Below are 72,089 nucleotides of genomic sequence, written 5' to 3'. Positions count from 1 at the left end.
CTTGATAGCTTCCTATGTCATTTGCATTATCTACCTAGCAAAAAAAGAAACAAAATAAAAACAACCCAAAAACTCCCACTATGTATTTGAGTTGGTGAATTTCGACATAACCATTTATGAGTCTTTTAGTCACTGGAACATTTCTAACTTAATCTTAAAAATAACTTCATTTTATTCTGACCTACTTACTGCTTTTACAGTAAATTTTATTTAGGATTAAAAAATATTTTCATACCTGGTTGATTTTGCTAGGATTTGCTAGGTACTTCTTTTCCCTCTTCATTTCTCTATTTTCCAACTTTTGGTGTATTTTCATTTAACTGAATCTAAACCTTATTCAAACAAGATTATTACCTTGAAGGACAGAGATCTAGATCTTTGAAATTTATTGTAATCACCGTTATGTTGGAATAAGCCCTACCAATTTACTTTTTTCTGAATTATGTTTATGCATTGATTTTTCTGATTTTTTCTGTATTTTAAATTAAAAATTTTTTTATTTAAGCATTAGAAGAAAATATCTATCACATATTCCTTTGGTGTCTATTTAAAAACTAACTTATATTTATTTTTGCATCAATATCTAGATATAATTTCTACAATAGAAAACCCCAGCATGTTTCCATTTCTCTTCCTTCTTTAGCCCCTCCCTTCCAAACTGAACCTATACTGAATATTATGAGTTTTTCCAATTTCATTTGTATTTATTTAGCTAGCATACATTGTAATGATTTCTTGGTGCATTGATTTTTTTAAACCCCTATTTTCCTCTTTCCTGAAATCAGTTTTGATAAAGGTGGAATGTATTTTTAAGTTTTTCTTTCACAGTTTATGGATAGAAGACATTCTGAGTTTTTACATATTTGAAAATTTCTTCCATTCTGTCCCCAAAATGGTAATTTAGATGGTTATAGAATTCTATGTTCATATTCCATTAGAGTTTTAAAGATATTCCTTCGTGGAGTGCCTGGATGGCTCAGTTGGTTAAGCAACTAGTCTTGACTTTGCTCAAGTCATGACCTCAGGGTTCATGAGGCAGAGATTCATGTCAGGCTTTCAGACCAACAACAAGGAGACTGGTTGGGATTGTCTCTCTCCCTCTGCCCCTCCCCCCCCCAGAAGAAACTTAAAAAGATATTCCTTCTCCTTCTCTAGTATTAATTGCTGCTGAACAAGAGGTTCTTGCCTCCAAATCTGACCCTTATTTATCTCTGACATTCAAAATACTCACTATGATGCATCTAGGTTTTTTTTGTTTGTTTTTAGTGGTTTTGGTGGCCATTCAATGAAAAAATTCATGTATATATTCTGGCCTGGATTCCACCCCCCCCCCCCCCCTTTATATTTTTAATTATCTCCCCTGCAACTTCTCTATTGCTTCTGTCTTGGACTTTGCTTGGTTAGGTGTTTGTGATTCTGGTGGTATCCTTCTTGTCTCTCATTTTTCATAGGTTTTTATCTTACCCTTTTGATTATGATGATTTTTCACCTTAACAGTAATATAACTTGCTTCAGCTATTTTGCCATTGACTCATTCCATGAGGTTTTTTTCCCCAAAAGTCTGTACCTTTACTTTTCTTGATCTTTAATTGATTTTCTTTCATAATAGCCTGTGCATGTGATATTCTCTTCTATCTCTTTAGAATTATAATTATCTTGCAGTCTTCCATTTGCTTTATTAGCTCTGTTTCTTTGGTGCCGATTGTCTTTATTTTTGTTCAAATGGAAGCCTTTTTTTTTTTTTTACTTCACTTTATATCTAAAGTATTTCATGTTTCTTCTTATTTATTTGACAAACTCACCTATTTGCCTTTGTAAGTTCTTAATACATAAAATTGGCAATTTGGGGAGAAGAGTGAAATATGCTGTCAAAAGTGGTGAATCAGCAGACTGTCTTTTAAGAGGTATCCTTCTGGAAGAAGGCTCTTTTCCCTTTGATGGCCTGTTACAGGGCACCAGTGCCAGTACTGGCTTGCGAGCCAGCTTGATGGCTGTACTCAATTTAGTGGAACAGGACGAGAAGAGAGATTCATTTTCCCAGCTTCCTTAAAGGTATTTTTTCAGTTAATTCTGAATGACTAGTACCACAAAGGACTCCTCTGATTATGATGCTAGAACACCTTTCAAAATTCTTCCACTGTGCTGTGTAACTTCTCGGAGTCTTGCCTGTTCCTCAATTCTGTCCCGTTTGCTTTCTCTAAGAATTGCTCCATATTTTTCTTAGACGTTTTTGGACCTATATTTGCTATCCAGCATTATTACTTGTTAAACATTTTTTTCCCTGTCATTTCAACTGAGTTTGGGCAGAAGACAAAAATGATGCACCTGCTCAGTTTGTGACCCAATCCTTTCTACTGATAGATTTTTAAAAATACAAATATTTAGTTTTTGTCTGAAGGGTGCCAGGAACTGTTCTAGGTGCTGCACAAATAGCAGGGAACAGAAGCCAAAATTAATGACGTGATGGAGGCTACGTAAGGCTTTGACTGTGGGCACTCGGGGGAGGTGTTTTTTTTTTTTTTTTTTTTTTTTTCAATTGATGTATATTTCATATACAATATTTGACTTTACATTTTATTTTCAAAGTTGATTTATTCACTTTGAGAGAGAGAACAAGCCGGGGAGGGGCAGAGAGACAGGGGGACAGGGGGATCCGGGGCAGGCTCTGTGCTCACAGGGGGCTCAAACTCATGAACTGTGAGATCATATTGGAGCCAAAGTCAGACACCTGACTGAACCACCCAGGTGCCCCTTAATTCGCATTAAAAACATTTTTTTAATGTTTATTTTTGAGAGAGACAGAGAGAGCGCAAGAGGGGAAGGGGGAGAGAGAGAGGGAGACACAGAATCTGAAGCAGGCTCCAGGCTCCAAGCTGTCAGCACAGAGCCCGCCTACACGGGGCTTGAACTCATGAACTGTGAGATCATGACCTGAGCTGAAGTCGGTGCTGACTGAACCGCTGAGCCACCCAGGCACCCCCTCTTAATTCCCATTTTAAATATGTTTCATTTTTAATAATGTTTGCTTCTTTCTGAGGCTTTTAAACATTATTTTATTAGATTTGGGTTGTTCTCGCTTCGGTGGCATAATATTGCTCTTTTGCTGTTAATGTTTACCTGGTTTTCTTTTTTCCTATTGCACACTAAATTCTCATTCTGAATTTGTAGTTTACTTCTTTTAACAGCCATTTTCCTTGTTTTCTATTTTATCATTCCCTCCTTCAATTTTATTACATTATTTCATATTTCCTGGCAATGGATTATCTGTTAGCAAATTTTCATCAAAGTGTTAACTTACTGCCTTAATTTTATGTCTACTGCACTATGGGTTCAATGTGAATAAGTAGATCTAATTTCTTAAAAAAATTTGATATCTTGGAGATTTTATCCTTGATTTTCTTATTTAATATTTATAAATCACACATTTTAGATGGAGAAGTGAGACATTGGACTTCAACCTTTCTTGTTGGGACCCTCTTTGTACCTACTGCTTTTTCAGAGAGAGCCAATAGTTTGGTGCTTCTTTTCGTGAATTTATAACACATATTATAGGTTTGTTATTTGCAACAAGTTTGAATAAAATCTGATTTATATCTCACGTCAGCGCTGTGGCATCTGAAAAGTGCATTTGATATCTGATTCTACTCCAGTTTCCAAATTTGCTCCTGGGCATGTGTTGTAATCCATTACTTCCCTAAACTAACTATACTAGGATACATACATAGGACAATCTGGACTTTTCCCTCAGAGTTCCCATACACAGTTCTCAATTTGAGATCAGGGGAGGAAACAAGAGATGATAGAATCTTGCTAATAAAGATGTAAGAGAAAATGTTTCCATTTTTTAGAAACAATGTCTTTAGACCTCTGTTCTTACTGGTATGAAACTGTGAAGCTAGAGTTTTTGGAAAAACAATTTGAATGTCTACCATGTACCTACCATATACTGTGACAAGAATACTTCGACACCCTCTGTCTTCCACATTAGCAACTCCCTCACTTGCTCACATAACTGGAGACTCAGAGAATGGCAATATTATACACTGAAAGAAGTCAATTTAAGATTTCTGAGGGGAAATTAGATATTTAATGGGAAGCGAGATAAAAGATTTTTTTGGAACTTGTATGAGGTGAGTCAGATAGCTATCACGAAATATCAGACAGAATGTTTCCTTGCATCTCAGTTGGTTATCTTTTTAGAAGAAGAGAAAAGGAAGGCCAAATTCCATATTATAAGAGAAAGAAATTTCACAAGAGATCATTAACCATCTTTCTTATGTAGGTGAAATGGTATATTATGCAAACACCTGTAGATCTGGAATCTGAGGCATGGTTGCTATTACACTTGACAGTTCCTGATACATGTACTTTGCTCCGTTAAAATGAAAAAGAGCTGTACCAATGTTAAGTACAATCATTTAGGACAATGGACTACTCTGTTCCTTTAACGTATCCTAATATTTCTGAAATCTGCACTTTTGTTTGAACTGTTACCTTGCCAGAATTTTCATTACTTCGTTACATGTTCTATGCGCAAAATCAGTGTTACAACCTCTCTCAAGTGTCTTTCTTGTAGTCTCTGAATCTTTGGATGAGAGAGCGAGAGAGGTAGACACACTCAAACTCAGCACCTTGAATGTAGACCAGGAGACGCTGAACTTCAAAATGTAGCTCTTTTATGTAGTGTTAAAGCCGAAACCGACTATACCCACATGGATTATTCTGTAGATATTAGTCTAATTTTACCTTTTCACTGATTTCATCAACATGATTTTATTATTCTAAGAAACTCTGTTTCTGGAAGATAAAGATTGCAAGTAATTTCATTTCTATGAAGGAAATCATTTAGATGAACATCAAACTGCTGAACTTTTAATTAAAAAGATATCAATAGATTGTTTACTCCCCAAACTCTGAAACCAAACCTTGCTATGTCCACCAATACTAAACTAGTATATTATGACCCTTACCCCTTCTAACAAAGCTCATCCTCACCTCACCCTCTGTCTACCACACCTCCTGAGAGATTTGTCTTAAACCTGATTTTAAACCTTATCGAATATCCTGGCTTCCCTGCTCTCTTTCTGAAAGGCTAAGATTTGGCTGAAAGTGCCCACTCTTGCTGAGAAATGCACACCTAGCTTTGATTAACAACAGGTTGTTAGTTAACTGATATTTAAGATAGCCAACATTCAACACCAAGGTGTCATTTCCCTGGTTTTCCCATGTGGGAGCACCAGAATGTTGAATTTCTAAGGAGAACATAAAAATTTTGAGAAAGAATGAATCACACTATAGTTCTTCCCAATTTTGTAATTCTCCTAATTCTTCCCCACTAAGACAAACAAAACTCTTAGCCATGTGTGTCTAAGGAAAAATTTATGTCAATTAGTGTTTGTCTAAATCTTCGTTAGCAGTGATTTTACATCATTCATTTATATATTTCCTTTTTCTGTCGACATTCAACACCATGCGTTTAAATGATTGCTTCCTTGTTTTAGCTTTTATTTCTGATGGCAGTGCATTCCTCAGTAAATTTGTTCCAAGTATTTCTCAAAGTACAAAGTCTTTATCAACAGTATTTCTGAGATTTGCTTTTGTCCAATATACAGTGTCTCCTTGCAGTTCCCTGCTCTGTCTGCTTTCCATATTTTCATTTTATTTTATCTCTTATCTCTGTGTGATGGTGGTGAAGTTGGTAAAGTACGGGAGAGAAGAATGTATCTTTAAAAGCCACTCTCTTTTTAGGAGGTGAAGACAGCTTTCAGATAAAATCTATCCCTGGAATATAATATCCTTGTGGGGGAAATTTATTTTATTAAGACACCTGTGTCTAGTATTTGCACACATTCTTTTTGGATGGGAGAGCTAAAGCCTAAAGGTCTTTAGGCTCTATTGGTGAAGTTTTATTTTGTAGTCAGTCTCTTTCTATAGCATGGAATACAAGATGAGGAGTGAGGAGGTTCCTTCAACTTGCCTCACTCAAATAAAACTGTTGTTTTGCCCAGAGGGTATTACTAAGGTGCTTAAGAAATTGTGTTGCCAGTTAATCATTAGAGAGAATCAGATGCTAAAGACAATACATTAGCTGCACATTCTAGACACACACTTGTACAGTTTCCCATCTGATGTTATTAGAAGTGGAACAAAATGATTACAGGGAATTAGTTAAATAAAGATAGGAAACTACATAGCAAGTTGCAGAATTGACAAAGCAGCTAAACTCTATTAGGCCCATGCTGACGAATTAACTAGTCTCAAATAGACCTCCTAATAGAAGCCTAAATTAGGTAAACACAATAAAAAATGTAATCAGTTACTTGGCAAGGGTGTTTAGAATGCAGGCTGTCTTGAAAATGGAAAGTACAAGTAACAATATTAGTGAAAGTATTATTCTTTACATAAAAATGGTTGATAAATTCTAAAGTGCATTTGTATTTTTGGTACATTTTTAGCAAAAAATTCAATAAATATCGTATTAAAAAGAGTAAACAAAATGATAAATCATATGTAAACACTCATGCAATTGAGTTTTTAAAATTGTTTTTGTAATTAAGTTGGATGTTAAGTGATTAAAGCTGATGAATAAAATTGAGTAAGCAATGGCGTCCATTTGTTTATGCATACGTTGTTCTTAACCCATTTTGGGGACGCCAATTCTGTTTCCATCTTATAGTTTTGAGGAGACTGAAGAGTGACTGGTGGCTTGGGAGACTGGGTGGATATGTATGTCACTGACAGGTAAGAAACAAAGAACTGAGTTGAAGGAAAAAATAAGTGAATTCAATTTTGGATTTTAGGGATGGCTCTGATTTCTAGGTCAAGGTTAGGCATCAACATAAATAAAACTCTAGAATTCAAGAGTAAATTTTTGTGTTGGAGATATTTTTGAGGGAGCATGATCAGCCTACAGTTATGGAGAACCCTGCAGTAGATATACCCTTCCTGGTATAGTGTGTAGAATAATAGACAGCAGCTAGAGCAAAGGAATAACAGGATTGATCTGGAGAAGAGAAACACAATACTTTATGTTTCTGAGAAGGAACTGTGTTGCAAATCCGTAGCACAGACTATACAAATTAACCTACTGGTATTAATAAGTCATTCCGGTGAAAATTAATGATGTGGAGGGTTTGGTTCTGCCTATTTCATCAGTCTTAATCTTGCTTTAACACCAGGGAGTGTATACTTTCAATTGTGGAAAAAAGATGCCCTTAGCCCTCTGTCCTGAATCCAACCAACCTGATCCCAATAGTTGGTTATTCTGAACTTGACTAGGCCAGGTGCATAAAAGAAGGACCTTGAAACTTTGGAGAGTTAGATATTGAGGATCTACCTGTGGATCTAATTTGATTGTCAGCACAGTTCTCAGAACACAGGAGGGATTTGACAAGTATTGGCTCCAGGTTAAATGAATCCACCTGGACTGATAGCTGTCACCATCTCCCGCCTATGCCTTTATGCGATGTGGTTTTCCTTGGGGGGTGAGAGAGGAGGAGACACAGACGACTCAATATCCAAGGTTTTGTTAATCGCTGCTGTAATAATATTTCTTCAGCTCACAGCTTTCTTAAAATTTCCAGAGATTTGGGTAACTTTCAGATTTCCCAAAGTCTTCAGAATTAGTGCTATTCCAGGACAATGGGAGCATGAGAATTTCTCGTTCAACCGATAATCAAGTCCTGATATTTCATTTTTAATGTAAAAGTGTGAGAGATAAAAGCTCTGATGTTTAAATCTGTGCCTCTGTATTTCATATTTTGTTAACCTTACCCCCTTTTAGCCAAAATCTTCTGATTTGTTCCAATCTACTGTGCTGGGCAAACTTCCAAATGATTTTTAAAGTTTGTGATATGAAACTTTTTCGGTTTTGCATTGGTTATGCATGTCAGTCTTGTGACTTATAATGTTACCTGTAGTTATATATTGGAAATAATGGATTTACAGCCAAATTTTCCATGCATTAATGAAATCCCATGAAGCCTTAGGAATTTTAGATTACCTAACTTGGTTTTGAATTAATAAATATTTTATGTTTCCTGTGGGTTTAGTTTTCAAGCAATATTACCAGACCTTGGCTTAAATTGTTTATTTCCTAAAATATTTTTTCTTCATTTGTAATCTCATCTAAGAATGCATATGCAATAAATATTTAATAAATACTTTTAAATGAAAAAGTCTATAATAAAGTGTTTTCAAATACCATATTTTGACTGTATATACTTCATACCTACATTATGCTAATAGCAAAGTGTTAAGGTTTCTTTTCACTTCACCTGTGGATTCTTCAGGTTTATAAGTATTTCAAACTAAAAGAAAGGGTAGTTGGAAAGTCTCAGCAAAGAGATTGAAAAAAAATGCAACAAAGATTTGGGGACTTCTTTCGAAACCGTTTTGAATCCCACTTGTCTAGCTTCCATAGGAAAAGAAGAAAAACCACAAATAACAAGGTTGATATATGTTTACTACAAATCTACTCAATTCTTATTAATTTAAGCTCTGAAAGATGTACACAAGGAGACTTGGTAACTCTGTAGAAGGAGCTCTCTTATTAACATAAGGACGGGTCTAGGGGGAAGTTATTCTCTAAGTTCTGATATAAGAGTCCATGGACAACACTCTAACATAATTTTTTGTAAAAATATGGATTTGTAGGCTTCACCCAAGAGATACCGGATGAATAGTCAGTCAACAGATACAGTGAGGTACTTACCTCGGATGCAAAACTTAAGGGGCACCAAAAAAAATAAAAAATAAAAAATAAAAAAAACCTTAAGCAATAAGTATTTAAAAAAATATATAAAGTACTGCAAAATGTAAAAAGGGATGAACTATAAAAATTTTAAATAAAGATGTGATCAGTATTATTGACCTTTCCTTTTGCCTCAGGCTACTATGTGGCACAGTAGGGTACTGTGTATTAAAACCAAAGGAAAATTGTGACATATTACAAGGCATAGGCCATGCCCTAGGGCAAATGTTTCCCTCAGTGGCCTGTGTTAGCTGCTTAATATCCTCCTACCAGGGGTTCTGGCAGTTACTGGCTGCTTATTTGCTATAGCTGCTAAGGTCTGTGCTCTCAGCTTAGTACCTGATATCACCCAAGAGGCAGGAAGGGATTGGCTAAAGACTATCTTCTTTGGAATTATGATCTCTGGACTTCATCTCAAGAGGGCTTACAAACGACCCATTATTGGCATGTGCCTACTGAAATTCACTGTTGCTTTAGAAGAGCTGCAAATCTGAGAAACTTCAGATCTAAAGGCAACAGAAACAAATAACTGCATAACAAATATGTTTATTTCTTTCAAGATTTGTGGTTCCTTCAAATGTGAAATTCAGCCTAAACTATGCTCAGGCAGAACAGGGCTTCTGTTTTAGCACCTTTAATGCTCATTAAAGTGAATGGTGAGAAGTTAACTGAGGGTTTTCTCTGACATATATTGAACAATAACATACTGTTTTAAGTGTATTTGTCAAACATTTTGATAGAAGAAAAATAGTTTGCATGCTTTTGATAATCACAATATTTTCAGAAGGGTAAAAAAATTGAAAAAGAAATGTGTACTGTTTCTCATGTAGATTTTGTTTTTAAAACAATAAATATGTATTATGGTTTCCATCTATCTGGCATGTATATATAACATGGGAACAGAACAAAAAGAAATTGACATAATTTAAATATTTCTTCCTGTCTCAAATAAAATATGTTCTATCAAAATATAAACAATATACTACAGGAATCATCTTGCAAACCAATAGAGAGACCTGGATATTACCAACCTCCCTTTCTAAGAAATACTAACAGAAGGTAAGCTGGAATGAAATGCCCTCCTAGGTTTTCCTGTCAGCAACATTTCCAAATTTTATCAAAGGGAAAGGAGTAATATGTATATTTTATTCATTTTTACTATAATCAAAAGAATGCATGAGGTCTGTGCAGAGGAAGATGGAGAAAAATCAATTCCATTTAGCATGGAAAAGATAATCTGGGCTATGTTGTCTTCTGTCACCTTTCCTACTGGTGACATTTCCCAAACTATGTATGATACAGAGTTATAATAATGCCTCACAGATGGAATCAGCCCTCAATAGGAATTGTATAAAAAACCATGTCTAATGATCGCTCATGACCTTGACCAAGTCTCCAGGAAAAAGAGGTCTAAATACATGAAATTAAGTTAACTGAGATAACAAGTTTAGTTATCTGGGTTCCCTCTAGTTAACAGCTAACAGGCTATTTGAAAAACATTGGGAGGGTGAGGCAGGTAAATAGGAGAAAATGAGAAGATGAAGCAAAGCATAAAGATTCAGCACCTGGCATTGAGAAGGACAAGGGAGGAGATAAAGTCAACGACTGTCACTCAGTCTGCAGACATTTGCTGTGGGCGGCAAAGAGTTCCTAATAGTTCCATGGCACACCATTAGGTTGCAACTTGGCACAATAAATAATCATCAAAGCAGTGTTCCTAGTTCACCATAAGGCCAGAGTGCACACAAAAATTCTATGAAAGGATGTAAGTATACATATTTTTAAATCCCCTATCAAAACTGTGTGTATGTATGAGTATGTGTATATATGTGTATATATGTTGAATATAAGATAATTACTTGGAAAGTTAACATAATTTCATTGCATTATGATACCTTATAATGGTGTTTCTCTATTTTGAGCAGTCCTCTTAAGAAGTATTAGGAATTGTATCTCCTGAGGCAATAATACAAAGAGATACTTTACGTTTGTTCAAGAAGGCAGATTGGTTATACGCAAAAAAAAGACTAGATTTGATTTTAGAAAACCTTGCTATGAGACTAAGCTCCATATTACTTACTTGGTGATTATGAATAGAAGTCACTTAAAGTTTTAGGCTTATATCTGTTGAGAAAAATAGTCTGTCCTGACAAATCTGCAGTGTGTTGATCAGAATGGAAATAAGCTTGTCAAAATTCATCAACATATAAAATGATATATGCTATTTAAAATATATATCACTTTAAATATCTTGAACATGAAAAAATGAATAATTCACAATGGGAGCCATCAGACCCTTACTGGGTCATTAGTGTGAATTTTCAACAATGAGCTTCACAACTTTTTTGAAGACATGATTTTTATAACTGTTTTCTCAGCATAAGTGAGTTTAAGCAATGAATCTGTCCAAATCCATTTAGACTTTGATATGGAAATTATGATGTCATTTTCCAGTAGTATTTTAAAGAAAAGTCTTTGTAAAGATATATGTTAATATTGTCAAAGAAAAGATATTCTAAACCCAAGTTTAAAAGGATATTTATACTTATCTAACATAATACTATCCTTCCCATGTGTTTATCTCGTATTACAGATTTCCATGCTAATACCCCTTGTAAAAAAGCACATTAGAGAATCCTCTGAAATTTATCAACTATCATTATAAGAATAACAATTGCATATGAGTATTCACACATTTTTTGGACATAATTTTAGAGGATTCACTGAAATCCTGAAGTCCATCCACGGATTCTAAGTTAAGGACACTGCTATAAATTTGAACCTTGAACAACATAGAGGTTAGGGAAACTGACCTGCCCCCATGCAGTTGAAAATGCACCTAACTTTTGACTCAGCCAAAATTTAATCGCTAATAGCCTATTGTTTACTAGAAGCAGTACTGATTACATAAACAGTTGATTAACACATATTTTTAATGTTATAAGTATTATATACTGTATTATTACAATAATGCAAGCTAGAGAAAAAAACTGCTTTTAAGAAAATCATAAGGGTGTGGAAAAACAAATAATCCAGTGAACAAATGGGCAGAAGACATGAATAGACACTTTTCCAAAGAAGACATCCTGATAGCCAACAGACACGTGAAAAGATGCTCAATGTCATTCATCATCAGAGAAATACAAATCAAAACCACACTGAGATACCATCTCACACAGGTCAGAGTGGCTAAAATTAACAACTCAGGAAACAACAGATGCTGGTGAGGATGTGGAGAAACAGGAACCCTCTTGCACTGTTGGTGCGAAGGCAAACTGGTGCAGCCGCTCTGGAAAACAGAGTAATGAGTAATTACTTGGGGAAGTTCCTCAAAAAATTAAAAATAGAACTCCCTTAAGACCCAGCAATAGCACTACTAGAAATTTATCCAAAGGATACAGGAGTGCTGTTTTGTAGGGGCACATGTACCCCAATGTTTATAGCAGCACTTTCAACAATAGCCAAATTATGGAAAGAATCTAAATGTCTATTAACTGAGGAATGGATAAAGAAGATGTGGTTTATATGTACAATGGAATACTACTTGGCAATGAGAAAGAATGAAATCATGCCATTTGCAGTAATGTGGATGAAACTGGAAGGTATTATGCTAAGTGAAATAAGCCAGTCAGAGAAAGACAGATATCATATGTTTTCATTCATCTGTGGATCTTGAGAAACTTAACAAAAGACCATGGGCGAAGGAAAGGGGAAAAATAGTTACAAACAGAAAAAGAGGAAGGCAAACCATAAGACTCCTAAATACGGAGAACAAACTGAGGGCTGATGGGGGTGGGGAAGAGGGGAAAACAGGTGATGGGCATTGAGGAGGGCACTTGTTGGGATGAGCACTGGGTGTTGTATGTAAGAGATGAACCAAAGGAATCTACCCCAAAAACCAAGAGCACAATTTACACACTGTATGTTAGCCAATTTGACAATAAATTATGTTTAAAAAATTAATTAAAAGAAGTGTCCATACTCCCAAATCAAAAAAAAAAAAAAAATCATAGGGGTTGAATTACTGGAAACTAATGTAACACTGTAGTTAACTTTACTGGAATATAAAAACTTAATTTAAAAAGTCATAAGGAAAACATATTTGCAATACTGTACTGACTGAAAAAAATCCATTTATAAGTGGACCCGTATAGTTTAAACCCATTTTTTTCCCAAAGATCAACTATATTTCTTTGTAGGAAATTAGTCCAACTGAGTTAAGATAGTTTTTTTTTCATTCAAAACCTGAGTTTTTTCCTGAATTTGACAAATGGCAAACAGTGAAATGCTCCTAAGAATTTAGAGGCAAGAATTATACTCTCAGATATCCTGCTTCTTCACTTCAGATGTTTTAATGTTTTCCCTAAATTAAGAAAACCAGATGTGACCTAAGGATAAAATGAAGACATTTATAACATGTGGCAAATAATTATGAAAACTCAAATTGAGAGTAGGCCAAATAAATCTTTTATGTAATACTCATTTTTTTACTTATAACATTTGGAAAGTTTCTTTTTTGGGGGGGATGAAATTTATAATAGCACACTAAAAATACTTGCTATCATTAAATTTGAACAGCAAATGATGCAAAAGAAAACCCGTTTCAAGGGTTAAGAGTGATGGTGAATTTTTGCCCAAAGCTCAATTATTATGAAAAGCTGCTGCTGAAAAAAATGAATCATTAGTAGAAAATAAAGGGAAGAAATATGTAGAAGCCAGAGGGACTGAGAATAATGTAGCGAAGGTGAAAGAGGAAAAAAGGTAATGCAGTGAACATAGCAGTAGTCAAATTAAATGATTATCATGTTTCATTGTATGTCAAAAACGAAGACCCAGAGTGTCAAAGCTTATTTCAAAACGTTTTGAAAAAAAATCTAGTTTAGACTGATGATTTTTAGTGTATTTGGTAACTCCGATGAGTTTGTGAGTACCCCATATCCTGTTGTTCTCTGGGTATAGTTGCCAATCATAGCAACCGTAGGAAATCCATAGAAACTGTGGGATTCATGGCTGCATAAATGGAAACTTCTGGAAGTGTGAATTGACAGCCTGTGTCAGTACTGAGACTGTCTGTAGAAAATGGTAGCAGAGATTTCCTAGACTCAAAAAATCCTTCACCCTCACTCCTGTCTTAAGGTAGGATGACTTTATGTAAATGCATGGATAATTTGGGACAACCAGGCATTCAGTCTTTCCTGTCATTCATTCCCCCACTCTACTCCTGCCAGAAGACTGTCAGGTCTTTTAGGTCATGAGCTTAAGTTTTACAGCATTTTGCTCTAGTGGGGATTGGAGAAGGGAGTGGAAGGGGAGTGAGCTTCATTTCATCATGGTGGCCGGCGGGGGGCGGGGGGGGGGGTGTTGCCTTGAGATAAAGCTGAGAGACAAAAACCTTTGGAGGAAAAGCTGGAATTATTCACCTTTGATAAAGGTGAAGCCCAACCTGGGTTGTCAACACCCAACCTTTTTGCTTATGACCATGCACAGCCTTGGCATGAGAGTTGGTTAGCTTGCCAAGAAGCAGTAAGGAAGCTCCATGGTGGAAATCCAAGCTTTTCTGGGATTCAGCATTATTCACATTGCTGAACCACAGCCACTTTTGGGGATGATATATTTTTCTTTCCACAATGAGAAACCATCTGTCTAGGCAAATTCAAATAGTGTTCATGAGTTGACATCTTGCATTGAATCACCTCTATCAGCCTGACTTGAGATAATGCCTTGGAATGTGAGTCAGAGTTGAAACTAAGAAGATTTATTATGTATTATCCCAAGTGTCTTCAAAGACTTTTGAGCAGGAAAGTGGTATGATCAGACTTTCATTACAGAAAGTTCACACTGACAGCACTGTAGAACTGAACAAAACCAGAAGCAGTCAGAAGGCTAAGAATTCAGATAGGAACCTCACATGGCCTCAGCCAAGGCCTTCAGAGAGGGACTGGAGAGGACTTAGTAGATTGGTGAGGGCCTTAGAAAATTGGATTAAACCAGAATTTAACAACATTTTGTGTATAGGGGATAATGGAGACAGAAGTTCAAGAATAATTGTTAAGGTTCTGAGCAGAGTGACTATTTAAATTATGGTTTTTCTAACAAAGGTAGTATTTCAAGGGAAAGTAGATTATAAAAAGTAGTTTTGGAAATTGAAGGTTTGAAGTGCATGAGAGTCTAATTGGAGACACCCAGCATGATTTCAGTTCAGCTAAGAGAACTGTTATAGACAGATAAATTTGAGATTCCACACCTTATTATCTTTTGTGGAGATATTTAGAATAGTGACTATCATCTGGTGTAGGTTTTTGGGGGTGCATTCAGAATCATCTGGAGAGACGAAGTTCCAAACTGTGTATGTACCTTTCTTTCTCCTACAAAATTGTGGTAAGTCCTAAATAGAATGCCTTCTCCCCGCTACCAATTTCTCTGAGACTCTTGCTGTGGTGAGTTGCTATTTATGATAGAAGTGTGAAGCACCTATCAAGTAGTTTGAGGTATGAAAGATTAACAAACACTGAAACTCGGAATTATAAAAAATCCAACTCAGTAAATGTGTATTGAATGAGTTCTAAAATCTTCCATAGTTACCCATAAATGATAAAAAAAAAAAATCCACTTAAACTTGACTACACAATTTAGTAGTTATAGTTTCTTAGGAAAGTCAGATAAGTGGCTGAAATTTTAACATATGAAATGAAAGCAATGATAAAGATATTCATATGGTGTTGTGGGAGGCAGGTAACAGCAATAGACTTCACAGGAAAAGAGGACTCCAGACCTAAGTTTTAAAGAATATGGGTAGTTACTTGGGTGAAGCAGGAGATGGAATTTCCCAAACAGTGTTCTCATCATGCATCATTTAAGATGGCTTTTGACTGCAAGTATTGGAAACCCCAAGCAACAATGGTGCTAGCAAGAGAGGCATTTAATTTTCTTTTATAACGTGGGGGGTGGATATGACTGTTAACAATTTGTAATAGTACATGACAAACTTGAAAATCCCAGACATAGCTTCAATGAGCAGTTTTTAGAGAAATAAGGAGGCAAACAATATGGATGGTTAAAAAAGTGGAAAATGATAGAGACTGGAGAACAGGATTTAGAGTGAGTTGAGTGGGAGTGTACAAGATGGATATTTTCCTGTATAAACCTTGCAATACTATTTTTAAAACTAGGTATATATATTAATATGATAAAAAATAAAGCATTTAAATAATATTCTGACTACACTGTTGATACATTCATTATGGTCTTGACTTATTGCGTTTGAACTTCCAGTTGTGGCTCTTAATGGTAGCACACAATTTTGAAACTCAGGCTTTGAGATGTGCTGTTTGAAAATGAAAATCCCTCAGAAGAACAAGAAATGACCAGAGAGAAAAAGTAAAATTAGTAGATAAAGGAATTTCATGTGTGAGAAAGTGATCAACAGCCCAGTTAAAGGCACAAAACTACACTATTTGTCAAATGTTTAATAGTGAATTCGATGAGAGAAGTGGTTTATAATTTAATAAGCTTATTGGGCTGAGGAATATCATAAGTGCACTTAACTAATCAAAAACATTAAAAAATATATGAATCACCTTTTTCCTCTATTTTTCCCTCCTTTTTTTTCTAAAGGTACCAAATTAGATTTCACTACCTTGAAGAGGTTAGAGATTGATAAAAAAAAAATGTGAAGAGACAAAAGGTGGCAAGTTTGTAGTGTTTTTTCAGTCCATATAAAGATGATAACTTAACCATCCTCCCCTAAACCAAGCATGTGTGGGTATCAACAGAAAGCTTAGAAATTTGAATTTTTGTTTGCAGTTAAGCCATGGAGTTGAGAGGACTGAAAACACGATATAGAGGGATTCTCCTATCATATACCTCTAAGCTTCTTAGCAAACTAAAGCAATGGGGTAGAGACCCCAAAAAGACAGCAATGTATGTTCTGGATCTGATGACCAATCATGGTCAAAACATATTCTGTTTAACTGTGCAGGTGTATCATGGCATTGGTGGTGGCTGATGTTTAAGTGGAAAAGCCAGAAATAATACCACCACCTTGACTTGCATTGATATATAATTGATCTAGAAGTTCTTATACACAAGGGAGCAAAGACGACAGATTTCATGCCTCTCATGAAGCTGCCATTTTGAGCGATGAGGTGACTCTGGATATGGAGTTACAAAACCAATGTCTTAACTGAAGCAACATATGGAGCTTGTGTCCAAGAATCAGAGATGTGTAGTACTTGCAAATATAGATATGGAGCCAATGGAAGGAACATAACTATAATTCCAGAAGCTATAATCATATACTGCCAGTGTTAACACAACATCCATGTGTTTCACCAGCCTCTGAATTTGTGACCAGGAAACCATGCGAGGTACATAAGATAAGCAAAGACCAAATCAATGAGCTGTAACCTGGTTTTCTCTTGAATCAAGATGCCATGTTAGGAAGTAGGGAAGAGGTCAGAGAAACAACCCTGAGAGAGAACTGAATTTCAAATGGTCTGATATTAATGCAAAATTCATACAAAAGAGATTAATTTGAGCATTTTAAACAATGATAGTCATATGTGTCTTATCTTCCTCACAGCTTGGTGGCCTATGATGAAGTTAGTGCAAATACAGACTTTTTTTCTATTACTAGTTTTACTTGTGGTTCATATACTTTGCTTCTCTTAGAATGTGTTAAGTAGAAGCTCAGCAAATGTAGAAAAAATAGGAGGAATGACTTCTGTTCTCATTTACAGATCATCCCCAATGTCTTTTGGGTACTTCTTTATGATTAAATTTACTTTTTAAATGTTATGGTGTCTTTGGGGCCAATCCTTCTAGGTGATCAGTTGTGGGATTAAATTGAAATGTTAGTATTAACTACACAGGCCTGTGAAAAGTCAAAGTGGGGCAAATTCCACATGTCAACTTGTTAAGGTCATAACTTGTTCATTACCATGAAGGAATCAGGAGCTTTCCAGATGACTCTGCCATCATTTTAGGACATACCAGCTTCTCTTTTCTGAATTCCTACCTTTCTACTGAAGAGAGGCTTTATCTCATCAATAAACTCCCTCTGCCTTATTCTAGGTTCTGAGACCAAACCTGCCTCTAGTCAAGGATTTAATAAGGTAACTCAAGAGCAAGTCAGTTTTCCTACTACATGAACTCCTACCTCAAATCTGTCCACATTTTAACAGTTTTCCTTTTTGTTCATACCAAGTCTCTCTCTCCCTCTCTTTCTTCCTCTGTTATTTCCAGTGTCCAAGTCCTGTTTTGGACATCTAACCTGTAGCAGAGTCTAAGGCTGAATTTCTGTTCTGCTCTAATATGCCTTCCCTTCTAAGATTTGGATAATTCTTCCTAAACACTGGCTTCATAGCTGGGACATAACATTGCGACAGATTTATCATTTGCTCCGCTGAGTTTCAGAGTACTGCCTGTAGAGGCACCTTCATTACTTTGTGTTGAGTAGTCAGGAGGCCAAATGTTTACTTGCCTTACCATCTGTTGTCTGTATTCTTCCTACTGAGTTGGACCTCAGTTCATCAGGTGTAGTCAACTCTTCCTACCTACGGCCAGTGTATAGTTCCAAGTGCTTACTTCTTCCTATCTAGCCCACACCACATGTTTTTTGGATATAACGATTATTCTTTGGGAGGAAATCTATGGATCAGTTAGGATATTTTTGGCTTAATATCAGGGAAAATAGGTTTCCAACTGGCACAAACAATATAGAAATTTATTAGTTTCTTACCCTGAAGTGCAAAAATAGGATGATTTCTGGATTGGGATGAACTAATGGTTCCATGTCCATATAAATAATTATGGAGATGTGGCTGTGGTACAGTGAGAAGTTACAAGGACAATTTTAAGACATCTTTCATTCTGGTGTTAGAGATTGGTCTCAAAGTGAAAAGTGCCCTAATGAAATGTATTCTGAGGTCTGATTTAATTTAAAAATCAGTGAATTCATCTGAAAGTTTCAACTCTTCTAATTTGGACAATTAGAGTTAAGTGATAGAATTCATATTGGTATTGATAAGGTAGGCATACAATTTAGTTGTATTAGGACTAAACACAGGGTTAGGCCGAGAGTACACATTCATGGCATTGGGTCTCTGACTTAATTTTTTATTTCAATTTTTATTTCAATATGCTGCCTCTTCCCAAAAATGGTGAATGAATACTGAATAATACTGAAATGTATTATTTAGTTAATACTTTGCAGACAAAAATGTACTTTGAGAGGAAATATGCATCTACCCATGGCATCAGAGGTTTGCCTAGGAAATGACATCAAGTCCGTGATTTCTGACCTCTGTGAATTAGATTCCCAGGAATGTGTGCATGGGCTGTGTTTTTTTTCCCATAAACTATTGGATTTAAAATTAGCTTGAATTTTGAAATGTTCAAGTTGAACTGTGGTTAAGATAAACTTCTTAGACTGTGACCATACAATGCTAAAACAATCAATTGGAAAAATACTATTCTGTTTTTTTAAATATGAAATTTATTGTCAAATTGGTATCCACACAACATCCAGTGCTCATCCCAACAGGTGCCCTCCTCAATACCCATCACCCACCCTCCCCTCCCTCCCACCCCCAATCAACCCTCAGTTTGTTCTCAGTTTTTAAGAGTCTCTTATGTTTTGGCTCCCTCTCTCTCTGACCTTTTTTTCCCCTCCTTCCCCTCCCTCATGGTCTTCTGTTAAGTTTCTCAGGATCCACATGAGTGAAAACATATGGTATCTGCCTTTCTCTGTATGACTTATGTCATTTAGCATAACACTCTCCAGTTCCATCCACCTTGCTACAAAAGGTCATATTTCATTCTTTCTCATTGCCACATAGTACTCCATTGTGTATATAAACCACAATTTATTTATCCATTCATCAGTTGATGGACATTTAGGCTCTTTCCATAATTTGGCTATTGTTGAAAGTGCTGCTATAAACACTGGGGTACAAGTGTCCCTATGCATCAGCACTCCTGTATCCCTGGGATAAATTCCTAGCTATTGCTAGGACATAGGCTATTACTGGGTCATAGGCTAGATCTTATTTAATTTTTTGAGGAACCTCCACACTGTTTTCCAGAGCGGCTGCACCAGTTTGCATTCCCATCGACAGTGCAAAACGGTTCCTGTTTCTCCACATCCTCTCCAGCATCTATAGTCTCCTGATTTGTTCATTTTAGCCACTCTGACTGGCGTGAGGTGATATCTCAGTGTGGTTTTGATTTGTATTTCCCTGATAAGGAGTGACATTGAGCATCTTTGCATGTGCCTGTTGGCCATCTGGATGTCTTCTTTAGAGAAGGGTCTATTCATGTTTTCTGCCCATTTCTTCACTGGATTATTTGTTTTTCAGGTGTGGAGTTTGATGAGCTCTTTATAGATTTTGGATACTAGCCCTCTGTCCGCTATGTCATTTGCAAATATCTTTTCCCATTCCTTCAGTTGTCTTTTAGTTTTGTTGATTGTTTCCTTTGCAGTGAAGAAGCTTTTTATCTCCATGAGGTCCCAATAGTTCATTTTTGCTTTTAATTCCCTTGCCTTTGGGGATGTGTCAAGTAAGGAATTGCTGTGGATGAGGTCAGAGAGGTTTTTTCCTGCTTTCTCCTCTAGGGTTTGGATGGTTTCCTGTCTCACATTCAGGTCCTTTACCCATTTTGAGTTTATTTTTGTGAATGGTGTCAGAAAGTGGTCTAGTTTCATCCTTCTGCATGTTGCTGTCCAGTTGTCCCAGCACCATTTGTTAAAGAGACTGACTTTTTTCAATTGGATATTCTTTCCCGCTTTGTCAAAGATTAGTTGGCCATACTTTTGTGGGTCCAATTCTGGGATTTCTATTACATTCCATTGGTCTATGTGTCTGTTTTTGTGCCAATACCATGCTGTCTTGATGATTACAGCTTTGTAGTAGAGGCTAAAGTCTGGGATTGTGATGCCTCCCACTTTGGTCTTCTTCTTCAAAATTACTTTGGCTATTCGGGGTCTTTTGTGGTTCCATACAAATTTTAGGATTGCTTGTTCTAGCTTCGAGAAGAATGCTGGTGCAGTTGTGATTGGGATTGCATTGAACGTATAGATTGCTTTGGGTAGTACTGACATTTTAACAATATTTATTCTTCCAATCCATGAGCACGGAATGTGGTTTTTTTCCATTTTTTAAATCTTTTTCAAATTCCTTCATAAGCTTTCTATAGTTTTCAGTATACAGATCTTTTACTTCTTTGGTTAGGTTTATTCCTAGGTATTTCATGCTTCTTGGTACAATCGTGAATGGGATCAGTTTGTCTTTCTGTTGCTTCATTATTAGTGTATAAGAATGCAACTGATTTCTGTACATTGATTTTGTATCCTGTGACTTTGCCGAATTCATGTATCAGTTCTAGCAGACTTTTGGTAGAGTCTATTGGGTTTTCCATGTATCATATCATGTCATCTGCAAAAAGTGAAAGCTTAACTTCATCTTTGCCAATTTTGATGCTTTTGATTTCCTTTTGTTGTCTGATTGCTGATGCTAGCACTTCCAACACTATGTTAAACAACAGCGGTGAGAGTGGACATCCCTGTCATGTTCCTGATCTCAGGGGGAAAGTTCTCAGTTTTTCCCCACTGAGGATATTAGCTGTGGGCTTTTCATAAATGGCTTTTATGATGTTTAAGTATGTTCCTTCTATCCCGACTTTCTCGAGGGTTTTATAAGACAGGATGCTGAATTTTGTCAAATGCTTTTTCTGCATCGATTGACAGGATCATATGGTTCTCATCTTTTCTCTTATAAATGTGATGTATCACATTGATTGATTTGCGAATGTTGAGCCAGCTCTGCAGCCCAGGAATGAATTCCACTTGATCATGGTGAATAATTCTTTTTATATGCTGTTGAATTCGATTTGCTAGTATCTTGTTGAGAATTTTTGCATCCATATTCATCAGGGATATTGGCCTCGTTCTCTTTTTTTGCTGGGTCTCTGGTTTAGGAATCAAACTAATTCTGGCTTCATAGAATGAGTCTGGAAGTTTTCCTTCCCTTTCTATTTTTTTGGAACAGCTTGAACAGGATAGATATTATCTCTGCTTTAAATGTCTGGTAGAATTCCCCTCGGAAGCCATGTGGTCCTGGGCTCTTATTTGTTGGGAGATTTTTGATAACTGATTCAATTTTGTCACTGGTTATGGGTCTGTTCAAGTTTTCTATTTCTTCTTGTTTGAATTTTGGTAGTGTGTGGGTGCCTAGGAATTTGTCCATTTCTTCCAGGTTGTCCAGTTTGTTGGCATATAATTTTTCATAGTATTCCCTGATAATTGCTTGTATGTCTGAGGGATTGGTTGTAATAATTCCATTTTCATTCATGATTTTATCTATTTGGGTCATCTCCCTTTTCTTTTTGAGAAGCCTAGCTAGAGGTTTATCAATTTTATTTTTTCAAAAAACTCTTGGTTTCATTGATTTGCTCTACAGTTTTTTTAGATTTGATATTGTTTATTTCTGCTCTGATCTTTATTATTTCTCTTCTTCTGCTGGGTTTGGGGTGTCTTTGCTGTTCTGCGTCTATTTCCTTTAGGTGTGCTGTTAGATTTTGTATTTGGGATTTTTCTTGTTTCTTGAGATAGGCCTGGAATGCAATGTATTTTCCTCTCAGGACTGCCTTCGCTGCATCCCAAAGCGTTTGTTGTATTTTCATTTTCATTTGTTGCAATATATTTTTAAATTTCTTCTCTAATTGCCTGGTTGACCCATTCATTCTTTAGTAGGGTGTTCTTTAACCTCCATGCTTTTGGAGGTTTTCCAGACTTTTTCCTGCAGTTGATTTCAAGCTTCATATCACTGTGGTCTGAAAGTGTTTATGGTATGCACTCAATTCTTTTATACTTATGAAGGGCTGTTTTGTGACCCAGTATGTGATCTATCTTGGAGAACGTTCCATGTGCACTCGAGAAGAAAGTATATTCTGTTGCTTTGGGATGCAGAGTTCTAAATATATCTGTCAAGTCCATCTGTTCCAATGTATCATTCACGGCCCTTGTTTCTTTATTGATCCTGTGTCTAGATGATCTATCCATTACTGTAAGGTAGTATTAAAGTCGCCTGTAATTACCACATTCTTATCAATAAGGTTGCTTATGTTTGTGATTAATTGTTTTATGTATTTGGGTGTTTTCGAATTCGGTGCATAGACATTTATAATTGTTAGCTCTTCCTGATGGATAGACCCTGTAATTATTTTTTTTAATTTTTAAAAAATGTTTATTCATTTTTGAGAGACAGAGAAAGAGCATGAGCGGGGAAGGGGCAGAGAGGGAGGGAGACACAGGATGTGAAGCAGCTGTCAGCACAGAGCTGGATGTGGGGCTCAAACTCACTGACCATGAGATCATGGCCTGAGCTGAAGTTGGACACTTAACCGACTGGGCCACCTAGGCACCCCATTTACACATATATTTATAAAGACCATTTAATCATGTTTATGATGACACCTATTTATATCCAATAAGGGTCCTTTTTATATAGATTTTGTTATATAAAGAAGCCAACATTAGTAGTAACATAAGCACATTTTGTATTCATTTTCTTAACGTGGCTTGTGAAATGGTACTTTAAACGGTAACTGGTAGAAAATCAAACTCAAGTATCTTTTCTTGAAAAATATTTATTCAGAAAAGTCTTTGAAAAAAAGTATTTTGCCTCAGACTTTTATCCACAAAATTCTTTAACTATATTACTTTTGATTTAACATTACTAGATTCATCTGTGTCAACTCTTTCCAAACAGGACCTTCTAGAGTGAATTTCTATTTGGTATAATTTATCCTTCTCTTATTCAATTTTCCCTCTGAAAGTACCAGTCTTGGGGCACCTGGGTGGCTCAGTTGGTTAAGGGTCTGACTTCAGCTCAGGTCATTATCTCATGGCTTGTGGGTTCAAACCCTGCATTGGGCTCTGTGCTGACAGCTTGGAGCCTGGAGCCTGCAGCCTTCTTCCAATTTTGTGTCCCAACCTCCCTATCTCTCAAAAATAAATATTTAAAAAATAAAAATAAATAAAAGTACCAGTGTTAACTCTATGTTAATACTTATGATATCATAAATAACTGATTTCTTATTTCCTTTGATGACATGTATTCCTATCAATATTCCTAACCTCCATGTCGTACCCCATAAATATTTAAGTTTTAAGTCAGTTTTTAGCCTAGATATTTTTTAAGTAACTGAAACAATGAAAATTGTTTCAATTGTTTTTGTTTCATCACAAAGTTACTTTTAAGAGGCTGGAAGCAAGAGTAAAGAAAAGTTCTATACACTGAAATATATTGAATGGTTATATGTGCAAAAACTGTTTTCACATGTATCATTGTTTTTGATCTTTACAACAATGCTGTAGATTGTTTGGAGGTTATGATCCCTAACTCCACACAGACAACAGGATATAGTAAAAAGTGTGTAGACTTGAATCCTTACAACTTCTCTTACATCTCAGATCTTTTACCTGAAGTAAGACTTCATATAATTTTATCTATGCAGAGTTTCCTCAATGTAATATCAGAATAGAAATATGTTTTGTTCAACTAATGACTGCATCAGTGGAAATAATGAGAAACTCTAGCATCAAAGTATCCACTAATGTAAGAAAGGTTTAAATTAAAGGAGATCAGATACAAATGGCCCAGGCAAATCAAGTATATTTGTTCCTATAAAGGATGAAGAAAGAAGGTAGCCAGTTATAATAGACAGCAGGAAAATCCACACTATTTTTAAAGACAGACAGAAGTTTAAGTTTCCAAGTTCTCTACAAAATTTCAGAAGTGGACACACAATTGAAAATCCTTTGAGTAAAGGAAAGGGTCACATGGGAACTTTTGAAAGCTCAAAGGCCTCCTTTCCCATCCAGGCTTAGATAAACATGGCTGAGAACATTCAGTGCACATACTAGAGACCACCTAAATTTAGGCAGGTGCACTTCATCTATCTTGGTGTAATATGTACCCTATGAATGAAGGACACAGCTGAACCCAGCACAGTGCACTCAGGAACAACTGGTCCTCATTTTTCATCTCAACATCACCACTCTTGGCTTAAGCTTACAACTGAAGGATCGAAAAGAGAGTTTGTGACCAAGATGTCCCTACTCTGCAGTCACTTTGATTAGCTACAGATTTTATTTGGCAAGTCATTATGTTTACTTTCTACTTTCTGTGTATGTGTCCATAACTCATCCAAAGAACTTGACATTCACATTTTGTTGCAAACATCATATTCTCTGTGCCAGGGAGTCAGATACCCAAAACAGATAAAGTGGTCAGAAGTAGGGAAAAAGAGGAGGGACAACTGTGTTTAAATCCTGTCACCTAATGTATAAGAAGATGGTTTCCAATGACTATTAGTCTAATAGAATTAAAACACAGATATTTTGGAACCTCCATAATTAGATAGTCATATTGAACAGTTTAGCTTGTAGTCAATTCCTGTCAACCCGAATCATAGGCGATTAGAAGACTAATGAGGACACAAAGGGTTGCACAGTGCAGATATGTCTGAAAGATGAAAGTAATTAACAATAACCAGGAAACTCAATCCAAATTACCTGCCTCACAAGTAAAATACTGTTCTTGAAATCCCAGATGGGAATCTGGGCTGCAGTCAAGAATATGATCCCAACAACCACTCCTAGTTCATTTGGGATTTGGGAGATATTGAAAATTGTGCTTTTGAAATTGTGAGGGCAGTATTTTTATCCCATCCAGATGAACTCATCCGTACTCCCACCTCCATTCCCCATTATAACAAGGCTTTTCAATATTTTCTCACCCATTGATTTAACTAGAAATTTTGAGGTCAAATCAGCTATAGCAAGTGTTATTCTAGCTCCATATTTAAGAGGTAGTCAGGACCTAAAAAATTTATTATTGATAGGATTAGCCTGCTGAGTACCAGTTGGGATCTAAATTTTTCCTCCAGGCCTTTCCCTTGAGTACACACTCTAATCAATCATTCTGAGCCCTACTAATCATGGTCAGACCCTTTCACAAATATATTTTTATTGGAATCGCTTGAGACAAAAATATATTTATATATTAAAATTTCGTAAAGTCCTACATTGCTTCCTGTTTCATTTCACCTCAATCTTGGCAAAGTTTTAAATTTTTTATTTTTCTTTTACATAGTCTTAGTTAAAGCAGAATACTGCTAAGCAAGGCATACACGTACTTTGATCAGGAATGATGAGTTCACTAATAAGGAAGGGTTAGAAGAGGAGACTTTTCATACTCCATTTCAAGTTCTTTTACAAGTACATTTCATAATAGTACTGACAGTGACTTATAGTATTTTTTGAATTCCTACTACATATCCGATACTGTAAATGATTGTTATTTTCTTTTAATTCTCCTAAAAATCCTGAGTGATGTGCTAAACTTACTCCTTTCTTCCTCTATTTCCTTCTACCTCCTTCCTTCCCTCATTTCAGATAAAAAAAAAAAAGTTGGCAATCTAGTTATAGCTTACAGGTACATCTGAGCTGTCTATACAACTGTGCTTAATGGAAACTGAACGGCTTGGAGATTAGTAAAGGAGGGATCATGAGGAAAGGAAAGTGGACACTATTGAGAAGTTTCCAGATCTTCCTGCAGGTGGCTTTAGGGGCTAAAATAATAGATTCACTAAGGATTGAGGTTGATATAGATTACGAAATAATTCAGAAAAAATTATATAGCTTTTAAATTTTATTTTCGAGGAAGTAATTTTAGGCAATTATATCTTGTAGATTTTTAACAAAGTGATCCATTTTGATTCATTACCAAGTTTAAGGGTGCACTAATCCAGATATGTTTTTTTTTCTCTTTGAATAATCAATAACTAAGTTGTAATCATGAACATGTATAATGCAGTAATGGTAATAGAAATGATGTATTTTTCAGTGGAGATAAGTTAGTAGAATATTATAGGAAAACAAACTTAGTAAAGAGAATGTAACTGCCTCTGGATAACTGAATCCTTTATCTTGTTGAATGCTCAAAATTGTCACATAATTTTAATGTCTACAGTTTTGACTGTTTCAAAATCCTAAAAAAAAAAAAAAATCAAAACACTGCAGTCAGCCCTTAAAAACCTCTTAAACTGCAAGATACCCACATTAATCAATTTGTGATTTATCCTGGACTTATAATTGATTTTCATTTGAAATCATAAATATAAAATAGTTTCCATTAAAATAGACTCACAATCTTAGCACTGCACTAATGCACTATTCTTCTGACAATACAGAGCTGAAGTTCAAGTTCATAAGAGGAAGTGCTGGATTCAAGTAGCTGACAACATGCAGAATCAGATCTGCAACTGGCTCTCAAGACTAAGAAGATGAATGGAGACAAATGAAAGTACTTTTGCATCCTGAATAAATCATTTTAAGTAGAGTGATGTGCTAAGAAGATTTTGTCAAACAATTACTTTTATTATTTAAGCACTGTTTGTAATATAATTCTTTGTTAAACTTGCCACTCCTCTTTTAACAGACATCTGGACTTAGCATGGAGATAAATTTGAAGCATTTTTATTGTTCTGAACTCTAGCATTCCCTCCCCCTCTACCCACAGACACTTTTTCCATCTTCAATATAATTTGTAAGCAACCCAAATGCACCTGTAATGGCTGAGCGGGCACTGATATTAAATAACGAAACAGAATATGATGGCATTACAGCAGAAAAGAGTTTGATATAGGATGCAAATAATAGTAAATTTCACATGTTACCAAAATGATGAAATTGAACCACATAAAAAAGAAAGCAGAAAAGGCCCATTAATAAACAGTATAGGCAAGAATATTTTGTTAAAGGGAGATGGTCAATGTATGTATGAAGAATGTATGGTCTCATTTCAAATTTCATTTCTAATCACTTTTTGACAGAACAAAAGATATTTTGAATAAAGATACGATGAGGTGGTCTCTTAGTATTCCAATAGATTCTTATTTCTTCAGAATTTAGCAATGGAAATATCTGAACCACTATTTGAGCCATGTGAAATCCCTCAGATAGTTCAGGTTGGTTCTGGGGTTTTGAGAGCCCAGTGTCCCTACCAACTGTTATGAAAGTCAAGGGAGTTGAAGACTTTCCCCCATCTATTCCCCCAAATCTTATCCCTTCCCTCTGAAGCCCACTGAAAGCACTTATGACTAGGCACTGAGTCTCCCTACTCTCCAGAGCAAACCCCTGATCCTCTTCTACATTGAAAGAGTCTTCATTTCTAGGCCAGCGCATATCTGACTCTCCCCCATGTCCTGGGAAAAGTCTGAATCCATCATAAGAGTCCGTTATACCACCAACAACTGAATGCTTTTGGAAAGTTCATCAATATTAATGAGAACAAGGGGATGTTTATTTCATGTGCATCTCTGTGTGCACATGTTTGTGCACAGGTGTGAAAAAGACTCTTAGCAATATCTGTTCCTATATTCCTGAGTAAATATATGGATTAATATGTTTTTCCATGGTCTGGGACCAGTTACTAACTAGGAGTTAAACATTTCCGTGGGGATATGTACACTGCATCCTAAGAAAAGAAAAAAGTATAGAATTCAAATTCTGGTGTTTTACTACATCTATATATCAGCCTAAACATACCACAAATAGTTAACCAAATACAAAAGAATTAGAACATATTCAATATACTTAACATGTAAATGGTATTTGACAAATTTCATTGTTAATCATCTCAGAGTTATCATTAAAATTTCATTCTGCAGCATGACAAATGCAGAAAGAATAGATTTCTTCAAAACCACGGCTGCTGAAAAACGTATATGTGGTCAAATTATTTTTACATTCTAGTTTGTTTTATTTTATCTGTTTTAAAATAGATATGAATCATCTGAGTAGTTCACATGTTTCAATTCTGGATAAACATGCTCTGAGGTAGCTCATTAAAGAAAACAAAACAAAAAGTTATGTGCCCAAAACATGCTGCTTCAAATGAACATAACACATATCTCCTAAGCTCCTTGTCAAACTAGGAAAAGCAGGGAATGTTCTGTTAAAATGTGATGATGCTTCCATCAGAAAAAAAGAACAGTATTAGGGGAGACAATAGTTTCCCCCTCATCCAAGCTGCAGAGAACATTCTCATGTGGACAGTGCAGTAAGCCAATCCCAGGCTGCGAGCAGTTCCGCCAATGCCTAGAAATAATGGGGCATGTGACTGCTCAGGTCCACTGGCTAGATCTCCTGGGGCAGCAGTGTGACTGGGCAAGCGTGAGTCCTAGTCATTATTACCTAATCTGTGGTCCAGGAAGCAAGGGGAAACTGGAGGCAAAGTTAAAAATTACACCTGATATCTAAAGCTTCGATATACGTGATACGGCTTCTAAAAGTTGGGAGTTCTATGTGATTTGGTTGGAAGTAAGGAAGTTTGACAAGCTCCTTCTTGGGAGGCAGGATGCGGTGGGTCCTGTCCCTCGACTGACAGAACCCCTTTGTGCCAACCAGCTGTGTGTCTACTGTGACGAACTGGGAGTCCTGAGGAGCCCGCATCACTGAGCCTATCAGGCTTAGCTGTGAACTCATCCTTTTTTTTTTTTTTTTTTTTTTTTTTTTAGCTCAGCCCAATAGACTACAACTTTTATTTAGTTTATACAAGAGTGAGCTCATATCCTCCAGGCCTCCACCTGGGTTCTCTCTGAGACTACTACAGACCCTGCACTAGGTGAAGTAAATGGCATGGCACATAATATCGGAAACAATGATTTTATGTTAATTGGAGCAAGAGTACCCATGTAACTTCTCCTTATAAGCCTGTTAATAGGTGTTAGATGACAAAAATAAATTTATAGACAAATTCTTTTAGGACACATTGAATTTACAAGTTTAAACAGATCTCTTTACTGAAACACACAGGACTTTAGATGAGCTACTGTACATTGTGACTGTAAACTTCTCAAAGATTTTTAGAAACTCCCCTTATATCTACCCTCCGTCGCCACAGTGTAAAGATTGATCTTTTTATACCTGGTTAAAATTCCATTTACATGTGGCTTAGGTTTACTTAAAGAACATGAACTATATAGATAAGCGATCTGACATCCTATGTAGCAAATTTGCAAAATATTTCTCTCTGATGGATTAGACCTTAACAAATGCATTGTGAAGATGACCACTGACTATACCACATTTCCTCCTACGGGTTCTGAACCAACAGCATAAGACTGGGATCCCATCAAATGCATGGATTTGATATTAACCCTTGATTGGCCAAATGCTTCTTAAGACTTATTCCCAAGTCTAGGCCTTGGGATGGCCCAGACAAACATTATCAGGTTCTGCAGAGAGACAATGGCTGATTTAGATCATTCTACCCACGTTAGGGAAAGGGAGCTTGTGGGTACAGGCGGAAAGACAGGGAATCTTATAAGAGCTTTTCTCCTAGGCCCATGCATGCCAAGTTTCTCAACCATGGTTTAACCAATTACATCAGAATATCTTGAGAATAGGACCAACGGTGCATTTTTAACGCACTTCTGAGGTGGGAGCACTTAGATCCAGGCAGAGGAGAAAAGCTCCAAAACAAACTCTTTCCTACAGCACCCTACAGTTCTAAAGTGGGGAATTTCAACTCTATGAACAAACATGAAAATCCTGGGGGAGAAGAAAGTGTTTCCTATTACAAAGATAAGATGATCACTCTTTTATTATGTTGGTGCTTCATCTTATACTGTATTGGAGAGAAGCCCTAAACGTATTTTCAGCCAGAATTCAATCATTTTAACCCATATTTGCCTAAAACAAGCCCAGAGGAGTGTGTGTGTGTGTGTGTGTGTGTGTGTGTGTGTGTGTGTCTATTTTCAAGAAAGAACACTTTATATGCCAGAAAGGTGACAACATATAGTTAAAAAGACATTTGACCTTGGATGGAGAAGGCTTTGAGTCCCAGAGCTGATTCAGACTAATTGTATTGCACATATAATCTCTCACATCCCTCTTGGGTCTAAATCCCCACAACTCTTACTTAGTTCAGGACCCTCTTGGTTCTGCTTCAGTTTCCCTTTCTCTTCCAGCCTACCTTTCTCTCTGCTTTTAAGATGTGCCTTGCAGTTTCCTCTATCCAGGATTAACTGCTGCTTATTTTTATAGTCTGGATTTCCATCTCTAACCTTTCCCCTTGTGCATTTAAACTCTTCCCATAAAGTGATCTTCTTTTAGTTACAATTTTATAAATAATAAGTTAATATTGGGTCTTACTAGCTTAGGCAGTCCCTTTCTGGACCTTTTTATTCAATGAAATCTGAACAATTCCTTTATCCAAATGAATGAACAGTAACTTTCAGTTCTCAATGCAAGATTAGGATAGAATAAAATTTTTAAAAATGTTCTTCCCCAAACATTAATAAATATATACTTATGTGTAAAGTCACCTGGGATTGAAATAATGGTGACCTTCCCATAATTAATCAAGTGTTAGGTCTTTCCATAAATTTCCCAATCTCTTTCAATGTACTGTGATTCACTAACATAGATATCTTGATGTTACCTCTAATCAGGTTATCCTTATTGCTATTTGTGATTTTTCTTTTTCATGGCTGATGAACATAAACAGTTTCAGAAAGGATAAAAACAGTTTTATGTAGTTTTAAAAAAAATCTATGTAACATTTAACCTAGGCATAACATCTAATGTTCAACAGGAAATGTACATTTAACCCAGGAACTGAAATTCACTGTATCTCAGAATGTGTTAGGACCTCAGGAGCCACATAATTCAAAAACACAAACTGTCTTCTGTGATGTGTGAGCAATTCAATTTATCCAGTCAATAAAGAATAATACAGAGATGAAGTCAGAGGTATATTTCCTCTCAATTAACTGTTTTCTGGTTATTGGTTTTAGATTGTTTTCTAACAATTTGATGTTTCTAATAAATTATATGCTATGTTCAATTGTGCTCCTTCTCCCCATACTGCTGACAGATCTTTCTAAAAAGTAAATCACATCATGTTACTCCGCTAATTAAAATATTTTTTCTGGTTCTCATGGTCTAAAACATTGATTTTTGACACTGGCTACACGTTAGGCCTGAAAAACTGGAAAATGATGCCCTTCTAAACCTATCACACATGAATCTTTCAGGATAGAGCTGGCCATAGTCATTTTAAAAATTAGGATCCTTGGATGACTCCAAATACAGTATTTGGAGGATCCCATTTCTACAAATGAGAACAGTTGGCTAAATATTCAAGCCCCATTTCCTCAGCAGAGCATATATGCAGGATGCTCACATACAGACTACTTCTCTAGTGTCCTAATTCTCTTCCCAGCTGCACTTTGTTGCCCAAAATACACGAACGCTCATGTAGACACACACATATACCTGCTCAGCAGACATGTGCTTTTAGAGCAGTTTAAGATTTACAGCAAAATTGAAGGGAAGGTAAAGAGATTTCCCGTATATCCCCTTCACCAACACGTGCATAGCCTCCCCAACTAGAGTTATCAATATCCTCCACTAAAGTGGTACATTTGCTACAACTGGTGAACCTAAATTGACACATAATTATTACCCAGTGTTTATACTTTCCGTTATAGTTCACTCCTGGCGTTGTATATTCTATGGTTTGGGACAAATATATAATCATATATATCAATCAATCAATCAATCATTATGGTATCATACAGAGTATTTCCACTGTCCTAAAAATCTTCTGCACTCTATCTATTCATCCCCCTACTCCCTGCCAACCCCTGGCAGCCACTGATCTTTTTCATTCATTCATTATTTAAATTTAATATACAGTGCAATATTGGTTTCATAAGTAGACTTCAGTGATTCATCACTTACATACAACACCCAGTACTCATCACAGCAAGTGCCCTCCTTAATATCCACCACCCTTATAGCCCATCCCCTACCCACTTCCCTCCATCAATCCTCAGATTGTTCTCTATCCTTAAGAATCTCCTGCGGTTTGTTTCCCTTTCTTCTCTTCCCCCCACCCTTCCCATATGTTCATTTGTTTCTTAAATTCCACATACGGGAGAAGATATTTGCAAATGACATATCTGAAAAACCTATAAAGAACTTATCAAACTCAACAGCCAAAAAACTAATAACCCAGTTAAGAAGTGGGCAGAAGACATGAATAGACACTTTTCCGAAGAAGACATCCAGATGGCTAATAGACACATGAAAAGATGCTCAACATCACTTATTGTCAGGAAAATACGAATCAAAACCACCATGAGACACCAGCTCACACCTGTAAGAATGGCTAAAATTAACGACACAAGAAACAACAGGTGTTGGTGAGGATGTGGAAAAAGGGAAACCCTCTTGCACTGTTGGTGGGAATGCAAACTGGTGCAGCCACTCTGGAAAACAGTATGGAGGTTCCTCAAAAAACCTGGTCTCTATAGTTTTTCCTTTCCAGAATGTTGTATAGTTGGAATCATATATAGTCTTTTCAGATTAGCTTATGTCACTCTTAGCTGCTTTAAAACTGCTTGAAGTTTCATAAATGAACCTCAGAGGAGAGTTAAAAGCTAGGTGAATGTGGTCAGTCTAAGTTCTGGATCATCGTGTCACACAGGGAAAACTTTAGAAGAACTCTAGTTTGCTCAGGTACCTTGGTCCAATGAAGAAGAGCTGCACCTCACCTCCTCCTCTCTCCTGCTGCAAGGTGAACCACAGGGATCTCATAGAAGGAGTATGCACTGACTGCACCACCACACCCACATTGAAGGCACACAGCTAACTGGACCGTGGAGGAAAGGTCTCCTCCACAGCCCAGGGAAGGACCATATTGTGTTCTCTTGCTTTCCCTGCAAATATGTGAAGACCAGGAAGGAAGCAAAGACCAACTTTAATTTCCAGCATCTAACATGCCACTAGAATTCTGCTAGTCCTGGTTATTTGCTGTGCTCTACAGATCAGTTGGGACAAAATCCCTCAAGACCCATATCCCATATCCATAGTTCTAGAGCTAGCAAAGTGTTTTTAATAATAACCTAGGCTAAAGTTTATTGATAAATGATAATAGTAATCATAGCTACCATACACTGAGTGTTTCCTGTATACCAGAAACTGAATTACATGGTTCTTATATGCTACCTTTATATTTTAATTCTTACAAAAAACTATGGTTGAGGAGTATTATCTCCATTATACTGATGAGAAAGCTGATGATGAAAATCATCATATAATTGAAACTAAATTTTAGTTTTCCTTTTTGCTAGTCACTATACTAAGTGTCTTAGCTATACTAAATCATTTAATTTTTATTACTACCAATTGAATTATAGACCAATATTATTCTACTTTTGCAAGTGAGGAAATTGGAACAGAGAGAAGTAAACTTGCCCAAGGTTACTCAGCTACTACCTAACATAAGTACTTTGACTTCAGAGCAGTGGTCTTAATTATGATGCAGTACACTGTTATTTAAACACTGGCCTTGGACTTCAACTCCCTATTATTATCCAATATTTAATAGCCTATAATGATTACATGACTTACAAAAATTATTCCTCTTCTAAAATTGTAAGCCATATTTGTTAGGCTTTTTTGTAATACACCATCTAGAACGCAGATATTTAACAAACAGATACACGGAGAAAGAAGCATATCTAGAAATTGAAAAAAATAATTTTACTATGACTTGAGAAATAAAAATAAATTTCATTAATTGAAAGTATTTTTAAGGAGTATATTCTATTAGTCCCCTAGGCAACGTTATTCATTTGCACAGTGGTGCAAGGCCATTGGCCTATATTTAGAGGATATTTTAAGAAACTATCTCTATGAATCTTTGTGCTTTACTTGCATATGGCTGCTGATGAGGTAGTTGTTTATATTTCACAATGTCTTCTTAATTGGAACCATTGGGGAAATGTCTCTCTGATCTCATTTTCATTAAAAGTTGTGCTTCCCCTGAGAAAATGATTTGCTTTAATTTTATGAACCTTGTAAATCATGTAACATATTTTGATTACCCCTTCATACTGGCTGCCAAAAATTGCAGAGACAAATTTATAACATACCTAAAGCAAATATTTAGAGAATCATAGCCCATATTTGGTATACTAACTTCAGTAAAAACTATATTTTGCATTCCTACATTTATTTCATCATGAATGCTAAAGTATCTTTGCAAGCCAAGGCTATGTGAATATTATCATTAGTGTTCATCTGACCCAGTAGATGAAATCTACCCCAATCAAGTTGACTTGATTAAAAAAAAAAAACCTGAAAAAAATATAATCTATTTTTGGAGATTAAGAGCACAGAGGACCTAAAATGGAAATAACCAAACCGTGAGGGTTCTTGAATTTGCAGAATGTAAGAAAAGGAAATGCTATTTTGTAGGGAAGGACTAAATGTGAAAGTACAACACAATTATTCCAAATAGCAAAAGCTGTGATCTTCACTAGATGTTAGTGGCTAAGTGCACAGACTCTGAAGCCAGACCTCCTGGGTTCAATCCTATCTCTTATTAAAAGAGCTAAGTGAGTTACTTAGCATCACTGTATCTCAGTTTCCTCATTTGTATACTAGAGATAATAGTTCCTACTGTATAGGAATTGCTGCAATGATTAAATGAATTTACATAAACTTCTTAACTGTGCCTGTCATAAGCACTATAGTTGTTAGATATTGTTTGCTGGATTTTCCACAAGTGCTAATATTATCAAGAATGATATTAACAGTAGAGATAGAAATGACCTAAAGTTAATATAGTCAGTGAAAGAAGAAAACTGGGAGGTCAGTTTATGATGGCTTAGGGAGGAGTGGTAGGAAAAGTCCTTCAAGGCAATGTGTGCTTTGAAAGATGCAAGAGAAAAAAAACCAAAACCCAAAAACCAAATGGAAGATTCTACAGCATCAAGCAGGACAATACTCCCACCTCTAGATTCTGGAGTAAAGGGTGTGATGAAAGCCAGGTCTCTGAGAAGGCTGCAGGGGAATATTAACAGTCTCAGGAGCTACTTTTCAGTTAAGAAGGTAATGGAAAAAGCTACGTAAATTTGGGGATTATAGGGGCACCTGGGTGGCTCAGTTGGTTTAACATCTGACTCTTGGTTTCAGGTCAGGTCATGATCTCAAGGTTGGTGGGTTTGAGCCCCGCATCAGGCTCCACTTTTGGGATTCTCTCTCTCTCCAACCTCTCTGCCCCTCCCCCACTTGTGCTCGCTCGCACTCTCTCAATAAACATTAAAAAAATCAAAAATTTAAGATTATAGGTATTTGTTATTGCCTATCAAAAGTTACAGTTTGAAACTAGTTTTCTTATACTCCTTCCCTTCTCTGTGCTAACAACTGCCATGATGTGTTTCTTAACCATTTCAATTCTTCCTAAATGAGATATTTTCCATTTTCACAGACATTACAAGCCTCTTCTGAATAGCTAGATGCTTAAGTTCTCCAACTACTTACATACTGTGACCTACCACCACTTCTATGTTAGATGCTTCACATATGTGCTTCCTTTTTTATATTTTTTTAAAAATTTGTTTCTTTTTGAGAGAGTGAGCAAATGAGCAAGGAAGGGGCAGGGAAAGAGGGAGTGAGAGAATCCCAAGCAGGCTATACACTGTCAGCATAGAGCCCGACGTGGGGCTTGAACTCACCAATTGTGAGATCATGACCTGAGCTGAAACCAAGAGTCAGGTGCTTAACCGACTGAGCCACCCAGGTGCCCCTGTGCCTCCTTCTTATACCTAAAGGGGAAACGACTGCTTATTGTGCATAGTGTCAATGTGAAGGAAATGATTCCTTCCACAGTTTATACTGGAATTCTCCAAAGGGAATAATTGATATTATCTGTTAAATTTCATCTCTTTGAAAAGCATTATGCTGAAAATACATCATCTAGAATACCAGACATCATCAATAACACCACTTCAGAAATCATTGTGGAGAAGATAAACTAAGATATTATTGATTGGTAGGCATTTACATCTACAACATTTTTCACCTTCAAATAATAGGAAGCTGAGAAGAAAACATGGATCCAACATGAATTTTATTTGGTATGTGAGGCAGAAAAAAAACCAGAGATGTTGGAAATATCCAAGATACCTGGAGGCAATCACTATTAAATATTGTCCATTTCACTGAAATGATTATTAAATGTGCCCTTAAAGCTTGTAATAATATTCCAGAACTCAATTTTGGGTCTGAGCACAAAGTTCCACCTGAGAATACTTCAGGAGAGCAGCATTCTCATGAAAGTCAGATCTTAGTTAATGTACTAAAGTGACAGAAAAGCCAAACGAATTTAAAGATTAGAGGGTTTATTGGTCAATCCACAGTAATTTCAGAGAGTACAATGGAAAGATTTTGTAGAGCTCAGATTACAAGATACACAGAGGGGTGGTGGTAAAATAGGTGCTCTGGGAGTTTTGGGTTTCTGGAAGTTAGATGTGAATGGCCGTAAGGCATGGAGAGATTGCTCTTGAAAATTGTTTAAAGAAAGGTGGTCTATTTAAGCTGAAATTAGTAACTGCCTGGCTTCATGAAATCGGGCTTCTGAACAGCAACTCCCTTCAAAGACCGTGGGTGACTGATGGACATGGAAGGACAATCTAACAGGGAACTCATGATAAGTAAAGACATCAGTGATACTGCTTTCACAGGCAGCCATAGAAGGCATGACAATACCAGAGACAAATTCTAAGTAGTAATCCTTTAGAAGACTGTTTTTATTTCTGTTAATGTCATTAAAATGAGTGAGGGTGTATATTAAGTGGATTTATCCTGTAAAGGGCCAGACAAGTATGGAATAAATGGATATATCGCTGAGAAGTTTCCCAGTGATGGAACATACACCCTGCTCTTCCTAAATTTGCTAGCTGTTGGAAAGCAGGAAGTCATGAAAAGGCTTACATAAGTAACAAAAAGTAAAATTCTAGGAATAGCACAACACTTAGGGTTGAAGTATGATGGAATTTGCCCATTAGAGAGGTTGAGAGGTCAAAGTAGCTAGAGTACAAAGTTGTGAAGAGGGATGAAACGGAGCAGCAGGTGTTAAGCAGACCATTTTAGGAGTGGTTTTAAGCCATGGACACACTTTAAGCAGGTGGCTAAAATAATGTCTGCTTTCAAGAGGGCTAGGGGGTGTAGAATGAACAGCTATAAAGCTGTATCAATAGTACTGATCAGAGGAATTTGAGCGAATTGTGGAATTCAGCGGCCAACTGAGATGCTCCTCTCCAATGAACCCAAATTTCTGTAGGAAGTGCACCCAGTCCCCTTAATTTCTTTTAATTCTTCAGGGATCATGTTCCGATGATTACTTTTTAACTTGATTTTCCACTGCTGTTGGACGCTTGGTCTGTCACAGTTTATTCCAGTTGCTGAACCTCTCTCTGCCTCCAACTTGATAGCCACAGATCGCAGTTCATTCTCCATGCTTCATTCAGTACAGCACTCACACATGACCTTTTGACTTGGTAACAGAGGCTTTTTTGGTGACGAAAAGAGCAGTCCACCAACAGTAAAAAAGAAACCCAAATTGAAATCAGACGTAATAGTGCCTAGTATTTGACTACTAACCCTAACAGCTCAACATTCATATTGTGTCGCATTTCCCCATCTGCTGCCGATAGTGCACATTCTCAACCCTTCAATATCTCTACCTCCCAGCTCCTCAGGCTGTTTCCACACCCCGAATTTAGATGAATTCACATGCAGAACACTTTAGCTGTCATTCTGTCACTATTGTATGATCTCCCTCCATTCACGGAAGTATTTTAAACAAAAAGCAACTTACACCAGAGGAAAAATTATGAAAATATTTTTGTGCAGAAGGGACAGCAGTCATCTGTGTGGTTTTAAACAACACGTTTTTATACCTTAAAACAACAACAACCAAAGAAAACAACACACAGGCAGCTACTACCACTTACTGAGAAAACATCAGAGGAAGTTTCTAATAGAGATCAGGAGTTGTATTCAAATGGAATCAATCAAATTGAGTTTATCCCTACCTGCTAACATCTGGGCAATCTGCCAATGCAATAAAAATTCAATAAACTTATAAATTATTACCAGAGCATGCAGGCCTCTTTTTCTACCAGTGTGCATAAAGATTGCTTATGGTATTAAGCATGTGAAAAATTAATTAAAAACTACAACTGTTATTTTTGTAACTATTTACCGTTACTGATTTCCATTCTTTGCTTTAAATATAGTGCTATGGGAGAAATGAGGATAAACAGGGAAAAAATAGTCTTAAAGATTTTAGTTTTAAGATCTGCAGCTGAGACGAGAGAGATTTGTTTCTACGTCGTTGTCCATAAATCTAATTATACTTTTACTTCATGATGAACTTTCAAGAACAAAGAAATTTCACTGAGATAACAGAGTATATTTTTATGTATCTTAAAGCAGATTTCCAGGTAGAAGGATTAACATGTACATTTTAAAATAACAGGTACCCATTTTTAAACAAACTGGATTCACCAATAAATTCACCATCTTGTGGAAAAACATAGTTGATTTCCAATGCCAATTATGCTTTTGAGTTCTTGAATGAGCCACTGATTCTGGAATAAATACTTGAAGCAGCTTTGTTAGAAAAACCATTTAGGGATAGGACAGTTTTTTGCCAAGTCTAGGATTCATCCAAGCAGTGCTGGCATTAGGAATTACTTTGTATCATACTCAGTAGGTACATAAAAATATATGTGTCAAAGTAATTTTTAATCCATTTCTGATGCGATTTACCTGAAAATAAAGGATTTCTTTTCAGTCAGTATTGAATTAACTCCTAAGTACTGATGAAATCATGGATTTAACTGTATATGGCATTAGAGTCAGTCCACAAGGGGGCTCCCTTGCTTTAGATTTCCTTCAAAACGGATTATGACACTTTAGATGATTTTTTTTTTACCTTTGCAGAATTTAATAAACCAATTTTAAATGCACCAGAAACTCTGAAATGTATTAATGGGTCACACTAACCTTAAAGAAAGAAGTGCAGCCTCCACACTCTCTGGGACATCTGATTTTTCTTAGCAAAAACTTTTTTTTTTCTTTAAACAAATGTCATACCATTCGTCAACTATCACAAAATCGTGCTTCTCTAAGTTGTATATAGCCAACTCTAGCAATGATACACAAATGCTAGGAGACAACAAAACTGCAATGGTTAGTTCTGAGAAACCCCCATGATTTCCACATGACAAAATATGTCAAATGCGCATATAGCACATGTCACTTTTTTAACATGAGTCAAAGAAAAAAAAACTATTTTGCTTCTTCCATAAAATAGGATTTGGTGATCTTTGAAAATATCTACTTGACTATGCATTTGTTGGGTTCTCTTTCACCAATCCCACTATTTATTCAATTCCAGAGATTTGCTGGAGTGTGTACTTCATCACAAACCTTGTTTTCAAAACTGGATGGATTTTACAGATGAAGACAAACTGATACCTCCAAGCAGCTTACAGTTTCCTAGTAGGAGTGAAATGATATGTACACAATTGTGTGACAACATGGATGGAGGTGCTGAATATGGGGAGGTTTGTATCTTCACAAGCTAGAAAAATTATGCATCTATGTTTACAAATACATGAAATATTGCATAATTCAAATGTGAAGAAAATTTTTGCTGCTTATTTGTCTTATACTAGTCCCTGCTGGAGATATTTTTTGTGCATCCTTTTATATAATCTTCATACCCTAAACCATGCCATGGCCTATATTTCTATCTGTTGAGCTCTTATTTCCCTGCAGACAACAACGGAGGACTAAAAATCCAGTGATGCCCAGTTTGGTCTCTAGGTGGCAAACAAGCCCTTTTTTGTTATGAAGCAGAAGTCCCTATCCTGTTCCATCCCCTTTTCTAAGAAAGAGTAAAATTCCTCAGGAAATGATAGGAGCTTTCAAATCTCACAAAATTCTGTGAGTAGCAACACAACTTAGATGTTAATTCGAAAGAGGAATAAAACACGTGACTGGAAGTTTTATGTTACCAAGAACAACTCTCAAGTAACTGAAATATTTTTATACTGAGGGGAAGGGACTAGGAAGAGATAACATGGAATTGGAATATTGGAATATAAGCTGATTCTGGAAGGTAAGCTATAAAAGGACAAGGATCCTTATGTTTCTGTTGCCCCATTTCTATATTCCTAGCGCCTAATATATAGCAAACATTATTTGGTCAATAATCTGCCTCCCCACTTTCTTCTGTTATGACTTAGAGAATAAATATTTTTGAGTTTGTTAGCCATACTGGGCCTGTCCCAACTATGAAACTCTGTTTTTAATTTGACAGCAGCCATGTCCAATGATAATAATAAAAGAATGAACATGGCTATGTTCCAGTAAAATTTATAAAAAACAGGTGCCCAGCCCATCGTCTAGGTTCTTTGGCTCTCACTACATATCTTCTTTCTTGTTCCTTAGTGGCTCAAGAGTTTATAAAGTCATACTTCATGGCTCATGGCAAACCAGATATTCTGGGAGTATAGAACCATGCCTTAAAATTTACAATGGGATCTTTTTGCTTAGACAATTAACAGAGGCCTAATTTTATTAGACAATTTATTACCAGGGCCCAATTTTGTCTCTTCTAAAAGCAGTGGTCCTTTGTGAGTACCTCTAACTGGACTGAACCAGCCTCTCTAATACCACATTTTAAGTTGATAATAGTCGTTGAAAATGAGTAATAGTTGCCTATCACATAGCAGATTAAAGCAGAGGTCTTTACTATCTGACGGTTTTCAGTTTAAATGTTTGCTTGCCCTATAATACTTCTGTTACAATAGTCACTTGAAAAAAATGTACAAAAACTGCCTCCAAACTTCTCTCAATTTATATGGCTCAGCAAAAAATAATATCAGCCAGAGAGTACATGAATTCCTAAAGAAGCAAGTTTAGTAGCCATAACTGTGCAAATCCTGTTACCTTCATTCTCTGCTCCTCCATCCCTGTATCCCTAACGTCAGATCTTTACTGTAGTATCAGTGAAAAAGAGATCACTGCAATCAACCTAATAAACAGAGATATACTTGGAAAAAGAACAAGGGTGCACATTTATTTGCACACCTATTTCTAATTAATCGTTGACATCTGATGGTAAATTTAATGTGTCAACTAGACTGGGCCACGGGATACCCAAGTATTTGCTCAAACATAATTCTGAGTGCATCTGTGAGGGTATTTGGGGATGGGATTAACATTTAAATCAGTAGACAAAGTAAAAAAAGATTGCCCTCCACAATGTGAGTGGGCCTCATCCAATCAGAAGCCTAATGAAACAAAAAGCCAGACCTTCTACTGAGAGAGAATTCTTCCTGACTCAAGTTCTTTGAACTTGGAGATAGTCTTTTTTCCTGCCTTTGGATTGGAACTGAAATATAAGTTCTTCCTGGATATTAATCCTGCTGAAACTTTAGATAGGAGCTTCACCATTCTCTCTCTCGGTTCTTAAGACTTCAGATTCAAGCTGGAATTAAGCCATTGGCTCTTCATTCTCCAGCTTGATGACTCACCCTGCAGATGCTGGGACTTCTCAGCCTCCATATTCATATGAAGCAATTACTTATAACAAACCTCTACGTAAGTCTTTAATATATATACTATATACTATGTAATATACACATACCCCATTGATTCTCTGGAGAACACTATATACACACACGTGTGGTTTCACTGGGTACCGAGCTCCCTTTCACAGTCCAGATACTCTCCTATACTCTCTGTGCTTCATCTGTGAACACAGACTCAAGAGCCTTTCTCTGCTTTGACTAGGAATTCAATGAACGCTTCACTTCTTCAGGATATTTGCTACAGCTGAAATCTTGATATTCTTATCTCTACAATGAATGTTTTCACTATTCAAGTTGAGTATAGGAAGGGAACCTACTTCTTCTACAGGTGAGCACATACCAGAGGAGGATGATGTGGTTGACATTCCAAATTGGAACATCATTGTGTTTTCCTAGTACACTCTGGTGAAGCTGAATTCTAAAGATATTTTAATTTTTTAGGGTTTCATAGAAAATCAACATTATGAAATTTTTAAATATATTCAATCTTCCACCTAATTCTCTAATAACTCTTAGAACATGGCATTGATGCAATTTAGAAATCAAGAAATGCTATTGTTCTTTTGGTTGGTTGCCCAATTTCTTAAAGTTTGGATTGACTTTATAAGTCTCCAGCTTGTGGATATATGCTGATTTGTTTAATCTACTTAATGGATAAAAAAGCAGTCTTTGAACTGCACTGACATTAGTGATGAGGCTGAAGAAACCAAGGCATTTGGTTTACATAAAGTTCTATTGAAATGTCTGGAACCAAAGCAGCAGTGTGTATTTCAAAGCTGTTTAGAAAACAAGACATAAATCTTTACTTGATAAGAGGAACAAATCAATAGAAAACAAAACACATTTATATGCTCCTGATAGCACTACAAATGGGGAATAGAACACTTAGCTTAACCTATTGCTCAAGAAGAGCCATTAAACTCTGTTGTACACAGTGAATATCATTCAGGAATTTTGATACTTTTTTTGAAGGGCTTCTATTTTTTAAGTACCTCTAGCCCCTCTTGTATGAGTTGAAAATTTAATAAGTTTTCTTATTTTTAACACTGTGAGATTTCCCTGCAATGTGCTGAAACAAACAGAAAAAGGAAACAGTGTGTTCTCTTACAACTAAAGAAAATCTACCTTGGCATTCATAGTTTGCTAGGCAAAGTCATTGGTTTTGTTTTGGTTTTTGAAGAGCTAGAAAATATGTAGTGAGGAAAGAAAATAACTGTGACCCAATACTGAATATTAAATCAAATTAACAGGCAAAGATAGAGTCATGACCCCAGAGATTACACAATGAAGGAAATTTCCATCAGATCTTGAATTTGATTTATATCTGTTAGTAATGAAAATAATGAAGAATTATCTTTGTGTTATACTCTCCTTAACCCTGTCAAAAAAAAAGCTTTTTTTCCCATTTTCAAATGGTTCTATAGAAAATTCCTAGTGATTTACTACTTGAAACGGAATCTAGCATTGTGAAAAATGAATTCCCCACTGCAACTCTTTCGTCTTATGCTCTCAGTAGACATTAAGTTTGTGCTTCAGAAAGTGATTGTACATAAAAGCAGGGAGAGGCATAGATCCTATATTCTTCTTCTAAGACTGAAGCCTTGCAAAGCCAGGTTTCATCACCCCGTTTTAAATCCCATGGGATTTTGGACATTCCATTTAGAGATGGATTTTTTAATTTTAAAAAATCCCCATGTGTTCTTTTATACATTATAATAAAATACGTTTATCTCTGGTCACATAGCACAAGCTTGTTGCTTCTGCTCTGACATGGTTAGCTAGCACACTAAAGGGTATTTAGAAAGTACTCAGATATGGTGTGGCCATGGGTCACACAGATGTTGAGAAGTTTCCTCTGTGCAGTGTGAAGCAGCAAGTGTGATTAAACTATGAAGTAGTATTTCTAATCCAGTGCCAAAAAAAAAGAAAAAAAAAAAAGAATGAGCAAAGGAAATATTTTTACTCAATTTTGCTAAATTTAAAACTTTTTGATTTCTCCCTTGGTCTTGTACCCCTTCACCTTCTTATGTTTACACTGATATTCGAACTGGTTCCAATTAAATGAGTTTATTGGTGCACAAATTCTAATTTCTTTGAGCAAGTATAAACAAACATTCCTATGATAATAAGGTGTAGGTGTGTTGTACCAGTACATGAAATGAATTCACAAAAAAGTTACTTCTTATAAAACAGAACTTAAAAAGATTCACATCCATTAAAAAGATTTTTAATAAAAATAGTAGGCTCACAAGCCTATGGCCTTGATTCAGCTCTTAAAATATCCTATCCAGAAACATGAAAGGTGGCTCAGAGATTGTCTACGTGATCAGATGGAATGCATTTAGAGGGACAATGGAATTATCTCCAACTTACTAGCTTTGCAATACTATTCTAAAAACAAACTTATGTAAAGCCTTTTTTCCCCAAGGTGAAAAATTTTTATATTCAATTTTTAACCTATCTTTATAATTAAATGCTATAATTAATAATTGCCTTAATAAAATAGAATTCTCCATTTAATAGGTTAAATATAGAAAAGAACAGATAGGCTAAACATCCACCATTTTTGGGTAAGAAATATACACTCATGAGTCCTCTCATATATATTAACTGCTACGTTATACTAGAGTGCATATAGATACACACCCAGGGTTCATAAAACCTATACAAGAATGCGGATTTCCTTGTCCCCAGTAATGTTCTTTACCACAGATTACTAGAATGATCTACACAGTTATTCATATGCAGTCAACACAGAGTTGACAGTCATTTAATAATCTCAAAACAAATGCAAAGTTGATGGTTAGATAATGCATCACAGAAGATCTGTGGGATCTTTTCCAGCATCTAATGTTAGTGCCCATTTTGCAAAGGATTTTAAGCAATCTTTGAGGACATGGCTTATTTTTTCCCCTTTGAGTTTGCCTTCCTTTTTTGAGATGTGCTCCTTTTCTATTTTTTTTAGCTCTATCAATCCTGCAGGGTTAATATCTGCCTTTCTGACCATTTTAGGATTCTGGATGCTCTTATAATCTGACAATGGTCAGATTTTTGCTATTAAATTTATATTGTAATATTGTAATTAACTTTATATTGAATTTATTTCCTAAAATTGGCCATGTACTTCTTAAGGGAAGTGACCACATGTTAGATATTTTTGGACTTCCTTTGAATCACAAAGTGCCTCAGTGGAAGATCAAGGAATGCATAAATGGATTTATAGTTATTTAAAAACTTTAACCTGTTACCTGTACCAATTCCATTTGCTTATTCTATGTCTCAGAGCAAGTACAAATGATCAAGAGTTGTTTTATTCTTAGATTGAATTCATGAATTCTACTCCATAATGTTGGCATCAATGGATGTCAGAATATTCAAGAAAATAATTTTTTGCCCATTATGATGCCCATTAAACTTTTATTAATGATTTTAATACAACTGAAAGAAGCAACCAGTAAATAATTGGTTGGTTGAGAAATTCCTAACTTCACACTTCTTGATAGTTTAAATTATTGATCTTATTTGCCATGGTGCTGGCATTTGACCAAGTATCCTGCCAAGTTAGTAATTAAAATACAAATTGGTTTTATGAATCAAAGTGCTTTCTTTCTAGATAGATAAATCCTCAGGGACACTGGCAATTGATATCATACACACTTGTAATGTCAAACAAGAAAAGGTTAGTTGCAATTATAGACAGAAAACCATTAGTGGGGCTTTGGATTGTACTGATACAATTACTCTAGCCTGGGATTCTTGGTCTAAGCACTATTGTCCATTGAAATAAAATTTGCCAGAAAATCTGCACTATGAAGCATTTAGGTGATACTAATCCCCTTTAAAATGAAGATAATGCAGTCTCATATTGTCTGTGTTGATTTATAAATCTATAATTTCAAACTCTGAAAAATAAACATCTCTCATGATGGTTATGTTCCCTTTCTATTCTTGACAGGCCTATTTCAAACAGACCATACCTGGGGAATGAACTACATTACAAACCTCTAAAGTCCTAAGTATCATGCTGAGGATGATATTGCCTCAAAAGTAACTTTACAAACTCAGTACACATATTCCACTTGAAATTGGGTGTCTTCTTCCCTCCTACCTATTAGTGGAAAGAGGCATGAGTGCCTAGAGGGAGAAACCAGGTCCTAGATGGGGAGCACAAGGGAGTTACACGTTTCAAAAGGGCACGGAACAACTATTCTTAGAGTCTGGGTATGTATGGAAAAGGAACAGGCTGTAAGTATAAGAACTGATGTGATACACCACCTTCTGGATGTTGTTTCCTTTTTTCCTTTTATATTTCTCTTCATCCTGGTTACTGAAAATAGAATGAGAAGGGGAAAGTTACAGTAGAAGGAGGGTCTCAGCCTCATTTTCAATTATCAATAATCGCTCCTCGGATAAACCTCATTGGCTACGATACTGCCACTGCACAAAGCGTCCGCCTCATTTTCAAGCATATCCTTACTGAGGTAGATTTCATTATGACTTGCGTGAGAATTGCTCCACTTCTTGTTACATACATATTTTCTTCATCATTTAGATACTCCTTTTCCCATGTGGATTTTCTGAAAACCAAAGGTACATCCCAGCTACCTTTTGACATAAATAAAAGATGCAGACCGCTTCTTCTGTGTTCTCCTCTGTATTCCAGCATAAAAAGGAAGTGAAGAAGCCGGGACTCTAAACGCGAGGTCGTATGCAGGGTTGGAGTCTCTAGCCAGTGGTTCTCCAGCTCTCTTGTTATCTTTTACTGTTTGAGTCAAATTAGGAGACTCCAACAAAAGTACTACACACAGTTCATTATTTGGTTCATGGATGTTTTAAAAATACTTCTAAAATTGTGAAATATTGGAGAAAGTGATGAGGTTGAATATTAAGTTGACTTCAGAAAACAAGGAAAGGGAGATCTTAGATGGGCTATTATCATGGCCTCATTACTTGACATCCCAAGTAGACACAGGTGGTAAGACACAAAGAGTAAAATATTAATCCAATAATAAATTCAGTTAAAATAATCCATTTCGGTTATGTAGCATATGTTCACATCTTGGTGCAAAAGTCCTTTGGATGGAAAGTCACCCACCTTTTCCCAGGAGTCCAAAGGAAGGAAGCCCAACAGGACTATGAAGATGACAAATGACAAATGACTGTAGGATGAAGATTGCTCTTTTCTCATCTGCCAATTTAAATGTATCCTTCTAACTATATGAATGTTACTTAATACTGGAGCTTAGTTAAAAAAAAATACAGAGAGAGAGAGAGAAAAACAGACACTGACCGGGTCTGTGACGTAGCAAGGACAGCTCAGTGGTTTGAACTGGAGGGTTGGTGGATAGCAGGTAAGAAAGAATTCCCCTACACAACCAGAGAGCAAGAACAGTTCATGCAGCCCCAGGTTGTAGATGCCATTCTTAGATAACCCATATACAGACCAATGGGGAGATGACTTGTATTATCTGAATCAGAATTTTCAATAGAGAAAAACAATCTTTTTTTCTATTTCTAGAAGCATTATTTGCCACTAAAAAATCTTTATTATTTATAATAACAAAAATGTGTATTCTTCAGGAATGCTGTCAAGGCTACAATTGTATTTTCTCAAAAATTTTTAACACTCACATCAGGTCAAACAAACCATCAGGGGTCTCAAGCCAGCAGAACCATCACATATGAAGAAGGGGCGAAACTGGCTATTCCAGAAAGGAGGTTTAGGAGGAGGTAGGGATGCAGGAAATAGAAGAAAAATTCTTGCCCAGTATGTGATGACACCTTAGCTTCCTTCAAAATTTTAGTAAATTAATACTCATGAAGTGTTTCAAGCAAGTCATTTTGTTGGGGGATGAAGGATATGAAAGAATTGGTCTTCATGTTTAGCTTGATGCAGGAGATGCTGTGTCAGCAAATCGGGAACAGGAGTACACAGAAAGATGGGGAAAGAAAATTGTATAGAATTTGAAAAATTTCAGAAGCTATGCATGTGGAGGGGGTAATCTGAACTAGTGTATGACATGACGTTGGGAGTTAAATCCAAATTTATCTGCAGTGGGCTTTTAGCTAACTGGTGGTTTATAATATAGAGTCACTTTTTTAAAATCTAAATCTATGTGTGTGGATATGTGCTTATGCGCAATTGAGATCTCACTATATATAAATGTCTTCATTTTTTGAGGCTATAATTTGTTCTAAAAAAAGCTACAAATGTACTAGTAAACACGATTTCTATAGTATTTTGTAAAAGGAACACTCCATATTTTATTTAAAATTTCTGCTTAGTTTTTTTCAGACCAGTTTGGAATTACATTTAATGCTGTAATAAACCACCATGTACTTAAATAGTTTTAAATATGATCGCCTCCTTTGGAGAAATTCCTGGAAGTTTTACCTTTAACGATATTGATACCTACTGACAAATCACTTTCCAGGAACTTACCACTTTCTACTCACCCCAGAAACTGGAAAATCTCCTTTTCATCAACTTTCAGTGGAAGGGAGTACTATCAAATTTTGATTTTTGGTATTTTCAATCTGGCAATATTTTTTTTTTTAATTTAAATCTGGGAGGGCCTAGGTGGCTCTGTCGGTTCAGAGGCTGACTTCAGCTCAGGTCATGCATGATCTTGCAGTCTGTGAGTTAGATCCCCATGTCAGGCTCTGTGCTGACAGCTCAGATCCTGGAGCCTGCTTCAGATTCTGTGTCTCCCTCTCTCTCTGCCCCTCTCTGCTTGCACTCTCTCTCAAAAATAAACATTTAAAAATGTTTAAAAATAAATAAATTTGGCATCTGGTAGCTCAGTCAGTTGAGTGTCCAATTCTTGATTTTGGCTCTGGTCATGATCTCATGGTTTACAAGACTGAGCCTTGCATCAGCCTGCTTGGATTCTCTCTCTCCCTCTCTCTCTGCCCCTCCCAGCTCACATTCCCTTGTTCTCAACATAAACACGAAAAAAAATTTTAAAAATTAAATTTGACCACTAATAAACTAACAGTATGAACATGTTAATTTTGGGGAGGGTCTTGGTTTTCTAATGGATTTGTATAATATTTGTATAAGAATATTAATGAATATTAAATGTTTCAGACATATTACTTGGAGCTATATTAATACAAGTATTTTTGAAAAGGTTTCTTCGAAATCTAAATGAATTAACTTTATACCTTTTGGAAGAGTTCCTTATGTTTAGAAAGTGCTACATATATTAGCTTTTTGCGATTATTAGTACTTCACTTACAAATCATAAATTATAAAAGAACTTACAAAATTCTTACCATTGAAGATATCTTAGCAACTATGGAGAAAAATGGTAATAGATACTTTTACTATTGGATAAGTTAGTCTAATTATAAAACATGTTTTTTAAAAATATTTTTATGTACTTTTGAGAGACAGAGCACAAGTGGGGGAGGAACAGAGACAGAGGGAGACACAATTTGAAGCAGGCTCTAGGCTCCAAGCTGTCAGCACAGAACTTGATGCTGGGCTCGAACTCACAAAACGTGAGATCTGACCTGAGCCGAAGTCGGACGCTTAACCAACTGAGCCACCCAAGTGCCCCAATTATGAAACATGTTTTAAAGAAACAAGTAAAATAACCACTCTGGCTCAAGTTGGGGGAGGGGGGAAGAAGTGCCACCAACTCAGTTTTTCCTGGTCTTCAGAGTGATCCATCTTCAAGACACCTCTTAAGAACTTCCAGTGTCACTGAACATCAAGTACTGAACACCATTACCAAAGATCAAATCCCTCATTTAAAAATAAGATTCAACCATCCCTGAGAAACAAATTAACAGTCCTTGATCATACAAGTTAAAAGAGGCACATACTTTTATATTCTTTCTTTGCAGTTGATACAGAATAAAAGAAAATCGATGTAGTATATTCTTCAAGAGTATGAAGTAAAAGAGTCCTTATTTCAAAACATTTTGTAAAAAGAAAATCAGGAACTATTTGCCTGGTTATTTGTTTTGTGATACTGGTAGTGAAATGGATGTTAATTTTCTAGAAAAAGCTATATTTCAGCCATCCAAAAATTTTGACTAGAATTACACAATTCTAATTGCATAAATATAATTAAAATACTAACTCAACAGTGATTCATATTTAAAACACAAATCATTCACAGAAGTATAAATTATATGAACTTATATGACACACACATAAACACAAAGACATTTGGATATCAGAAGAAATCTCAAAGTCACACCAATGAAACATTTTTCTTTTCCAAAGGGACTAATAAATATCTCATACTTTATTTTATTGCTTAGCTTCATTATTATTTTCATTATCTACCTGAAGAATTGAGAAATCACAGTACTTTTACTTATTCTTCTCCTACCAAACCCAAAGTGTCAATGATATTGACATTTTCTGCAGAGAAAGGCTATTTTAGGTGACTAGTGTTTGCTTTAGGGTTGCATGTGATAAACAACAAGCTAAATGCTAATGCTCACAAGTTTAATATATTTTTCTGTTTTGCTTCTCTTAAGGTTGCTTTGTGAGGTTATTGTATAGGTTACACTTTTAGAGCTCTCTAAAAAACCCAAAGAGTACTTTATTCTTTTGGATTTGAGAGTTTAACTACAGGCACACAACAATGTGCAGTCCATCTTTATGCAAATAGCTTAAAAAGCAGTGTGTCTGAAGGGCTGGTTTACGGCATTATTTCGTTTTATATCTTTGCAATCAACACCATACAGCTAACATGGCCATGTAAATTCATGAGAGATTTTTCTACTGAAACCCAAACAAGGTCATCTGCTTTTGAAGATCGGAGTGAGATAAAAGTGACACTACTAAAACAACCTGCACAGCCTCTTTTTTTAAACTGCTGACTCTACCTTTGAAAGTAGATCATTGATTTCCCCCCTCCAAATTTGGATTTCTAATGCTAATTCTAATGAAGGAATTTTAGACAAGCTCTGATACCAGCAATTCATGTTTATTTACTTTTAGAGAAAGTTCTCTGAAACATTAAGTTTCAAAACTTGTTTTGCTTTCCATGTTAGAGTTAGCTTTTTCAGGTACATTTATGCATGGAGGTAAATGGACATTACGTTTTTGTGTGTCTTTAGGATGCATTCTATGATGTATACTACAGAATAGGCTGTACTATTTTAAAAAATCAACTGGCAAATAGATTAATGTGAGATTTATTTTTGAGGAGGGAGGGTAACTGCCTTTATCGCCTTCTATCCTTTTTACATAGTTTTATTTTTTATTAACAATAAAACTATTCAAAATGAAACTTACATTCACTTAAGTTTTTTCTTTGTGATTTGCAGTAAAATGTGTTTGTGCAAACTAAAGTGTGTTTTGCTAAAGTTTTCCTTTTTTAAAAAAAATATCAGTTTATTTTTTTAATGAGAGAGGGAGAAAAAATAGAATCTTGATACCTAGGCTATACAAACAAGACAAGACCAAAATCAGGCCTCTCTGGCCATGCAGGTAATGATTTAAGAAAACCCAAACTAAAGGTTCTCACATACCTTTTCTTGAATAACCTACAAAATGGAGAACCAAGATCATTATTTTCACATGCCTCAAGATACAGGTAACTTTCATTAAATATTTGTCATACTGTCTACTCATCTTCTATAATTGTATGTACTCCTAACAACACAATGTTAATTCCAATGGCATTTTTAAATATAATTAACAGTGTTACATTAATTTTAGATGTACAACTTACTGATTTGACAAGTTTATACCTTATGTTATGTTCACCATAAGTGTAGCTACCATCTGTCCTGTTACATAGCTATTACAATATCATTGAGTGTTGCTATTTATACTAAAATTTGTATAGAACCACAGAATACTCTAACTAGCCAAAGTAACTCTGAGAAAGAAGAACAAAGCTGGAGGTATCATAATACTGGATTTCAAGATATACTACAAAGCTGTAATAATCAAAACAGTATGGTACTGGCACAAAAACAGACACAAAAATCAATGGAACAGAATAAAGATCTCAGAAATAAATTCACAATTAAATAGTCCATCAATCTGTGTTAAGAAGGCAACAATTTACAATGGGGAAAAGACAGTCTTTTTAATAAATGGTATTGAAAAAATTGGACAGCTACATGCAAAAGAATGAAGCAGGACTACTTTCTAACACCTTACACAAAAATTCAAAATGGATTAAACAAGGGAAACAAAAATAAACTAGTGGGACATCAACATAAAACAAAACACAAAACAGTCCAGGAAACAACAAAATAAAAGACAACCTACTGATATATCCAATAAGGGATTCATGTATAAAATATATAAAGAACTTATAGAACTCGATACCAAAGAAACAATCTGATTTAAAATTGGGCAGAGGACCTAAATAAACATTTTTCCAAAAAAGACATACAGACAGCAAATGGGCACATAAAAGGATGCTTATCATCATTCATCATCAGGAATATGCAAATCAGAACCACAATAAGCTATCACCTTACACCTGTCAGAATGGCTAAAATCAAAAACAAGAGAAAGTATGGACGAGGATGTGGAGAAAAAACACTTGTGCGTTGTTGGTGGGAATGCAAACTGGTGCAGTCACTGTGGAAACAGTATGGAGGTTCCTCAATTAAAAACAGAAGTACTGTGTGATCCAATAACAAAAACACTAACTTGCATCCTTATGTTTATTGCAGCATTGTTTTTAATAGCCAAGACCTGGAAGCAACCTTCGTGTCCACCGATAGATGACTGGATAAGGAAAATGTGACATAAATGGAATAATATACAGCCATAGAAAGGGATGAGATTGTGCCATTTGAGAAAACATGGTTGAGCTTAGAGGGCATTATGGTAAGTGAAATTAGACTGAAGAAGACAAATGATACCACATGATTCCACTCATAAAAGGAATCAAAAAAATCAATAGAAAGCAGGATCTGACCTATAAATACAGAAAAGTGATGGTTGCCAGAGGGTTTGGGAGTGGGGTTTAAGCAAAATGGTTGAAGGGGAGACACAGGCATCCAGTTATGGCATGAGTAAATCATGGGAATAAAAAGTTCCAACCCCTTTCTGAGATTCTCTGTGCTAACAGAGAACATACTAGCTGACTCAGAAATTAATCCCAAGACTTTCTCCTTACCAGCCTGCAGTTTTTACATACTGAAATTTTTTTCTATTTTCTCACTTGTAATATTTCTAATAGGATGTACTCTAAGCACTTCATGGATTATTCAGTTCACTCTTAACAACCTTACATCTCAGTACTATGAGTTTCCCCGTTCCTGATGGACTAAAGCAGAGAGTAAATAAGTATGTAGTTACTGAAGTCCACAAAGCTAGAATGTGGCAGAGCTGAAATTCAAAGTCAGGCACAGCCTTCATCTACTACATCATATGCCAGTACTGAAATTCTAGAGCACCAGTCCCTTGTGTTTTCTTAAGAAACAAAATATGGAGTAGGGAGAGTAGATGAGCACACTAAAATTTCCTAGTGGTTTTTTTTGTTGTTGTTGTTTTGTTTTGCCAACTCTGGATAAGTGCAGAAGTTTTTACAATGTTGACAGACACTCAGGAGAGCTATACGACACTGGTGTGAGCCTCAGAAGAACTGGGATTGAAATTCTGCTTCACCTCTTAGTAATTGTAAGAAAAATTTGGGTGAGGCGCCTCATGTCTTTGAGCCTCAGCAGATGAATAATAAGATAGCTACTTTACCTCACCTACATCATAGGTGGTTATGAGGCATTAAATATATGAATACAGGGCATGGTATACATATAAGGGATTACAGGTAAGAAAAATTTCTCTTTTAAAATTTTTTTGAAAAGTTTAAACTATTGTAGAAAAGTACAGAGATTGAAAGACATGTATTTATCACCAATAATTATGTTTAAATTTTTTCATTTTTTAAAAAGTGGAGAAACAAAATTGTAGCCCCACACCCCCACTTTTTATTTCCTCAAAGTTTATTTCCTACATTCCCTCTCAGAGGCAACCACCATGATAAATTTGGTGTTTTCCAAATTTATTGGACCACGTTTGCACACTTTTACTGAAAACGTCTATACCCTTGTTTCATCACTTTGTGTTTTCACAAATTTAAATAAATGCTGTCAATTTATACAAAGCAATTTTCACACCACAGTATTTTTGAACTCTTCTCTGTACATTTCTATACCTGATTCAAGTGTATGAACATATCACAAATATTTATCCATTTCCTGACTGGTGGATACTTTGTATCCAAATTTAGCTATGCTTTAATAAGCAGCTTTGCACACATCCAATACACCCATGGAAAAATTTCTCTACATGTATCCTAGATCAGAGGCATGTCAAGATTTAAGCACAGCACCATAATGTGATAAGCACACCTCATTTTAAAAAGTGTTACATGTTTGGTGTTTCCTGCAATGAAACATTTGCAAGCCTCACATTTCTAAAGCATTCAACAAAACGAATGTTTTGGATCATAGTTCCTTGGTTTAATGATATCTTGAAACGTTTTCTCTAGATATTAAAAAAGCATTTAAAATACTCTATCATCTGGTCATTGGAATTCACTTTCAAAAATGCAAATGTGAACATCGAATTCTTCAGTTTAATGCTTTTCCATTAAATTGCTATCAAATGACTACCCAATACAAAATGAATTCTTACGAAACTTTAAAGAATCCTTCATGATCTCAAACCCAATTTCCCCTTTCGTATCCTGATTTATGCTTTGTCTATAGCAAACAGTCCCCAATCAGTACCTTAGAGTCTGACACCTTCACACTCTGGTAATGCTGCTTCCTCTGTCCTCCCTGAGAAGACCATTCTTTTGTGCTTGACCAACATATTCAATCCCTGTTTGTTGAAACTCTTTAGGACTACTCTTTGACTTTGCATTTTACCTGGTCTCTAATATACTAAATAGTTTCAGGACTGGAACAGGAGGGAAAAAAAGATCAAAAAAACTGACTAGATTAGGTTCCCATCAGTGATTTTACCTAGATGTGAAGGACTAACTCAAAGCAGGCGTCCTAAGCGCTTGCGGGCATGCGCGCGCGCGCGCGCGCACACACACACACACACACACACACACACACACACACACACACACACACACACACACACACACAAATAGCAGTTGCGTGAGAAAAACTTGTAATATCTTTCCTAGCCACCAGGCCAGGCCACTCCATGCATGGGGTATGCTCTGTTGCAAGAGACAAAGCTGAGTGGGAAAGGACTGAAGGGAGCGTTGCCTCCTTCTCGTAAGCATCACTTGCATCACACTTGCCGGGAAGCCTCACCAGGCAGATGTCCTGGACAGCTGCAATGCCAGGGGTTCACAATCCCCAAAAACGGGTACTGTGAATTTAGTGTACCACAATTCACTATGTTTCAGAGAGTAGTGTTACAAAAAGATAAAACCAGTGTTTTAATCCCAGCTCTCTCTCTCTAACTCTCAGAGAAGTGTGTGGGTTGAATTGGGTCTTCTCAAATTCGTATACTACCGCGCTAACCTACAGTATCTCAGAACATGGCTGTATTTGGAGATGAGACCTTTAAAAAGGTGATTGAGTTAAAATGCCATTAAGGTAGGCCCTAATCCAGGTTGACTGGTGTCCTTATAAGAGAAAAAGTGAATCCACAAGAGACATGCCAGGGCTGCTTGAGCACAAAGGGAAGATCATGTGAAGACACGGTGAGAAGGCAGCTGACTACGAGCCAAGGAGAAAGGCCTCAGAAAAAACCAAACCTGCACAAACTCGCATCTTACACTTCTAGCCTCCAGAATTGTGCGAAAACACACTTCTGTTGTTTAAGTGGCCCAGTCGTGGTATTTTGTTACAGCAGCCCTAGAAAACTAACAGAAGTGAATTGGAAAGTCGTCCTGTGACTCAGACAATGTAGTGGGCACACTGCTTAGGACGTGTATCTCATCAGATGGTGAACCTCACTGACGCGTCCTTGATCGTCCAATATAAAGCTCATCCCAGTGTTTCCTGTCACTTACCACTCTTTTGCAATCCAAGTTTTTTTACATATTTACTCGTTATCTGGGACCCCTATCACCTCCCCCTCCCTTGCAACTCTCCCTGTATATAATTACTTCACTAGAATTTAAGTGCCAGAGGGCAGAAATGTGTCTGTTTTACACAGTGGCAAGTGGCCAGTATCTAGAATGATGCCTGGCCCGGAGTAGCTGTTAAAAAAAAACAACTGTTGTCTGAAAGGAAGACTCGTTTTAAGATTAGATCATATTTATATTTCTATATAGAAAAAAGAGCTGTGTGACGTAAATACATACTTCGTAGACAGTATTTGTTACATGAATGCAAGATCTCGTGTCTTCTCCAGAAAGCCTAGTAATTGCACAACTTCCATTCTCTTTTCAAACCCAGTGTTTCTTGAAAAAAATAATTTTGTGATTTCTTTTAAATTACAAATCACTGTAATGCTCTAGGCATGGTCTCAAATATTTATAAAAGCGGAGACATTTAGTTCTCCTAAGAATCCTTTGTGGATATATATATATTTATTTTAGAGAGAGAAAGAATGTGCAGGCAAGAAGGGAAAAGGGACAGAGAGAGAGGGAGAGAGAATCCATGCTTAGCATGGAGCCCGACATGGGGCTTGATCCCACAACCCTGGGATCATGACCTGAGCCAAAATCAAGAGTTGGAAGCTCAACCAACTGAGCCATACAGGTGCCACCCTTTGTGGATTTTTAAAAGCAAATTGCAATCTCCTAAAAAACGGGAGAGAGGGGGCCTGCTCTGCAATAATTCCAGTATGGATTTGGAAATCGATAGAGCCATTAAAACCCAGATTAGCAGCAGACCATGGGAGAGGGGGGAGCCATCACTGCTGACTTGATTTAGTATGTGGGGAATATATAACCCACACATGTATTTTAAAAAAATCATTCCATTTGCGGCACTTTTAATGGTAATTTCCACCGGGTTTGAATATATGGTCACTTTTTAAAAGAACACATCAGCTTATGGCATCATTGTGTCAAAAACTGAAGGGTCTGAATGCTCACCCAGTTTACAAACTAACAAGTTAGCCTGTGTAGTTTTATACATGCTGGCAGAAGACAGGAGACTCCCCTGTCAGAGACAATGGACTTTATCACTCATGGCCCCATAGGAAGCATGAGCTTCATGTCCACATCAGTTCTCTTTCCCCTACAAGTCCATGGGGGCAGTGAAGGAGCCCAAACAGACGTTGCATACACAGTGGGTTTGTGCCACAGCTGAGGCATTCTGAGGTGAAGCAATTTCCAGTCTTAGGAAGTATCTAGCAAATCTGTCCAGCTTTTGACTTGGAGGGAGAGGTCTTTATTATGTTAGACAGCAAACAAATCTGCCTTTGGTCCCATAAGGAAATATTTTCTCTATCTTCCAAAGCTGTTCCTATAAATATTTGAAAAGATAATCCAGAAAGGAAAGCTTCCATGAGGAGTGCAGAAATACACACAACCCATGAAGCATGGTCTCCTCATTTCTTGACATTTTTCATTACTCTCTTATACATTCATGAGACACTGAGAGGCTGCTGTCCTGCACCTTGAATCTTCATTATTCTCCTTTAAAAATATTCTCAGTGCTCTTTTAAAAATCCGATTGTATAGTTTCTCCTGAACCTCACTGTGAATCCCAGTTTGATTTGCTATGTTAAATGATTTACTCGACAAATATATAGCGAGCACTTTCTACGTGCCAGACACAGTACCAGCAACTAGAGATAAAACAGTGGACAAGACAGACAAAACCCCTCCTCTCCTTAATGAACAAGAAATTAAATAATTTTAGAGATTGTTAAATACTCTTAAGAAATACGCAGAGCCATGTGATAGATAACAATTTGGCAACTGGTAACATTAGATAAGGGGGATCGGCAAAATGCCCTCTAAGAAGGTGATTTTGAAACTGACATTTGACAGATGAAGAGAGGCTGGCAGATATTAGGGATGAAGAACATTCTGAGACGAGAAGCACTGGTACAAAGAACTTGGAAGGGGTGAGCTTCTTGGTAAACAGAAAGCAAGCATTTGTGCAAATATAGTAGGGAAGGTAAAAGTGATAAGAAATGAGATCAGTGGTAGAGCCCAAAATATGTAGGATTTCCTTGTAGTAAATAGTGAATACCTTGGTTTTTATTCTAAGTGTTATTGATACAATTTTGTCTAAGAAAACTACGAAGGTGTCGGTGGGCTGGTTTGGTCTAGAGTGGTAGATGTGAAAATGGAGAAAATTAGGTTACTTTGGAAGTTTCAAAATTAGAGCCAATGAAATGATTTTTGTGTCTTTGCTGGTTTATATGCTCAGGTTTAATTTTATATTCAAGCTTTTTCTATATTCAATTTTAACTGTGATGCCTGTTAATGCCAAAATCTCTCCAAACATGAATCAGATTTTTATTTTATGCAACATAATTGGTCATTTCATCTCAAATACATCATAATGAAGTCAAGGATATTGAAAGAATCTTGCTAGGAAAAGAATACTTTTTGATAGAATAAAGTAGTTGTCAACTAATAATTCACAATCTAATAGTAGTAAGAGGATTGAACAGAAATAACTTAGTAATTCTTCTTAGGAGCACTTTTTTGGTCGCGACATAGGATGACTACTAAATACATTTGGGACAAAGCAAAGAGTCTTAATATATTTAGGCCACCAAAACTATAAAATTTTAATTATTTCTTAAATCGTCTTGGTCAAGCACTTAACTGAGGTTTTTGTTTCTTTTTTTTTTTTTTTTTTTTTTTTTTTTTTTTGCAAAATTGCTGTGATATGCTCAGGCTAAAATGTAAGAACAAGCTTAAAGAATAGGAAATAAGCTATATAAAATATTTATCCCAAACATGGAATTGACAAGGAAATCTTGGATTCTTATTAAATATGATTTTAAGGTAATTATCTGTAACAATTTGCTATATTTTTCCTCCATCTTAGATTAAAAACATATATATATATATATATATATATATATATATATATATATATGTGTGTGTGTGTGTGTGTGTTCAGAAAAATGAAATCTAAAACATTTGAACTGAAAATAGTTTCATTATCTAATTTGGCTCAGTCTCTTCAAGTGTGACTTTTACCAGAAGAAAGGTGATTATTGTATGAACTTTAAGGATTAATCATTCTAATGAATCAATATGGCTGTAAGTGGATGAAATATGCAAGATAAAATTTGAAAGCACCATTCGATATGCCATCCAAGAGATTTTATCATAACATAAAACTTATAATTTTAAAAACATAGTTATAATTTAGACCTATACTATCCAAAAAAATTTAGCCTATGTTTTCAATATGTGGTATTTAGGTCTAGATGTAGAATAAGCAGATATTTATAAACGCTGATCTTGAAAAGCTTTTAGTTGTTTGATACAGATATTTAAAAGGCAAGAATTAATTTGGCCAATTGAGGTCACCAGCTACTATCAACGAAAAATATTGTTAATTTAATGTTAAAAAACTTTTTGTCAGTAGCTTGAGACTTTCCTGAGAAGAACAGGGAGAAAATGGTGTATCAAGAAGTATTTCAATTGTGTCTAATATAATTATCCATATAAACATCTAAGAGAAATCTATTATTTCTGTACTTCACACTATATAAATAACATATGGTTAAACCAGATCTTGTCTTCTTTGAGCTCTATTAGAGAAACGACTTTACATCCATTTTGATTTGCATTCAATAAAGTAAATCTTTCAAATCTTTCAAGGTCAGAACTTCTGTATCTAAATATTATTTACAAAGAGAGCTACAGTGGTGCCATTTTTACATATATTAAAGTGGCTGAGAAACCTGATAAGCCAACTGTCCATTCCATACTGTATAGTTGCAAAGACCTTGATTCTTGATGTACTGGGTTTAACTCTCCATTTGGTTGTCTTACAGGCTTTTGTTTAACAGTAGCATCCATGCATTTGTTGGATAGCTATTCTCTCTCTCATGCTTTTTCCCTTTTACATTGTTTTAAGGTGTTTATTATATCCTCAAGACTTTTCTTCAGCATTCACCTAACAGAGCATTATCCAAAGTATTGTATGACATACAATTAGTATTAGCCTCCATGTGAGCTCTGTCCAATAGACTTAAGTTGATCATATTTTGCTTGCACATTGAGTGAATTTTAGTAGCTTGTTTTTGATGTTTTTATCTCCCTATTTAGCATTAAGTATGACTCATGAGTGACATTACTGAATAATGTGTTACGAGGAACACACTATGAATACTACAGAGAGTGCCCTGTTTCCATCTATAACTTTGTCCTTTTTATTGCCCTTCCTTGTTCAATTTGTATCATCTTTCACCACCTACATAGTTTGCCTTGTCAAAGACCACCTCTCTTTCCAATTTGTCCACCATTAAATCATGGTAGTTTGTTTTGACCTCCAGCAGCTTCTAACAAATTCCATTTTATTCCCGCTTTTATCTAAAATGAACCTTATTTTGTACCAAATTCAACTGAATTGCATTTTCTTGGCTTAGTCTATAGAATTCCAACTTGCTAATTGTTTTATATATCTTTTTAAAAGCAATTTTGGAGGAACAGATGGCTGCAACTGCCCAGGATCTGCAGCCAAAACCACTAGTCAACTACCAACAATCTTTGGCACCTATACTAATTTCTTGTTATTAGATCCCCGGGAAGAGGTTGATAGAATAATTCCTCTCTTACAGTCTTGACTCTGTTTTCTAAAATAAAGCATAGCCACACTGTCCATAGTAACGGTCATAATTTTAACACCATATAACCATTTCCACTGGGAGAGCTGTCAACATGAATCTTTGATAAGAACGTGGGGACTCTTATCATTATTTTCTTAATCAGAGATAATTACTGTAGCAAATAAATGTTCTCAGGGAGTTGCAACCTAGGTTACATCAGACTTCCTTTGGTTTTCTGTGATATGCTTCCAGCAGAATAAATTACTTTCCGCAGTAGTTGTGATGTAGCAAAATTTCTACAGATGTACCCCCTATTACTGTTATCAGATTCTATTTTTCAATTGCTCTGTCTATATTGAGAGTCAAACGAAATAAATTCCCCTTATCAACATTTATTGAATGCCTGCCTTAAGAAGTGTAATGGCATATTATCTACTATCATTAAAAAATAAATAAAAGAGTCCACTGTTCTGCTGAAACATTTCTTTTAGGATTAGTTCCTTCATATTGACGTAAAGTCCGTTGAGTATTTTGCATCCTTCTCCATATGGCATATTTAAGCCCTAGCTGGGGTATTCTTTAGATTCAATGTTCTTTAATTTGGGGAATATCATCCATGTGCAGTTCCTTCTAGAGTGAAAATGTGATCATAAAATTTATCACATATATCCAGACAATGTGGAACTGTATATTTACACTACATTTCACCAGAATGAAGAAACATGATTAGCAATTGATCAAATTCTGAAGTCTCCATGAATTTTCTTCAGTATTTCATTGCCTTGCCCTAACACCACTAACAATTTAGTTGCTTACTGGCTTCTCCTTGGCATAACCCCCATCAGCACATGCTCTCAGAAATTACTATACTTTAATCCTAACCCACTAGCTCTTGAGCAATAACTTCTCTGGCTTATCTTTGAGAAATTATGTGCCTTTCATAAAGTGTGATAACAGGTTATTCCCACCTTCGTCATGAAGTTGGCATTGTTCTCTCTCCATTACAGGGGTTCTCTATTCTAGGAAGTAGATGTAAACAAGTTTTTTTTTTTTTTTTTTTGCCCAAAAAGAATCCCTTTATCTTTGGTTAAAAGCACTCATCTTGGGGGTGCCTGGGTGGCTCACTTGGTTAAGTGTCGGACTGTTGATTTTAGCTCAGGTCATGATCTCATAGTTTGTGAGATTGAGTCCCATGTTTTACTCCAGACTGACAGCATGATGTCTGCTTGAGATTCTCTTACCCTCTCTCTGCCCCTCACCTATTCACACACATGTGCACGCTCTCTCAAAATAAATAAAGTTAAAAAATAAATAAAAGCACCCATCTTGTATATTACACAGTTCTGGAAAGACTGCAAATAAGAGAACTCAGCACAATGGTCAGATATGGACAATCTGATTATTCCATTCTCCAACAAAAAATGATTAATCCAAACAGTGGGCATGTGAATTCTTCTCTGGTATTGACACATGGAAAATGAAAGGGAAAAAAAAACCTTAAATTTTCTATCTTTGGTCACAATAAAGTATGTTTGACTCATATACATTCCCTGACATTTGAAAATTTAACTACAACAGGTAAAAATAAAGACAATATATAATAATTTTTTTAAAGCTCATGAAAGATGATACTTACTATATCATAGTGGTATTGAACTGAATACTTAGGCCAAGGCACTTTGACCCTGTGATCTCCTTATTACCTTTCCCAGTTTCAGGAATATCCCTTTTAATTTTTTGTTAAATTATCTTGAGTTACTAGTCTTTAAAATTGCACATAGAAATTATTACTGTAGTAAATAAGGTGATCCAATTTAAGGTATACAATAATTACAATACCTAATACATACTGCATATTTGTATTTGGGACTGTTCCAGGGGGTTTCTACATATTAGTTTTAATCCTCTCAACTCTAAAATATTTAAGGCACACAGAAGTTAAATTGCTCAAGGCTTCAAGGGCAGAGTTGCAATCTGTGTCCAGGCGGTCTGACTCTAAAATTGACCTTAAAGCAAGTTTATATACTGAACAGGAGAGATGAGGTATGTTGTGGCTCAAAAAACATCACTTTTGGTATAATAAAACCTAAGAGTTGTTGTATACTTGTTTAGTTGCTGCCAATACTGAAGTTGAGACTTCAATACTTTTTCAGTGTTGTTCAATGACAAAAATTGTATATATTTAAGGTGTAGAATTTTCACCGTAATCCTGTGGTGTAGAGATGATTAGCAAATAAGGAAACTAACTTGAATATTATTGTAGCTTATTCAATTCATAACTAGGGAGAAAAGGTAATGGGATCTAAATAAACATCTGAAATCGAGAGTTGTGCTCTTCACTCTGCTTGACCAAATAGAGACATGTAAATGTTAAGACCTGAGACTTACTTTGGGTCATGGGTCTTTTTCAATTAAAAGACAAAAACCTACTTTAAGAGAGAAAAGTAAGCTCTCTGCATAGAATTGTGTTCATAGCAAATCAGTTTTAACTCCAAATTCCATTTGACCTTATAAGGTAGAAATAAATGCTATGCAAATAAGTAGAGGAAGAAATGTTTAGGACAGGATAAGAAGAGAGAGGGCAATGGACATAGGACCTGAATTTTAAAAAATTGGCCAAAGGAAAAGGAAAGTAGATATTTAAGAGAGACTAGAACAGCTTGAATAAAGCAGAATGGAAAAGAGCAGGATGACAGAGGTGTTCACTGTGAGTAGAATGGCTGTGAAGACATTTGACAATTTGTCTGGGGCCAGGCTGTTAAGAGCTGTTGGGCTTAGATAAATCAAATGCAGTTGGTAACGGAGAATCATCATAGGCTTTTGTAAAAATGAGTGGTGTGACCGGTTCATTTTCCAACTAGTGAGTCAACATCCAAAATGAAAAAAATATTGCTCAAACACTGTAGGAATCAATGGAATAAAGGCATATCCCAATGGTATCATGTGAGTAGACAACGGTCATGCAAACATACAAGACACAGTGAAATAGGTCCTATACAGATGTATAAACAAAGCTGCAGAGCTCTATAAAGAGTACTGACAGTCCCCAAATAAATTCAGATATCAAGGTAATGGGAGTGGGGGTTGAGATGAATTTTCAAGTAAAGGAGAGTAGAACACACATTTGATATAAGCAGGTATAAGCCATCTCCTTTTGGCTTTTGACACTGTTTACATTATTACCTCTGTATTTCAGTATATGTCCCATCAAATCATCATGATGAATACCTTGGCTAACTGTGTGGAACATACCAATAGGTAGAAATTTGGAAGAATCACTCATATTAGCAGTATCATTCTGAGTTTAAAAAGTTACGAAAAATGTATTGAATATTATTGTATTGCCCACATCTGTATATTTTACTAATTTTCATTGGAACCGTGCAACATGCTTCAATAGGCACATGGTGACTTCTCAACAAATATTTGTGTAGTGAATAAACTTGGTACGTATTTTTTCTCTACACAACGTGTTTGGAATTATTAATGCACGTGCCATCATAAATGTTTACTATAAATATTTAAATTTACTTTCCTTTACCTCATGCTGTACTCAGAGTTGATTGCTTTTCAGCTTATAAGTGAAAGGTCACCACGTATAAGTAGAGTAAAATGAAATTGGTGACTTATAAACACATTTATTTAAATGGAATCAGGGCAGCAAAATCTAATTCTATATATAGTATTGTGAATTATTCATATTTTTTGTAGAAGTGGGCCACAAGCATTTGATGACATTTTGTAAATTCTAACATTGTTATTATGCTGAATCCTATTGTGGTGCACATTTACAGTAACTTCACAGGTGTCCTAAAAAACAAATACTAAGACATTACCCCTCAGTACATATTGTTTTAATTACAACTGTATCTTCAAACAGCTTAATTAGTTGACACATCTTTCAATTATTCATAAGACCAAATAGCTGAATTATTTTTGGTTATTGGCTTAATAAGTACAAATAGTGATTATGTAGACTAAAATGCTAAGAGAAAATGGAACAGAACTGATTTTTGATTTATCTATACTCAGACTGAGCCAGAATTGTTCACATTACTGAAAAAAGCATCAAGTTTCTATAATCCTCAGAGGTTCAAAATATGTAATTGACCATTTGGCCCAATACACATAGAGGAGCTAGTTCCTACACCTATTAAATTTAAATGGAAAGCAGAACATGACCCCATATAAACAAAATCATTGTAACTTAACTATTCAAAAGAAAACCTATGTTCACCTTCATCTGATTTAAATATTCATCCCTGTGATTCTGTGGCAGTAACTTTCTTTTCTGGCAACCTTCACTTTCCTTCCTTCCTCTCTCCATCAATGGTAATGCTTGGACAAAGGGACACAGAAGAGTGGAGTGAGATGCTCCTCTATGGTTAATGAGAAGTATATAAACTTAAAATGTCCATATGTCAAAATATCCATGCAATAATGACCAAAATATCCTATGTTATCTGTGTCAGTTTAAAAACTGGAGCACTTTTTTTTTTTTTGAGAGAGAGAGCGAGCGAGCATGAGCGGGGGAGGGGCAGAGAGAGAGGGAGTCACAGAATCCGAAGCAGGCTCCAGGCTCTGAGCCGTCAGCACAGAGCCTGACGCAGGCTCGAACTCACAGACCGCGAGATCATGACCTGAGCTGAAGTTGGACGCTCAACCAACTGAACCACCCAGGCACCCTGAGAACTGGAGCATTTTAATGCTAAGAAACCTGAAGTTCAATGTCTTCTCTTTCAATAAAGCTAAACTTGCTACGTGTATAGGTTGAACCTGTGATCATTAAGTATATTTTCTGTTTCTTAATGATGATAACTGCATGCATTTGTTCAGTATGTGAGCACTCCTTTGCTCTTGGTGTACAAAAGGTAGAGGCATTTTTAGGAGTGTAGTTTAGAAAAAATAGCACAAAACTGGAGATGTTAATTCAATCAAGTCAGGTTTTCTCTATCACAGACCTAACTTCTCTCAACCTCAAAATTTTAATCCATAAAAAGAGCATAATTGCCATACTCACAGGGTGGCTGTGAATTAATAGATGTGAAACCACTTTTAAAAACATTGTTGTAAGATATGCAAATCCAAGGTGTTAAGAGACTGTTGTATAAAAATGAAAGATTGGCCTACAATCCAGAAATAATAAATTTTAATGTGAGTTTTATGTAAATGATCTTTAGATGCTTAGCAGGCAGAGATATAATCTTTCTGACCCATTAATGCCTTTCTTCATGCCAACCTAAAATAAACTTAAAAAGGCTTATATAATTAAAAAATGTAACCTTGACCTTGTGTTACCTCTCTTTCTTGAACTTTAAGGTTATCATGCTACATGCCTTTATAAGACAGAGCAAACTGATGTTACTTTGAAATAACCAGGCTACTGGACACATTTTCTAAGGAGTAGCAGTATTGACAGCTCTCATTTCAATAGTTTAATCTACTTGTTAAAGAAGAAAATAGCCTTAAAAATCTCGAGCAGAGAAAGGAAACCATCTAAAATTCAAGCAGAAAGTCTAGTGAATGAAGTTTTTTTTAATTGGAAAAAAAAAAAAAGATTAGAGATATTCATATTTAAAATAATCATGGCCATAAAGAAAAGTAGTATTTTTATGGTATCATGATCTCTTTTTCAACGAACATTTGAACTGGTGAAGAGACCCAAAACAGTGGATTATGTTCACAGAATTTGAGTTGCTAATGAGTTTTCTTGCAGCTTTAGTTAATAATCTCAAAATGTCAATATTTAAAAATAATTTTACAAAGGTGTAAAATGTCTGTATGAAGTCCAAATTCTATTGGTGTTTCACAAGGCATTCTAACTAACTTGTTTTATAACCGTTACTTTCATGGTACTAATCTAAAGGACTCCACATACTTGGTCAACTCACACACTAGTTGCCATTTTACGGACCTATCAACATGTTCCTTTAAGCAAATCTTATACCAAGATTCCCACTCAAGGTTTATAGAGAGTTTATGAACATTTTCAGATCACATATATGTTGCAAAGTCGGTAAACATTTTGGCTCTGGTCCACAATAAGGACCCATATACATATCATTCTATTTGTCATTTCAGTTTTCACAAACCCATAAAGTGAGTTTATGGAAGCTTTAGAGAAGTGGTAGGCAAATCTTTCTGTAAAAGGCAATATTCCTGGCTTTGTAGGCCATAAGGTTATTAGCCAAACTACTCAACTCTGCTGCTATAGAACAGCCATTGGACAATAAGCAAACAAATAAGCATGAGTCTATTCCAATAAAACTATATTTACAAAATTAGGCAATGTGCCAGATCTGGCCACAGGCCATAGTTTACTAACCCCTATGCTGGGGAACCAACTCTTAGAACAGGCCATAGTTGTAACAGAACTTCAAACATCTGGTGTTTGGAAGCCAGTGTTCCCAGAATCAGTGTAGCTCACTTTTGAACTCTTAACACTATAAGATGTCCCTGAATATTTGATTCTCTGTATAATTATTATATATTTTTTTAACCTAAAACTGTGGTCACCCAGATCAGGGGCTATAATCCTGCTATGGCTGAATGCGTCTCCTGAAATTCAGTTTAAGCTCTAACCCCCAGTGTGATACTTGGAGACAAGGCCTTTAGAAGGTAATTGGATCTGATGAGATCATGAGGGTGGGGTCTTCACGACTGGATTAGTGCCCTTATAAGAGGAGAACCAAGAGATTTCTCTCTCCCCCCACCAGGTAAGAGAACAGTGAGAAGATGGTCACTTGCAAGTCAGCAAGAGAGCCCTCACCAGAACCTGTCCATTTTAGCATTCTCCTAAAGAACTGTGAGAAAATAAATTTGTTGTTTAAGCCACCCAGTCTACAGTATTTTGTTATGAAAGCCTGAGCAGACTAAAACAATGGCTCTTGAGGACAAGAGCTATCACCTTTAGAATGGCAGAACAGTGAACTGGAAGAATAGTTTTCCTGATTATTTTGTAAAACAGACACCATGCCATTCCAGGACCAAAAAGTCCCAACAGATTTTGTTAGGAAAAACAAAAAAACAAAAAAACCTCCATTTTGTTCAACAGCTAGATGACTTACTATTTGGTTTTTTTCCTCACATACAAGCAAACCTCTTTTTAACTAGTAAAGGAGATGTGGGTGAGTTCACCTCACACTTCAGTTTATGGAGTTCTGGTTATTTGGTATAATCTCTCCAGGCCATTTCTTGAGATTTGATGTCAGTATTCACTTGTGGGGCCAAATACCATGAATGCATTCATAGCTGTCATTCACCTCAGGATGGTGATGAAAAGCCTCACTCAGAGCCAATATAATCAGGGTGTCCCAATGATAACTGATCACATGGGTAATACCTGATGGATTTCGGTAGGGCTACCCATCCAAGAATGTAATAAACTCGTCCAAGAATGTAACCAATACTGCCCTTGCCCTCCTGTGCTATCCATTTCGTTCCTTCTTTGTAATCACTTTGAGCCACTGTTTTGGTACAATACATGAGACTACTATTGCCATTTCTCTTGCATCTATTATTCCCTTAGATGGGCCAGAGCAGTACAGAGTCATAGAGTCCTTGGCAGCAACCGGAATAAAGTACCATACAAAAAACCAAACAACTTAGAATTAGTGTTACAATAGCCAAAAAAATTCCTTTGTGTTAGTGACTGTCATGAAGTCCCAATGAAATTAAGGTCCTCTTTAATTTTGGCTCCAGTTTTCAACTGGGTTCTTGTTGGTTAGGAAATATCCGTAAGTTGAAGTTAAGAATATTTTCACATATTTGCTCCTTTAAAAGACCATCAATCTCTGTTACTTCCCCTGCCTAAAGATAAAATCAGAAGTGAAACTGCAGTTCTAAGAGCACAGTCTGACATCAATGGTGGTGCAATGAGTTTCTTAATGGGGAGCAACAGGAGCAGGGATCCCAAATGCCGAGAGGACATAATGAGTAGCCCAGCGAATCACACCTAAGAGATTCTCCTCAACAATACACTATTCTTTTCTGGTCCCACTGAAATATCCAGGAACAGATACAAATTTATTATTTCCATATAAGATTATCAATCAGAGGCTCTTGCTGTTATTGGGTTAGAATACTTGTGTTCTATAAATATCCCATCCTCCTAGAATTTTCTATATAGTCTGTACTTGCTTAGAATCAGTACAGTTGCACAGTGTAAGGGTTGGCAAAGACCTAAGAGGATTATCCTGAATACTCACAGGAATCCTCTTTAACTAAAAGTTAGCAACTTCAAACATGTACACTTAAAAGCCCATTCCTCTTTAGATAGTAAGGGGTAGCCAGCAGCCAAAACCCTAAACCACAGTTCAACCCTCAATTTTCATTTCCTAAAAATGCACAGGCCATCAGATACCAAGAATTCTTACAGGTAATTTCAGTACCAGAAGGTTTCATTCTTAGGTGTCTCCACTCATTCTCATATAATCACATCAATGTGACAGATCCTTAGGAGTATGCCAAATGAGTTAGGCCATGCTCAAAGGGGTGATCTGGGCTTAGGACTAACAAGGAATCATTAGATACAGCTGACGTTGCTTCCACCTAATTTTACTACCCAGCCAGGAAATAAACAATATAATATGCATGTATGCGGTCAAGGCAACACCTTCCGATACTTGTCAGGTTCCTCCCCATGGCACACCTCAGTTCTGAGGTCTTGGTACTCTTCGTGGAGAGTGAGGAGTCACCCTGATGAAGAAACTCCAGAGGCTTGAGGCTTATGGTCTTCCCACAACCCCCCCCCCCCCCCCCCCACCAGGGTCCACTTTAGTAGACCCAGGGTCAACTTTATAGACCATGATTCTGCAACAGTAACCATTTCTTGCTATGCTACAGATATATACATGTTTCATTTGTCCTCCATCAGATGACACAAGATGATTTGGCAAGCCTGGTCATGGCCTTCCTCAGACACCACATGAAATTATGTATAAAATTATGAGTATATCATTACATCTTCATTTTTCTGTAGAAAAATGCCATTCTTTCATCTAAGTGGTCTGTGACCCCAAATTTAACAAAACAAAAAATCCCAGGGTTATAGAGGTGCCATCCAAACAAGGGAACAAGTGATAGGATAACTATAGCATTTAACCCAAAACAATGAAAAAAATTTTTGTTAGGATAATAGTCTAGCATGATTCTAATTTATGAGGACATAGATTTACCCCATTAGTGAATTCAAAAGAAAATTAGAATTTGAGTCAAACTCCAGAAAGTATTTCTGAGAAATGTCCTGTATGTTGGACACTAACGTGATTTTTATTGTACCTGTCACAACCACATGCTGTAGTCTTGGAATTATCAGTAACTCCACAAAATTAGCTTCCAATTTATTGAAGACATGGTCATTATTCAATAAGCAAGCAGTTATTAACTACTTATTGAAAGCATGGTATACTTTTTTTTCTAGGAAATTCAGGGGTAAACATGTCTTTGTTCTTATGGGAGGTAGGCCCTTAAGGTAAAATATTAGAGGCAGAAAGTGTTCAAAGATAAATATATGAAAGACTATTTTGGGCTATTAAGAAAATACAACAGAATAATGTGAAGGAAAGGAGTAAAATGGGCAGGGGAGAGGGTGGGAATTTTCCCTGTAGGCGAGGTAGTCAGAAAATGCCACACTAGGTCTGTGTGGCAGGCACACACAAGATTGCATAGAGTTAAAAGGATATGTTCTCTGTCCTCAAGAAATATGGAAAAAATACATGATAATAAAATGATATAATGAAATTTCACAAATGGTATGCTTGAAATGTTGAGCTGTGGAATACAGACAATGAAACAAACTTGACCAGTGCAAGAGGCCCATTTGTCTATCTGCATGTATTAGCTTCTTGAACTATGTTTTGGATATAGATAAAATGTGCAATATAATCTTTTAGAATGCTGTTGTAATATAAGCTTGTCATTATTTCAACTTGTTTATAGTTAATTTATCCTACAAATTGCTCTTATGTATGTACTTAGCTAAATTTAGTTGAAGATAGATGTATTCATTTCAGAAAGATAAAAGGTCATGAAGAAAATGATAATTATTCAGAAACAGGAAGTGCGCCTGGGCGGCTCAGTTAAGCCTCTGACTCTTGGTTTTGGCTCAGGTCATGATCTTGAGGTTTCATGGCTGTGCACTGACAGTGCGGAGCCTGCTTGGGCTTTCTCTTTCTTTCTCTCTGCCCCTCCCCCGCTCACGTGCGGGCGCACGTTAGCTCTGTCTCAAACTGAAAGAAAAAAAAAAAAAACAGGAAGCAAGACCAGTCTAATGGCATAATTAGATATAGTCTGGTTTTGGAGAACACGATAAATGTTGAAAAAACCAAGAGGTAGGTACTTTAAGTATAGTTATTGATGGGCTATAATGTGAGAAGCATATAAGCCCAATCCAAATCATAGAGTTGGTCCAATTCTATTTAACAATATTTCTTGAACACACACAGATGAGGAGTTATTTAAAACTTAGAGGAATCACGACACTACATCTTTAAAATATTCAGCATAATGTTAATAGCTTGGCCTCTTGGTATTAGGCTCTCCAGGTTGAAATCCAAATTCTATTATATACCAATGTTCCGTACCTCCGTTTCCTCATCTTTAAAATATATTTTGGGTGATTTTTAAAAGTTACAGGAGATTAAAAAAAAATGAACATTTTTAAATGAAAATAACTATTAACTAGCTTTAATATCAATAGGCATAATACTCGCTCTAAGAGAGAGATGCAGGGGCTCAGTCGGTTGAGCGTCCGACTTCAGCTCAGGTCACGATCTCGCGGTCCATGAGTTTGAGCCCCGCCTCGGGCTCTGGGCTGATGGCTCAGAGCCTGGAGCCGGCTTCCGATTCTGTGTCTCCCTCTCTCTGCCCCTCCCCCGTTCATGCTCTGTCTCTCTCTGTCTCAAAAATAAATAAATGTTAAAAAAAAAAAATAAAAAAAAAAGAGAGATGCAAAGTTCTGTGGAATTCAGAAAATAGGAAAGTTGCTCCTGATAAGATGGATCAGAAAAGACTTTTAATAAGGTGGGATTGAGCTGCACCTGTAACTAAGAAGCATTCTAACATGTAGAAATGGAGGGAAAAGGGCAAGAAGAAAGGGGGGGTGGTGTAGGTTGCTGCACTGCCTGAGACTTCATAGTATTC

The 72,089-nt window shown here is 36.1% G+C and overlaps 1 long non-coding RNA gene and 1 pseudogene across 1 annotated transcript in view; one reads left to right on the top strand and one right to left on the bottom strand.

Annotated features, from left to right (window-relative positions):
• Positions 1-46,579: 46,579 nt before the first annotated feature.
• Positions 46,580-46,735, bottom strand: LOC122202357 (annotated as a pseudogene).
• A 24,455-nt stretch (positions 46,736-71,190) lies between these two features.
• The window catches only part of LOC122199414, a 24,911-nt gene continuing 24,012 nt past the window's right edge, over positions 71,191-72,089 (top strand). The window contains exon 1 of the long non-coding RNA XR_006193498.1: positions 71,191-71,278. This is a non-coding gene — a long non-coding RNA (uncharacterized LOC122199414). The remainder of the gene's footprint in view (positions 71,279-72,089) is intronic.

This window comes from Panthera leo, chromosome A1 (genome assembly GCF_018350215.1).
Source record: "Panthera leo isolate Ple1 chromosome A1, P.leo_Ple1_pat1.1, whole genome shotgun sequence".
NCBI lineage: Eukaryota > Metazoa > Chordata > Mammalia > Carnivora > Felidae > Panthera > Panthera leo.
This window is presented reverse-complemented; position numbering and strand designations above follow the sequence as displayed.